Below are 72,089 nucleotides of genomic sequence, written 5' to 3'. Positions count from 1 at the left end.
TCAAATGCCAAAAAAGGCACAGGTAGTTTACTAATAATAATGATATTTACCTTTTTAAATTACTTTTGACATCATTTAGCAGGAAGATGGTATATGGCCTATAACTATTCTAATTCTAGTAACACAGCAAAAAGTAATGCACTTTTGGGCAGTGCAGAAAGCATTATCTCAATGTTCCTAGCACTTCTGTTGCCGTGCTGTTTCTATTATAAACTAGACAAGTGATAGACTAAGCTTGGAATGCCTAGATTATAGAAGAATTAATTTTGTTTGTGTGTCTTTGTGTGTTGGCACCCTCTCAGATGGAGTCTTTACCAGTGCTGTTATACTTAAATTTTCTTTGAATGTTCAACTAAAAGTCAGAAGCACTTCTTTCTAAAGAGACAATATTTTTGATTTTTAAGATCTAAGGTAAAAAAAAAAAAAAAAAAAAAAGGATGGTTCACTCAAAATGAGATGACCCAGTAAAGACCTACTATTTAAACTGTTTCATCTAACCTGTCTCATTTTGACTATATTACTATATTAGCAAGTCATACCAGCAATAGGATAGGGAACAATAATCACAGGCAAAAAGTTGACAAGCAGCTGGGAGTGGTAATGTCTTTTATTAACACAGAGGAACCAAGAAGGTAACATCCATTTATGACTTAATGCTTCTGCGAAGGAGAAACTCAATCCTACAAACCCTTTCCAAACACTCTATGCAAGACAGGGTATCAGATCTTCAGCATAAAGAATTCATTCAATACAGTATTTCATAGAATCATGGAATAGTTTGGGTTGAAAGGGACCTTAAAGATCACCTAATTCCAACCCCTCTGCTCTGGACAGGGACACCTCCCAACCAACCAGGTTGCTCAAAGTCCCATCCAGCCTGGCCTTGAACACTTCCAGGGTTGGGGCACCCACAGCTTCTCTGAGCAACCTGTGCCAGTGCCTCACCACCCTCATAGTGAAGAATTTCTTCATTATACCTAATCTGAATCTACCCTATTTTAATTTAAATCCACTACCCCTTGTCCTATCACTATGTGCCCTTGTAAAAAGTCCCTCACCAGCTTTCCTGTGGGCCCCCTTTAGGTATTGGAAGGCCACTATAAAGTCTTGCTGGAGCCTTCTCTTCTCCAGGCTAAACAATCCCAACTCTATCAGCCTTTCTTCATGGAAGAGGTGCTCCAGCCCTCTGATCATCTTCACAACCCTCTTCTGGATTCACTTCCATGTCCTTCTTGGGCTGGAGGCCCCAGAGCTGAACACAGCACTTCAGGTGGGTTCTCACAAGTGTAGAGTAGAAGGGGAGAATCACCTCCCTCTACCTGCTGGCCACGATTCTTTTAACGCAGCCCAGGATGTGTTTGGCCTTATGGGCTGCAAGTACACATTAGTGTGCATACAGTTCTTATTGAGCTTCTCACCAACCAAAACCCCCAAGTCCAACACCACCCTCTGGGTGAAGAATTTCCTCCTAACATTTGATCTAAATCTCCCTCTTAGTTTAAAACCATTCTCCTTTGTCCTATCACTATCTGCCCATGTAAAAAGTTGCTTTACATCTTTTTTATAAGCCCCCTCAAGTACTGAAAGGTTGCAATGAGGTCTCCTTGGAGTCTTCTCCAGACTGAACATCCCCAGATCTCTCAGACTTACTTCAAAGGAGAGGTGCTCCAGCCCTCTGTTTAGCTTCTTTGCCCTCCTGTGGACCTACTCTAACAGGTCATGTCCTGCTTGTGCTGGGTGCCCCAGACCTGGATGCAGTGCTTCAAGTGGGACCTCGCAAGGGTAGGGCAGAGTGGGACAGTCATCTCCCTCTCCCTGCTGGCCACTCCTCTGCTGATGCAGCCCAGGATGCAGTTGGCTTTCTGGGATGCAAGCACACACTGCTGGCTCATGTTGACCTTTTTGCCCACCAAAACCCCCAAGTCCTTCTCTGCAGGGCTGCTCTTAATGAGTTCTTCCCCCAGTCTGTAATCCTGTCTGGGATTGCCCCAACCCAGGTGCAGAAACTTGGACTTAGACTTGTTGAACCTCGTTAGGTTCATTTGGGCCCACTTTTCAAGCTTGTCCAGGCCCCTTTGGATGGCATCCCTTCCTTCAGTTGGATCAACTGCACCACTCAGCTTAGTGTCATCTGCAAACTTGCCAAGGGTGCACTTGATCCCACTGCCTATGTCACTGATAAACAGCACCGGTCCCAGGACAGACCCCTGAGGGACGCCACTTGTCACCAACCTCCATCTGGACATAGAGCTGTTGACTGCAAATCTCTGGCTGAGGCCATCCAGACAATTCTATATCCACTGACTGGTCCACCCATCAAATCTATCTCTCTCCAATTTGGAGACCAGGATGTCATTTGGGTCTGTGTCAAAGGTCTTACAGAAGTCCAGGTAGATGACATTGGTCAGTCTTCTTTTGTCAACTGATGCAGTCACTCCATCATAGAAAGACTGCAGATTGGTCAGGCATGATTTGCCCTTGGGGAAGCCATGCTGGCTGTCTTAGATCACCTCCTTGTTCTTCATGTGCTTTAATGTTGCTCCCAAGAGGACCTGTTCCATGATCTTCCCAAGTACAGAGGAAGGCTCAGTGGTCTGTAGTTCCTCAGATCTTCCTTTCTACCCTTTTTAAAAATCGGAGTGATGTTTCACTTTTTTTCAGTCACCAGGGAGTTCACCTGACTACCAGGACTTTTTGAATATGATGGAAAGAGTTTTGCCACTACATCAGCCAGTTCCCTCAGGATCCTGTAATGCATGTAATGCTGAAGAATGAGAGATCAACAGCAACTGAGGAAGAGGTAGAAAGTGTTCCCAGGAGGATGCCTAGGGCAAGGAGGTCGACTCCACGCATCAGGACTGCCTCCACCAAGAACGAAAGAAGGGTGATTGTTGTGGGAGACTCTGTCCTTAGGGGAACAGAGGGTCCTATTTGTCGGCCTGACCCTACCCGTAGGGAAGTCTGCTGCCTCCCTGGGGCCAGGGTCAGGGACGTTGCCAAGAAAGTCAAGCGCCTGGTACGGCCCACTGACTACTACCCGCTACTGGTCTTTCAGGCTGGTAGCGATGAAGTAGCAAAGAGAAGTCCGAAGGCGATCAAAAGAGACTTTAGGGATTTGGGGCGACAACTTAGAGGTTCGGGCGCGCAGGTTGTGTTTGCCTCTGTCCTTCCGATAGGGGGGATCGAAGCAGAAAGGTGCGCTGTTCGCATAAACTCGTGGCTTCGAGACTGGTGTGACCGGCAGAACTTTGGGTTCTTTGACCACGGGAAGGTCTATGCTACGCCGGGCCTGATGGCACCGAATGGGATGGGCCTCTCTCGGAGAGGGGTAAGGATCTTTGGTCAGGAGTTGGCAGGGCTGATAGATAGGGCTTTAAACTAGAGTCGAAGGGGGAAGGGGCTAAAACCAGGCACGCCGGTGAAGACCTAAGGGATGGTACGCTAGAATCAGCGGGGCTGTGTGCCAGTGAGGTCCTTCGGTTCGATCCACAAGGTGCTGAGTGTAAGGAGACGCACCTGAAATGCTTCTACACGAACGCACGCAGTATGAGGAATAAAATGGATGAGCTAGAAGTCCTGGCCCAGTCCCGCAACTACGACATCATCGGCATAAGCGAAACCTGGTGGGATGAGTCCTGTGACTGGGGTGTTGCGATAGACGGTTACAGGCTCTTCAGGAGGGACAGGCAGGGTAGGCGAGGTGGTGGGGTGGCGATGTATGTGAAGCAGGGGCTGGACTGTGTGGAACTCCAGGTCGGCGATGGCAAAGTTGAGAGCCTCTGGGTAAGGATCAAGGGACAAACGAATAAAGGGGATGTCGTTGTGGGAGTCTATTACAGACTGCCTGGCCAGGACGATAGCGCCGATAACTTATTCTTTACAGAACTAAGAGAGGCCTCGAGATTAACTCCCCTTGTCCTTATGGGGGACTTCAACTTGCCAGACGTTAACTGGGAGTGCCACACGGCTGACACGAGCAAGTCCAGGAGGTTCATGAAGCACCTAGATGATAACTTCTTGGTGCAGGTGCTAACGGAGCCAACTAGGAAAGGTGCCCTCCTAGACCTGTTGCTAGAAAACAGAGAGGGTCTGGTGGGAGATGTGGTGATTGGTGGCCGCCTCGGTCATAGTGACCATGAAGTGGTTGAGTTCAAAATTTACGGTGACAGAAGGAAAAGTGCCACCAAAACCTCATCCCTAGATATGGGGAAGGCGGACTTCAGGCTGCTCGGGGAACTAGTCAGCAAGGTCCCCTGGGAAGCTGCTCTTGAAGGCCTTGATGTCCACCAGTGCTGGTCACTCTTTAAGCGATGCCTCCTAGAAGCACAAGATCAGGCAATTCCTAAATATCGCAAGTCAGGCAGGCGTGGCAGGAGGCCGGCGTGGCTGACCAGGAACATTCTTATGGAGATTAGGCGGAAACAGAGAGTGTTTCGCTACTGGAAGGAGGGCCAGGTGACATGGAAAGAATACAGGGATGCTGTTCGTGTCTGTAGGAAGAAAATTCGTGTGGCTAAAGCACACCTAGAGTTGAAGCTGGCTGTGTCTGTGAGAGAAAATAAAAAGGGGTTTTTTAGATATGTGAATGGAAAAAGGAGAACTAAAGAATACATAGGGCCGCTCCTTGACAGGGAAGGTCTTCTCACAGACGATGACATAGGCAAAGCAGAGACGCTTAACGCCTTCTTTGCCTCTGTCTTCAATGCCGATGATGGGCTTCGGGACCCAGGGTGCCCCGAGCTGGAGGACCGGGACGGTGGGGATGACAAACTCCCAACCGACCCTGAACGTGTGCGGGATCTGCTACTCCACCTGGATCCCTACAAGTCCATGGGTCCGGATGGGATTCATCCCCGGGTGCTGAAGGAGCTGGCGGACGTCATCACGGAACCTCTCTCAATTATTTTTCAACGATCCTGGGAGTCTGGAGAGGTCCCGGTAGACTGGAAGCTGGCAAATGTTGTGCCGATTTTCAAGAAGGGTCAGAAAGAAGACCCTAGCAATTACAGGCCTGTCAGTCTCACGTCAGTGCCTGGTAAAATCATGGAGAAGATGGTTCTCGAACGTATTGAGGCGCACCTGGGGGACAATGCAGTCATTGGTCCCAGCCAGCATGGGTTTGTGAAGGGCAGGTCCTGCCTAACTAACCTGATTTCCTTTTATGATAAGATCACCCGTATGATGGACCAAGGGAAACCAGCTGATGTGATTTTTTTGGACTTCAGCAAGGCTTTTGACACGGTTTCCCATAGGATCCTACTGGACAAAATGTCCACCATACAGCTAAATAAAAACATCATACGATGGGTGAGCAATTGGCTAACGGGCAGGGCCCAAAGGGTTATGGTGAATGGGGCTGCGTCAGGCTGGCGGGCGGTCACCAGTGGGGTCCCTCAAGGCTCCATTTTAGGGCCGGTACTTTTCAATATTTTTATAAATGATCTGGATGTAGGAATAGAAGGCATTTTGAGCAAGTTTGCTGATGACACCAAACTTGGAGGAGTTGTGGACTCGAATGAGGGTGGAAAGGCCTTGCAGAGGGATCTGGATAGGTTGGAGAGCTGGGCGATCGCCAACCGCATGAAGTTCAATAAGAGCAAGTGCCGGGTCCTGCACCTGGGACGGGGAAACCCTGGCTGCACGTACAGACTGGGCGATGAGACGCTGGAGAGCAGCCTAGAAGAGAGGGATCTGGGGGTCGTGGTAGACAGCAAGTTGAATATGAGCCAGCAGTGTGCCCTGGCAGCCAGGAGGGCCAACCGTGTCCTGGGGTGCATCAAGCACGGCATCGCTAGTAGGTCGAGGGAGGTGATTGTCCCGCTCTACTCTGCGCTGGTGCGGCCTCACCTCGAGTACTGTGTGCAGTTCTGGGCACCACAGTATAAAAAGGACATGAAACTGTTGGAGAGTGTGCAGAGGAGGGCTACGAAGATGGTGAAAGGCCTGGAGGGGAAGACGTACGAGGAACGGCTGAGGGCACTGGGCCTGTTCAGCCTGGAGAAGAGGAGGCTGAGGGGAGACCTCATCGCAGTCTACAACTTCCTCGTAAGGGGGTGTCGAGAGGCAGGAGACCTTTTCTCCATTAACACCAGCAACAGGACCCGCGGGAACGGAGTTAAGCTGAGGCAGGGGAAGTTTAGGCTGGACATCAGGAAGGGGTTCTTCACAGAGAGAGTGGTTGCACACTGGAACAGGCTCCCCAGGGAAGTGGTCACTGCACCGAGCCTGACTGAATTTAAGAAGAGATTGGACTGTGCACTTAGTCACATGGTCTGAACTTGGGTAGACCTGTGCGGTGTCAAGAGTTGGACTTGATGATCCTTAAGGGTCCCTTCCAACTCAGGATATTCTATGATTCTATGATTCTATGATTCTATGTTATTGGCCCCATGGACTTGTTCCTGTTCAGGTTCTGCAGGTGGTCTCAAACCTGCTGTTCTTGTACAGTGGGAGGGACTTTGCTACTGCAGACCCTGCTTAGAGGTTCAGGGACTCAAGAGACGTGGGAAGCCAGACTGGCAGTGAGGACTGAGGCAAAGAGCTTGTTTAAGAAGAATTAATGATTTTTATAAGCATTTTGTTCTTATGATGGCATTATACACTCTGCATTTCTATAAGCGGAGCTTTGTTCCAGCTGAACACCTTAGATAATCTCTAATCAAACAAGGTTTTGATGATACTAGAATGTACTGAAGATGCACAGGTTGCTGTAATCTAATCCTATAGCAAATGCATTGAAATCATTCACACGTATGCACCGAAACCAAAAGTTTTCTTATGTGTCCTTTCAATGACACTTGCACACAATAAGATAGAAACTCCATATATAGCTTCAGCTTCATGTTTGCTCTAGATACTGTGTTAACTTATCAAGTTATCAAGTCAGCATGCATAGATGCGGTCAACAGCTAGAGCCTTTGCTCTTCCTCCTCCCTCCAGTTGATTAAACTCTGTATGAGGCTGGGAAACATGCAGCATTTTCAACCCCAAAAAGAACAAAACAGAATCATGACTGTGGTGTGTGATAATCATTACTTCACAGGACACAGCTTGGGTTGCTACTGCTTTATTTTGCAGTAAAAGTATGTGAATTGTGCAAGATAAACCCCTTAGCTGGGTAGGTACATGGAAAGAAATGTTCAATAGATTGTTAAATATATACATATATTACTCACATATCACTCCTTGTCATCTATATATAGCTCTGAACGATGTTATCCAAGTTATCCATCTTGAATTCTCATGATTCTTGCAGTATTGGTTACCTCATTTGCATAAAATGAATAGAATAAATTGTTACAAATCCAAAAATATACGGTTGCCAGGATACATCTTGCTAGATGCAAATGAAAATGGGTTTGTGCCAACCAGCTTAAAATAGTTTGCTACTTAGACATTTTCTTATTAACATTAATAGTGATAAATGCAATGTTACATATCTGGTGAGCTATTGCAATTATTGCTATTAATTTTTCATTAGGAATATTATTTCAAGAAAATCTGAACTTTTTTTTTTTTGTTGTTTTGTACAATATAATTCCACTACTCTGCAGTTTCATTGTAGAAGAAGAATACAGAATGAGTAAATATTCTATGTTAGCTACTTGATAAACTTTTGAATTTAAAAGGTAAGTTTCTTGTTACTAATTTTTATGATTTTTAGTGTTATAGTGTTACCGATAAGCATGTATCAGTGTATAGGGACACTATTATTATGGTTTGCCTGTGTATATTTGGATAAGTTGTTTACAGCTGAGAACTGTGCCCAAAAAATATCCTAGGGTTTTACCACATTCCTATTCAATTACATAACCAAAGTCTCATTATTTAATGTACATGTATATTATTCTGACTTGGTCAAAAATGACAAAAGTAAAATTACTTTTTACTTTAAGCAATATATTTCATAAATCTCAACTGTTTTTAAATTGCATACATGAATATTGATACCTTTAAAAGCCTATACCAGAAGCTTAATCATATCACTTTCTTGAGAAAAGTTGTTTAATTTGTGTAAGACCAACAATGAAGATTGTCTGCATTGAATGCCTAATGAATATACATGTACTTAAGATATATAACAAATACATTTTATTGTATACCTCTTTAAGGTGTGTACATGCATTATAAAGAGGATTATATTTTCAACATATTGAGTTTCAAATAGGTAAACAAAGTCAGATTTCCAGCTGTATTCCGTGGGGACTCCTATATTTTTGTGATCAGTGTAGCTGCTGTAATCTCCAGTGGCTGGCCCTTTGCCAGCAAAGGGCTGTCTGCCCATGCTTCTGCTAATTTCTTTCATCAGCTGATGCGAGAAATAAACAGGGGATTTCCAATGAAGGCTTAATGCATGTTGAGAAAGCAAGCTCTTCAAGCAGAAGATATCCTCAACAACTGAGAAGCAGAAGTTTTCTCTGCCCACTTACTAATAGAAGATTCTTTGCGAGGAGAGAAAAATAAGCTGACAAACCACAGCAGCACATTTCTCTGGTAGGAAACAATTTCAGACACAATTCAGACTCATAAAATGACAGATTAACTCCTCCCCACCACCACCTCTTCATTTATTTATTTGGTTTGTTATGTCTCATCTACGGTTTTTACTCCTAATTTTGAGCAGTATAACTCATAACTCAGAAAATTATGTCCCTAAATTCCAGAACTGTAGAGAGGATTGTCTTCATAAGTGATGAACAGCTACAATTCCAAACAGTATCAGTGGTACCATGAATTATGCAAGTGATGACAGGATCATACTGAATATTCATACAATTTACTTCATAGAATATATTAGCATTATCCTTTTTTTTTTTTTTTTCTGCATTAACCACAAAAATAAAGTACTTCCAGATGGAGGAGGTGATTAAGGGGCTGATTCAATGGCCGCTGAAATTGAAGAGACTCTCCTTTGAATTTGGTAATCTCTGAAGTGGGTGCAAAACCCTTCTTTCTAAGAATGCTGTTTGTATTAACCTCCTTCATGGCAGTCTGTACAGAGTTAAAATGAATATTAAGAAAGATATCCTTTTATTCCACAAAGCAACCCCTTCATTAAATACTTGAGAAAACTGCTAGATAAATCTATTACTTCTTCTTGGCAAGTCAAATATCAAAAGCAGAGAACTCACTTTTCCATCTGTTCCAAGGCCACTGTTTGCATCTAGATGATTGTTAGCGCAATTCTGCCTAAAACCTTGAGTTTCAAACTTTTAAGGCACTGTGCTCTCTACAGAAGGCTACACTGTCCTAGGTAGATAGTCATTCAAATATTTGCTAACTTTGTGGATGACTTATCCAAAAGCCTTGACATAAGTCTATGACATAAGTCTTACGAGGAGCAGCTGAGGGAACTGGGGTTGTTTAGTCTGGAGAAGAGGAGGCTCAGGGGAGACCTTATTGTTCTCTACAGTTATCTGAATGGAAGGTGTGGGGAGCTGGGGGTCAGCCTCTTCTCCCAGATAACTAGCAATAGAACTAGAGGGAATGGCCTCAAGTTGTGCCAGGGGAAGTTTAGGTTGGAAATTAGGAGACATTTTTTCTTAGAAAGAGTAGTCAGGCATCAGAATGGGTTGCCCAGGGAAGTGGTGGTGTCACCACCCCTGGGGGTGTTCAAGGAAAGGTTGGATGTGGTGCTTAGGGACATGGTTTAGTGGGTGACATTGGTGGGAGGTGGGCAGTTAGACTAGATGATCTTAGACGTGTTTTCCAACCTTAATGATTCTATGATTCTATGATTTTATGACTCGATCATTCCCATTTAAAAGAAAGAAAGAAAAGAAAGAAAGAAAGAAAGAAAGAAAGAAAGAAAGAAAGAAAGAAAGAAAGAAAGAAAGAAAGAAAGAAAGAAAGAAAGAAAGAAAGAAAGAAAGAAAGAAAGAAAGACCTCTATGTTATCTTTCAAAATACAGACAGCATCTAAAAAATGTGTTATTGGTGCTATGCTACAATGTTCAGTTAAGCCATGACTACTGGTTGCATATACATTGTCATAACTGTGCAATAAAATGTGTTAAATTCCCCTGAGATTTAAGATAGCAAATTGATTTGGATAGGATTCAATGTAAGATTCAAACTTCCAAATTTTTGTTGTCTGTATGCAGTTGTCTTCAGCTAGGGATTGAAATTTCCATTGCAGTGAAGACAGATTGACTTCTGCAGCAGTGGGTATCTTGAGTTGTCTGAGCTACCTGTATGGGTCATAGGACCTAGAAGAGACCTGCATGCTTCCATAAGAGTGGCAGAAAACAAAGCAAGATAACCAAGGGCATCTTGAAATGCCCTGCATATTCCTGCTTACCCCTTCAGGTCTTGGCTCAGTGGAGCCTGGGTAGCTTTGAGCTGTGATAACACAGCTTTGTAGCAGCTGGTCCATATCATCACTACCCGGTAGGCACCTGACTGCTTCTTGTGATGCTTGAGACACCCATATGAAAGTACCAGAACCAGACACTACTACTGACTGTAGTGGGAGTTTAGACACCTGACCGATGTCTAAGATCATGTAAGTGTCTGCATACCTAATTTTAGAGGTACAATTTACCTGCCTAAATGCAAGCACATCCTTAAATCAAAAAAAAAGTTTAGGGTGTTTGAGGTACTGGCATGCAGCTGGTAGATATGAGATGGAACTTTGTAAGAATTCTGCACCTTTTCTGAGCAAAAGCTGGGCACTATATAAGACACCTCGTAGAGTCCAAATGATAAGAAAGAGCTTTATTTAGGAATCTGAATCCTACCAAATGTGTCCCAAATTGAATTTGTCTCACATCTGCATTGGCATAGCAGTTTCACACAGATAGTTACTGTGGTATTGTCAATACACAAGTAGCTGACTAAACAATTAATTCCTGGTCTGTAACGTCATTGTCCAAAGTTGAGAATCTGAAATCTATCACTCAACTGCCGTTCCCCCTAAAGGCTGTTCAACTTCAGTCTTACGGCAGTATGTGACGCTAAAGCTGGGTAGATGTTCTACAGCTCATTTCATCAATATATAACAGTCCCTTTGTTTTGACAGAATTTAAAAGTTGGACATATCTAATTCCTAAATACTATCAGCATCCAGAATCAAAATATTCTTCTGGCTAAGTTCCAGCTGCATTCAGTGCAGGCATTCTGAGAGCATATGTAACACACACTAACAGAACGGGAGTATTTACCAGTGGTGGTAGACAGCTATTTCTTTTTGTAACAGCAACCAGTTAAAGACGTGTCCATTATACAGTGGTCAGAACACATGCCCCAGAAAAATAAGCAAGGAAAAGGGTTGCTAGCTGTGAATCTGAGGTTCAGTTCTCTCTCCTGGTTCAAGTTTTCCACGTGACTGTTCTTCCTGCTTGAAAGTGGAGCAATGCTTTTTACTTTTTTTAAAAGGTACTTTTGAGACTTGCGGATAAAAAAATGCAAGCCAGCAGTTTAGTGTTCCACTAAGCCGGGTGCTGTAAGGATAGCTGTATTAAATACGTGCCGCTGTAACAAAGACTAAGCCTTTTAATAGACCAGTTCTGTCCCTTGAATTATTTTCTGACAAGAAAATTTGGAATTTTCAGACCAAAAGAGAACAGTTCAAGGATATCTGACCACAGCCTGGGTAAAGACAACAAGTTTGGGCATGTAAGTGTTGCTGCTCTGCTGACTTGGTGTGAAAGGCCAGAGGATCAAGTCAGCAGCAGATCCTACATGCTCGCAGCTCTACCAAGCCACTCTGCTCCACAACACTGCAAAACTTGCCTTGTTCAAGAGCATCACACCTGCTCAGTGCACAGAGGCCCTTTTTCTCTGACACATTTTCCCAAAGCTGTGAACCCTGGGTGCACTGACAATGGTGTTACAATGGCTTTGTGGTCAGCCTTGCAGCGTCTCACATCTACAGAGCTCAATAAGCAAAACCCCGATGTGAAGAATAAATAAGCTAGTATTTCTATACTGTACTTCCAATAGTTACTTGTAGGCGATTTTTTTTTCTTTCTTCCTGTAAATGACTCATAGACTGGCTTTTGGGGAAGGGGGAAACCAAGCATCGCATAGCCACTTTTACAACTTTAACCTTACTTAACCCTCCAAACAGTAAGAGGAAGTACAAAGTATTTTCACGAGCTGTGAATGGACTCAGATCTGGTTTTGACATCTTGAGGAAGTACTGCCTTCTGCGAAGTCAGAAATGCACACACACACACACACACAAAATGTCTTTGCAGCCCTGCTGAACTCAAGCATTCACACACACAACAAGAGTCAAAAGCCCACAAAGGAGAAGGGGACGGGCTGGGAACTGTGAGAAACGGGGCAGAATTGGGTACAAACAGGGCAGATTTGGGTCGAAATGGAGCGGTTTGGGGTCGATACGGGGCTGATTTGGGTCGAAACAGGGCTGATTTGGGTCAAAGCCGCTGTCGCTGAGAGGAAGAGGGTGGGTGGGGGCCGCTCCTCAGTGGCTTCAGGGGTGACACCACCGGGTGTCCCTGCCCTTCTGGGCTGGGCTGGGGGGTACGTGTGGAGCACGAATCTCCCTGGGTGAGGTCTGTGCAGAGGCAGGGTGCCCCCCTCACCCTCCTTCTCCCTCTTCTCCAGATCTCAAACCGCGCCGCCTCCTCTGCCCCCGCGCCCTGCCGCCCCTTCCCCACCCTCCACTGGGGGGGAAGGCTTCATCCTCTTTTCCTCCTCCCTCTTGTGACCCTACACAGCCCGGTGGGGAGACATTGAGGGGCTCACAGCCCTCCTTCAGCAGCGGGAGGCGGGTCCGGGGGGGGGGGAACCGCGCCCGGCCGGGGCCGGCGGCTGGCGGCAGCCGCACGCAGCCACCGCGGGGCGGGCCTGCGAGTGTGGCGCGGGGCTGGGCTGGGCTGGGCCGGGCCGGGCTGGGCCGCGCCGCCGGCTGTCTCTGAGGCTCGGGGGATGGACGAGGGTCCCCGCAGCGGCCAGCGGCGACGGGCAGCTCAGGTAAGGCGGCTCGGGGGCTGCGGCTGGCCGCCGGTGGGGGAAGGCGGCGCCCCGTTCTCTGGGGGGGAAAAGATTGGGGGAGTAAGGGGGAGGGAAGGGAGAAGCCGCCCCCGCAGCGCCCTGCTGGGAGACGGGAGGCTCTGCAGCCCCTGCGTTGTTTTGTGGTGGTTTTATTTTTATCTTTCTCATCTCAGATCGGGGGTTGCCTTCCTCCTCGCCGCCGCCCTTGTGCCCCACTCCCTCAGCCCAGCTCCCTGCGGCCGCCCCCCGTTCCCTGCCCTCCTGCTGCCAGCCTCGGGGGGCAGAGGGGTGGGGGGGCTGCCGGCGGGGAGGCGGCCAACTGTTGCCTCAAAAAGCACCGGCTCCAGCGGCCTCCAGTGGGGTTACGGGGCACCAGGGCCACGCTTTGCTTTCCCTTCCCCCGCGGTAAAACGTTTTTCTGGTAGATCTTAGCCTCAGCTCGGGGAGAGGCTTTTTTTTCCTCGGCCCCAAAAGGACCATGCCTGAGCTCTCATCGCTGCCTCAGCCCCTAAAGGAGCTCCTATTTCTTCCTCAGGGACCCCCATCACGCCGGGGTGCTGTGGGCACCTGGCTCCCTGTGGGCCCAGGTGCCAGGATGAGCTGTAATGGGGCTGAGGGTATCAATCAATCAATCAATCAATCAAATAAAAAGGCTGTAGCCCTTCTCTGGATTAAGTATGCCCTTGCTCGAGGTTGGGGACAAGGGGGGTTCAAATTCACAACTTCGGTTATTAGGGAAAACTTTCAGCTGCTGGAGATGGTTGGATGCAGAGTGCTGTGAGCACTGTTTCTAGAAGGATGTGCCATTGTGAAGGCTAGGCATGAGAGAGAGCAGATGGAAAACATGTTCTGCAATGTTAAATTCATCTCATCGTTTGAATCTCTGAACAGACACCACACAAGCATTTCTGCCTTTTTTTTTTTTTTTTTCCCCCTAACTTAATTTCAAGACAGTTAAGCTTCGGACTTATTTATCTGGGTTTTGTTCTGCTAAGGCCCTGGTAATGTATGATGCCAGTGTATAAAATCAAATGTTCCATAATTCACCAGAAGCACTTTTAACTTCCCATTCTTTCAGCATTGTTGCTAATAACTTGCTGAGGGTTGTGATGTGTGTTGGTTTCCAGCCTGTTCTGGTAGTCCTTGATTTCCATACAGACAATCTTTGCACTCTGTTTTTGTTTACCAGCTCCTAAAGGCAGTTTGTGTGTGCATGTGGAAAAGGAAAATTGAGGGGGATAGGGATGTTTTTGCTTTGCTTTCCTTCTCCTATTCTTGCCATCTGCAAGGTCAGAAAAAAAATAAAAATGACTTTGACTGTGAACGCTTAGGTGGGGAGATCTGGAATGAAATGCAGTTGTGACAGGAGGTTGCCTTGTGGGCAAAGAATTTTACATGCTCAGCATTGGTCTACAAAAATACCCCAACTCATATTACACAGAGAACTAAGTTGATACTTCCCTTTTCTCAGTTATGCTAAGTTTTATATCTTTTTTAAGATATAAAGAAAAATTATACATTGGCAAGGCTGTTTTATTTTATTTATTATTTTTTTTAGGGAATAAATTTTGTCATTTCTCATGTTGGATTCTTCTTTCTGCATTCTTGTAAACCACCCCTCCACACACGAGGCCTGAAATAAAAGCAAACAAATCATAAAGTTAAACAACTCACAAAATGTTTTAATGAAATTACAGACTGAGACTAGCATAAAGGGTTTAATTTAAATTTATAAAAAGCATAGAGTAGCAACTAAGAATAAGATTCTTCAGCTGCATTTTGAACCACTGTAGTATAGTGTATCTGATCATTAAGGTTTCACTTGAAACTATAAACTATGGCAAGTATAAGAGAGGCTTTCTGAATTATTCGCATGGTTTCTTAATGACTGTCCATTATTTTACTGTATACTGCTCTGTACTTTTTCACTACTCTCATCTACTGTTTTGCAGTCACATATGCCTGTGAACTAGTTCTTTATTAAAAACAGAAAATAAGCAAGTCACAAGTCATTAAAAAGGCAACGTATGCCAGTAATTAGAATAAAAAATACTTGGTTAATTCACAGAGGAAAAATGGTGAAGATCTTGGGTACTACTATATAGTTACTGTCAGCAGATGTCATTTTGCCATAATAGTGAGCCTGTTAGTGAATTTTACAGTGCTGGGAAGATAATTCATTGTTAGTGTGCTTAGCTTGTCTTCATGACATCATTTTTGACACTGTTTTGTCAGCCTAAAATATCTTGTCCTCAGCACTATGATAGTCTCACAGACGTCAGGGATTTGCATGTGCAGTGTGTTGCAGATTTACATGGGTTACATGTTATACAAAATGAGTGATGAAAATGTATATAAAAATACTAGACATTATTTAGATGAATAACAATTCTACCTTAACAGAAACTATATAACAGAAACTGTAGGTGTACAGATACTATAAATAAGACGTCCTGAATTGATTATATGTATTTCCAAATACCCTTTTAATTGGAGTTTTTAGAGAAACTGTAAAATAGTTTTGTGGAATCACATTCTTTAGTACTAGGTGCAGTAGCACATTAACTTGATCATTCAGTTCACATTTTATACAAAACAGAAAAATAATATTCTAAATCCAAAACCTGTATACAATCCAGACATCATTAGGTCTCCTATTAAATCCTTGGAAACAAACTTACTATGTCAATGCGAGTTATAGTATCAGTGGGCAGAGGAATATGCATAGTAATAGTATGTATCAATTTGAAGGAGCCAAAACCTCATAGTATTTCCTGTGTACTGAATTCAGTATGTATTTGGAACTGTTTCAGTATTATCAATCATTCTTTTAGCAGTGCCTTCTACTTACATTATCTATGAATGCAAAGCAGTAACATTAAATCTGAGAAAACAGTTTGAGAAGCATGAATTACAATATTTAAAATACGGGACAGCTTGAGAGCTGCAAAAAATGGAGTCATAAATTTGAATTTTGCTGTTTAAATTAAAATTGTAATAGAAGCTGCTATGCATTCATGTATGAATAATGATGAGAGCAATGTGAATGATGGGAGTTGTATAGGTCCTAATTCTTGTGAAGTACACATTTTACCATTCCTCTGCTTTCACAGAATTCCAATCAACACTTGCAATTAAAATGAAATACATGTGTCTTATTTTCCATCTCTATATACTGTTTGATACAAGTTCTTGATTTGGTAGCAGTAGTGGCTTGTACCTGAAAAATAGCAGATACAGGACAAATATCTTGTAGGATGCATATGAACTAGGGCAGCAGTGACACACAGGTGCTTAAAAGATTTGTATTTATTATTATGGATTTAAAATGTTTAGAAATAGTCTTATGAGTCTTCACATCTTCCATACCTTACAGACTTAGTTCAAGAATAATTAACTTTGCTCACCACCAGCTGAAATATTCTTACCTACTTTACCAACTTGTCTATAGACTGCGTAACTAGTGAGCTATGGGAACTTTCTGTGAATTTTGCCCTATTTTTTTTCCCTGTCAATGATAATACTTACAAAGGAAGGCCTGTTTGAAGTGGAATGTACAAGCTGATTTTTAAAATCATGGATTAGATAAATGGCAGTGCAAAAGATGAAGCTAATGCCTAAGTCTGAGAGTTATTTTTTAAATAAATCTGTGTAAGGAATTTGTCAAGGTTGTAAAATGTGAAAAATTAATTTTGAAGGTTCCACTAGCAATGCAACTTGTGATGTTATTTATGTCTATCACTACTGCCACTCTTTCTTTGTCAGAGTTTTGAGTTAATAAATGTGATTCATAAACTTGTCGCCCTCAGATCTGTTGAACAGCATTGACATGTCATGGGAGGTGTCATATATGGAACATAGAATGGAATATATTGGGATGTTGCGTTTGGTCACGTGTTTATCTGTGGTGCGCTCTGAAAGATTGAGTCATATCTGGGCATTGGAGTTTTCACAATTTAATAATGCTCTGGAGGTAGTTCGGTGTTTTTAAAGGGGTCTGTGGACTTATGCTGACATTTTAGATAACAGCTGTTCTGCACTGTCCTATAGCTCTCTGATACGCATGGGCTTTACTTAAAATTTAAGTAGCTATTAGAAGCCTTTTATTTATATATGTATGTATATTTTATGGTATTTTGGAGGAAAAATCTTTCTCCCTGTTGAATTGCAGCCTGAATTCATAAATTATTTGAGTGGCCTATTTTACAATTAGATGCCTCAAAGCCAACTATGGTGTTCTTAAAACTCATTTCTGAAAGCACGCTGCTGTCTGTGTTTTTACTGTAGGGAAAATTAGGTACACTGAGCTACACGTCTGCATCCATCCAGCACTGTTACCCCCGTGACTGTTCTGGAGACTGGCATCTCTCTTGTGCCTAACTGCCTTTGGCATCCTTAAACAGGAATGATCTTCCTGGATTTGAAAACCTTGTTTTGCTTATAAATAAATAAGAAGTGTAAACTATTTATTCAAACTCAAGGAAGAAACGTTTGCAGTGATGTTTCTCTCTCCCTCTTCTCTTTATATTCAATGGTGCATTAGTTGCATCAATTACCCATGAAGTGGAAAGCTTGTTTCTATGTCCCCTTTTCAGCTTGAAGTAACTTAAGCTCACATCTCTCTCTTCCCAGGAAAGTACAACAGTCAGCATCTCATAAACTGTCCCATAGTGGTAGGAAACATTTATTTCACCTGCAATTGTGTTACTTGGGAAAAAAAAAATAATTAGGCCAAAGGGAGAGCAACTCCTGCCCTGTGTGATCAAGACATTCGTCTGAGGTGAGGGAAATCTGATCGCTATCGGTGTTTCATTCTTTCATCCAGTAAATATTCTTCAGTTTCATACCTTCACTGGGAATGGTCTGGGAGAAACTAGTCCGTTGGCTAGGGCAGTGCCCTGTCAAATGGAGGTGTGGTTGTGAGCCAGCATTTTAGCTTGAAGAGAGCATACCACCCAGCACTTCCTCCGTGGTTGCTTTACTGATGCTCTTGAATTGCTAAATGGTGCTCGGGGGTGTGCTCTCGTCTTCTCATCCAGAACTTCAAAATTGTGTGACTCCTTCCCTCATCTCTTTGTGAAAGGGATGTCTTTGTATTTTGCTCCCGGGGAGGCTTGAAGGTTTTAAAACCCTTCTTAATAACATAGGCATCTCTTGAGCTTCCAGGATAATGCTGTTTAAGGTATCTACTCCTCAGCATTGTTTCCTATTAGGTTAGAGGGCTTCCTGCTTACTATCCCAGTTACTTTAAGTTCCTAGCTCAAATTATTATAGCCATCTTCAGAATTTTCATGGGAATGCATTGTTGTGCTTCTATTCTCATATCAAGTGGTAAATCTAAAAGTGTAAATTTCTTGGGGGATGAAGTCCAGAATTTGGCAAGAGTGGCCTGCAGTTACCTTCCAAAGAACAACTTTATTTGTGGTTTAGGACACAATTGGAGCATGGCTTGGTTGAATTGCCCGACACAGGCATCATGTCCTATTCCAGATGCCCTGCGACTTCCACTGTGTCTGTGCTTTGCTGGCAGATGCAAGATGTGCAAAGACCCATGTCCTGCCTGGAGTAATGTCTGCAGGAAATGCAGGGGGGCCTAAGTTGGTGCTGAGAACTTAGAACAGCTGGTTCTAGTATACAACTGAACTGAACCCAGTAGTTTACCAATATTTCTGTTGTTTAGGCTGAATGTATTTAGGGTGAGAAGTGTGGGGAAGAGGTGTTTTTCTTACTTCTCAAAGGCGTTTCAAAGAAAACCAACTTTCTGTTTTACTTTCTGTATTGCTAATGTATTTGGTACATAGCCTGATCATCCTCATTTTTTTAATTTTGCAGCAACCCCATATTAATTCTGGGAGGTTAGCTTGAGTTAATGGCTTTCTGGGAGGGGAGCAGAAAGTACATCTTTGGGTTTCTCTCATGCATATTAATGGCGGTATGGACCTGTGGGGCAGAAATTCATTACTGTACGGAAATGCTGAGTGATGGTGCCACTGATGGAGCTGGATTGGTTTTGGAGAATAAGGAAAACTCTCTCTGGTAACTGATCCGTATGATCTTATCTCAAGTAAATTGGCTCCAGAATTGTGTTTAAATAGCCATCAGAAGAGATGTGCAGTGGTATTTATCATTTGGTTTGTTATTTGGTACAGACGATTTGCTGTTCCTAATTTTTGGGGGAGGTTCTTCTAATGCTGTGGAAATTGGAGGAGGGGAAACATTTATGATAATATTTCTCTGAGTTGTTCAACCCTCTTTATATTTTAGAAGGCTAGATTGTTAAATTTGTTATGCTTCATTTCCAAGAACAGTCTTGATTTTTTTATCAGTTGCAATTTTTCCCACCCACATACACATAGTCTGACTTCTTTTACTGAATGGTTTGATAATTTTATGATGTTTTGCTTGAAGGATCATCTGTAGACTGCTGGTGACTCCTTTAGATAGGGATTTCGTGATGGATGTGGGCATCTTTGGAAGTTTCTGGAAATAAGACTTCAGTCATCTCCCTAATAACTGATTGGGTTTTTCATGGCAGCAGAGGAAATGGGAGCTGATACTTTGCAACTGTTTTTCCTGTGTTTTTATTATTAAAGCATAAATACCCTGTAGGACTGGAACACTTTCCTCACCCTCTCAGAAGACTGTATTACAGCAGAGCGCTGTAATATCAATTACTGTGGGAACGGTTTGCGAGTCCAAATGAGATCATGATTGGGAAGCTGGAAAATGAGTCTCTCTTAAAATGTGTTTCATGCTCTGAATACATGAAAGATTTTGTTGGGAATGCAATACTTAGGTCTACAGGGTTTATATTTTTAATTAGAGAAGGTGTTAAAAAAATCCACTTACTGTTTTGTCTGAACACCTCTTGTACTCAAGAGGAAAATAGAAAATAATTCCTGATCTTGAAGTATTATGGGGATATGCTGCATGCAAAACAGATTTGTAGTTCTACAACTAGATAATCTTACTACTTTTATTGGTTTTTGTATCCAGAAGACATTGAGAGAGCATACATATTAGAGGCCTTAGAAGTATAGATAATCTTCTTGTCCATTTTTATTACATGAGGCAAAATTATTGTGGTCTGACTACTTATGCCTGTGTTTAACTGAGGTTTTGATTCATTATGGCACAGACAGTATCATGTTGTCCTTTACTGAACCAAAAGTAAATCCGCCTAAAAAATCCCCTTTTGTTCTGCTGCTGAGGAACACTGTGGGCTGCCAAATCCTGGCAGTCTGACTCACCACAATCGTAATAAAGTGTTTGTACTTTTGCAATTGCAGTTATTCAGTGCTTTCTAATTTATTTATAAGGCAAAGGGACACCTACAGGTTAAAGTACTACTTTTTAAAGAAATATCCCTTGTTTATACTGAAATAACATTTGTCAAAAGAGAGTTAAAGACCCACTGGTAAAACTTGAAAGCTTCCCAGGAGCAAATCATAATCTTTACCGATAACAAATATAGATATATATATATATTTAATTAATTTAATTTTCCATGTAATAGCAATGTTAGACTTCAAAAAATGGTGGGATTATTTTAAACTACTTCCAGAGCTCTGCTGTTTTGGCCATCTAATCTGACCCGATAATGATCTGATAAGTGGGAAGACTGTTTCCTTCCTTTAAAAAAAAAAAATGCTTTGAGGACAGAGACTCTGACCCGGCCAGTGCTTATCTGTGTTTTAACTTTGATGCGTGGGTTGCAACCCAGCAAGCGTAACTCATGTAATTGAATTCAGTTGTTTGCAGGATGAGTCCCAAAGCAGTCGAATATTAAGTTGCAGCACTCAAATAAAACGTTGAATGACTGCGCATCAGCAGCTGAGGAAAATCAAGGTGGCTCTTGGTCAATGATAGGTACCTGTACGGCCGACAGATAAGTACCCAGTTCCACGCAAGGTGTCTGCAGGTACCCTGCAGGTCATTGTGTGTATGTACATACATTATGTGTGGTCTGGCTGATGTGCCTGACTTGACTGCCTGTCGTTGGAGAGGAAATGGGAATTCTTCCAGTGTCATGGTCCCATCACCTGTGCATGCTAAGGAAAAGGCTTTCTTGTCTCTTGATTCTTTAGCTTTTTATAGGTAGGAGTCCCCTCATACGATTTAGGGGTTTAACTGTTGAGGCAGAAACAATGGTTTCTTTCTTGCTATTGATAAAAGAACAACAAGGCTTTTATTCCTTTTTGCCTGATACATGGGGAATTTTCTATATCATTTACCTTTCCCGAGTTTTGAGCTAATGACATTCTGACAGTTTTCTTGAAAAGGCCAGGCTGTGGTAAGTCAGATTGTTTGTAACTTTCTCTGACTGTCTTGTAGACCACAGCTTGGTGCTGAACAAAAAATAAACTCCCACGGCACTGGGAGTGGGTGCTGGGCACTGAGGCAGCATGCAACTGGCAGAGAAATATACGCAGCAGAAAGTACTATAGTTCACAGGAATGCATTTTAATTGCTGCTCTGAGTCATACTATCACTACAGCTGCTTCCAAAAGAAGAGATTCGTATCTAGCGATAGGCCATTCACATAAAGAAAGAAGATGTTAGATAAGCAAATACAAATATGTTACATGCCCTTTCTCCTTTGGTTTTCAGTAAGTTCTCTAGTTCAGCAGGCATGAAATATTTTGTGACATAATTATATACGTGGTAAGTGCCTGCCAACTCATTCATGGTATTCCTCTTCCAGGGTGTGTGTTCTGATTCCACCAAGGTAGGCACAAGCACGTAGTCTTCCAGCTTTGAGCTTCTTGATTCACGTGGCAATGCAGTCCTGCTCGTGGTGCTGACTTCCTTTCTCCTTTTTTTTTTGCCCATAAAAGGAGAAAAGTGCTGCCATATGACTTGTTTTAGAGCGGATCTCAAAGGGAAACAGGGGGGAGGTTACTCAGGTAGCTATTTCTTGCACTAACTCTTCCACATGGTGCTAGACATTCTGCTCTCTGCGTTTAATTTGATATAACTGTCAGAGTATGTGGTAGTACTTCCTTCAACTGACATTGAAGTAAAACATTTCATTCTTAGAATAACTTTTTTTTTTTCTTTTCTGCTACATGGACGAGAGATTCTGAAGGGAGGCTGGATATAAACGAATTTGGAATAAAGAAAAAAAAATACCAGTTCTCTAGGATTAGGCTGTCCTCCAAACCTGCAGAAACTTTCCTGCTGGTGATTAAAAGAATGACTGAATGACTGTGTGTGGTATTCTCCCATCTTGTGCCAGTGACTGTAGATATGCAGGGTAAGTTTAGTGCTTAATGTTGCACTGTTAAAAAGTTTCTTCTCCAGTTTTCAAGAAAACAGAATATTCAGGTGATCCTTTGAAGGCTTGCCCAGAAATCAAACCTGGAAGTCTCAGTGCTTTCCGTGACTGGGGGCCTTGTGCCCACTTGCTCTGCAGTCTTACAGTGTCTTTCAGTGTACAGCAAAGCACGAGTCTCCTGGCTTTCTTTTGATGCACTCTGACAAAAAGCATAGTTCTCACATTGGTGAGAGTCACATTTTTTCCACAGAGTGAAGACAATTAACAGCTCTAAATAAGTGCCACCCGGCTTCTACCATGGCTTAACGGGTAGAGTTCAACTGGTTTATGTTTCAGCATCTAAGTGTGCAGCCAGCACCAGGACAGTCTTAATCTGTCAGATCCAACCATGCTCGCTGCTGATGTCCTGAACATACTTTCAAAACCATCTCCACGTCAATCCACAGTAATGATGAATTTAGTCAGTCTTCTACATTCCCTACTTACTGATGCTATGAAACAATGTGACTTGGAGGCATACAAATTAGCTGTCTCTCTTCCAGCTCAATCTAACATAACAGGTTTTAGAATGATAGCAGAATGGATCTACCTTTGGAAACCAGACTTTTTTTTTTTTTTTTTCTTAAGCAACTGTGAAAAGTAAAGATCTTTCATGCAAGAATTTACTTTCATATGAAATGAAGTATTTTGTCAGGGAGTCCAAAGGAAACCGGAGAAAACTGAGATGACAGTATTGACCAGTTATTTCCTAGCTTCATCTTTTTCTAGTGACACCGTATGTATTCTGGGCAGCGTGTCAGAGAAAACAGAAAAAGGACCATAGTAATTCAGGATCTACAGTCGTATTTTCGCTTTCCAACAAGCTGGTTTGTTACTTTTTTTTTTTTTTTTCCACATCAGAACTAGGATTTAGGCCAAAATCTGTGCAAAACATATGCCTGTCTCATGCCAGCAATGTTATTGTTGCTGAGAGTTAAGAAGTTTGTTACTTCACTTATGTGGGAGGGCATTTGTATTTTATTTTTTGGTTGTTTTTTGTTGGCAGATCTGTTAGTTTTCTCGTTAACTGGAGTTAACATCTTTATGCATGTGCTCATGTCACTTTTTTGAAAGACAGAAATTGCACGTATAATTCAAGGGGCTACAATTAAAGTACTCCCAGGCAAATGTGGGTACAAGAGTTCACTGGCTGGGACTGGTACACTGGGCAAGGGACAAGGCAGCATTGTTTGATATTTTAATTTTTCAGAGCTCAGTGGACCAGATTGGCAGCCGATATTCCAACAGTTATCAATGGCAGGTTGAGGTTTTGCAGAATAATATGCAGTTTTGTCAATACCATTACATTTTAAGGCTATTTCAAGGTAAGCCTTGGAGAAGCATGTATTGAGATAACTTATAGGTATGCATTTGTGAAAGGAGTATATGTTTTTATACTCAGTTTTAATTTTTCTAATTTTTCATTACCCTGTGACACTACATAATCATTTACATCTATACAAAGTTTAAGAGACAGTAATTCTTCCTAAGTATAAAATTTGGATCCAGTGTAGCTATATTTTCCTTTGGAAAAAAATTATATGCCTTTGTTTTGTGCACAAAGACTTGTTACTTGTATCCATTTTTGTGAAAATTAAGTGTAAATTCTTTTGATTTGTGTTAGCAGGAAAAGTAAGTAAGTCAGGATTTCTGATTTAGAAGAAATTTGTGAAGACACGGACGAGTTTGTGAATTACAAGAAGAAGAAAAAAAAAAAAAAAACGCTAACCTTTTAAAGTATTTTAATTTTGGCCTTGCCCACCACCCTGATGCAGGTAAAGTTTGGGGAAGAGTCTTATCTGCTGTACATTGGCTACTTGTCACTAGTGCTGTGCCCACTTCATACCAGCTGACAGTCTGGTCCAGTGTAATACTGACAGCAATCCAGGCTTGCTAAAATGAAGAAGTCAGATCCCAGATGTTCATCTTCTGTCTATCTGAATACACTAGAAGAATTCTAAATCCTAAGAGAGTACAAATTTGCACCAACAGCCTCGATTAGGATGTGTTATTAAGGCTAGAAGCTCTTGTGCCTGGAAAAGGTGACCTGTTAATTCTGAAATGCATTGGCTACTTATGGAATTCACTTCTTAAAATGATATTCTCCAGAAGCAACTGGGAACTATAATCATGATACATGTTTATAGTAGGAACTAAATAAGGAATGGATATGGCATGCAACTGTCTGTACTGTTACAAATTTAGTACTGTTCGTGACACAGTTTTGTCTTGTGCCAACTAACACTCTCCCACATTATGCCCAAGCATAGATCTGGGGTTAGTATAGACTGTGGACGATTTCCAAAAGGCTGTCTGGATCTGGCCATGCTGTTTTGGAGGGACAGGATTTTAGTTGTCCAGCCACAAGCTATACCATGCTAGCTGCTGCCAAGCCCAGAGTGTGGCCATTTGCCCTGCTCTATTTTATTTTTTATTATATATGCAGCTGCAGATCCTGCTTTTCAGGAAGCTGGGATTCAGGAGCATATTTGAGAATGCAAAGGCAGGACTCTCTTTGTGTGCTTAGAAGGGTTGAGAAAAAAAAATCAATCAAATCTGAAGGTAAGAATCTGTGTCTAGAAAGCTGGAAAAATAATCCTGAGCAACTTAAAATCATAGAATAATTAAGTTTCACATTGTGTGTATGAGAAAAACCCCAGGGAATACACAAGCAATTAGCCATTTTGAAAGTTCTATTAAAAATATATATATTTATGAAGAATAATGGTCTGGCATTTTAAATCGAAATGAGTAAAATAAAAGTAAACAGATGTCATCTACAGTGTCCTCTGACCAGAGGACATGTATACTGTAAGTGTAAAACTTATCCCTTTCCTAAGTTTTGCCTTCTGTTATCCAAAGTAACAGTAGCAACCTGCTAACAACAGGTATGATCTTTAGGTTTCCCCTGAGGAGTCTGTCTCAAGCAAATATTTCAACCCTCTTTAATTGTCTTATTGCCTCCTGTCAGGGAGATCTAAGTCTAACTTTATATTTTGCCAAAACTGGTGGGTTGATTTTTTTATTGTTTTTAAAGCAGCATTAAAGCTATTAGCAACCTAATGTCAGTTGGGTCAGGGTCTCTTTAGACAACTTAGGGGTTGAATCCGGTCTGTGGAGCACTTCCATCTGTCTCCCAGCCTCTTCAGTAGGGGATGAGGGAGGAATAGCTGTATGGGCAGCACAGGCTGTCTGCTGAATCAGGCGTGTGTCCCTCTGTCTGGGAATGGCCTCACAATCAGAAACAGGTCCTGGGCCACAGGGAGAGTGCTGGGATGAGTGGTGGATTGGGCTGGGGATACTGGGTGCAATGGGTGACCGGGTTTGTGTGTAAAGGGAGCCAAAACCAAGAGCAGGTGCCACTGAAGTTGAAATTCAGCAAGAACTGCCCTGAACACAAGAGTCCAGATTTAACATCTCTCTCTCTCTCTCTCTCTCTCTCTCTCTCTCTCTCTCTCTCTCATCTTCCTGCATAATATTTAAATAGTACCTGCTTGGTACTAAAAAATTCAACAAGCCTTTGTTTTTCACTGTATACATCAATCAGTGTGTTCTGCTGCTTCTCTTTTTTCCCTGTATCTTAAATTGAAATAAAGATTCATAACTTCATTTTGTAACATGTGTCTTCTTGAGTAAATGAGTTCTAAAATGTGGAATAATGTTGTAGTTGCATTGTTATAATTTAGAGATTGGCCTCTATTACACATCACATCTTGCTTAACTCTAGTTTCGCATTTAGTTTGTTCTGTGATGCAGCGTCACTTGACTCTTTATTTGCAGGTAGAATTAACTTGCCCTCTCTGCTATAAATGCTTTCTTGAATACTGATCGTACAGCCTTAATTATTTCTTACACAGCAGGAAATGTTCAAAGTAGCAGCTGTGTTATGCCTTAGGTTTGAGTTGGTGGTGGGCTGTGACGGCCCAAATCCCTGGGTGTATAATAAGCTTTACTGCCAGCAGGCCCCCCAGCCGACTGCTCTGAGGGTGCGGAACTGACTCCCATGCTTCATTTTATAAATGCCTTTTAAAGAGGGATAAGTGGACTTACTAGGTGTTACCGAAGCAGTAACAGAATTGTCTCTTCTACACTAATCTCTGATGTTTTTCCTCCTTGTTGACATCCTTCCTTTAAAGCTGCTTTAAGGGTTGGATTTTTTGCTGAGGTTTCCAGAGTAAGCAGCAGCGTGTGTATTTGCTTCTGCCCGTTTTCATTATGCTGGTGTTTTCCTTGCTGAAAGGTGCCTTTCCTTTCTCCCTGACACAAGAATTCTCAGTTGCTCATAAATGTGTTTGTTCACCCCCTGTCTGGGTCACAGTGTCGTAGGGAGTATACTGGTATTTAGTTATTTTATAAACATTTTAAAGTGTTGACCCTCTTGATTCCTCTGGCTCTCCTGTGGAAGACTGATATCAATCTTTGCTTATCTAAACTTTTAAAGGAATATTATATTAAAGGCCAAGATCTGAAAACTGGAAGCTCTTTCGGTCAGCGTAGTTTATCTTCTCTCTCCCATGGCACTTGCTTTCCTGCTCAATGGCATCTCACTCAGGCCACATGTTTTACCTCAGTAAACTTGCCTCCCAGGCCATCCAGGCATTTATTGCTAGCTGAACAAGAAGAGCCTCCTGGCATCTGGTCCTTGTCTCTTTTAAATGCCTGTTTCATCCCCCTTGATCGTATCAGCTTTACTAAACTGGGCTGGCATTATTTTACATGCCATTTGGATTTATATATAAATATGTATATATATATGTGTGTGTATATATAAAAATATATATACACATTGTTTAAATTTGAAAGACATTTGGATATCCAGAATTAGTTTTTTAAAAGATTAAAAGACTTCCACAAGGCAATGTACAGTTTTTTAAAAAACAAATCCACTGTCAGCTGGTAGCTAGGTTGTGTTAGGTTTATACAGAAACAGGTATTCTGTGGAAGTAGCAATATTTGTGTAGTTTCATGATTCTGCTATGCTGGAGCTACTTCTTTATAGTTGCTGGGTTTTGTTGCCAAAACCTAGTTTTTTCTATATAAAAATGTGCAGGACTCCCTAAGTAACTGTGCTAGTCGACTTCCCAGCCAGTCTGCTTTCTGTGAATATACTTTACACCTGTTAAAGGAGAGTTTACTCTTGCCCACACTGTTCGTTTTTGTCCAAAAAAAGACAAGTTACATAATAAAACAAGTCAGTCAAGCATCAACAAACGGAAACAAACAATATAATTCAAGAAAATACTTATTTACCTTTCTGTAGGTCTACATTAGATTTCAAAGTTTTCATTTAGCATCACTAATACTATTATAGAAGGCTCATGTGATATGAACATGGAGATTTTTTAAAATAATCTAAATACATTATTTTACAAGATACAAATTCTAAAGTTTCTGTCAAATATATTTTAACTTTTGTGCTTGCATCATGGCATTCAAACAACTTCATTTTTTTATAGCAGTTCTTTATTCCATAGAGTTACAGACTGGATTTTTTCTGTCCCATTTGCAATCTGTTTAAAGGTTTCCAGCAATTCTTAGCCATAATTAAACATGTAAGACTGATTCTATAGTTTGAAGCTTTGTAGCCTATTTTAATTTAAAACTCTCAAAAAGAGGTGGAAATTTCATAACTTTTCTAGTGCCCTTACTGAGGTATTTTTAGTTCAGTTTTCTTTCTTTTGATATTAGATTATGAATTCAATTAAACTGCATTGCCTCTGGCTTCAATGACTGAAAATTTCTGATCTTTTCAAATTGATTAACTTTTCCTGATTATGGATCAAATAAATACAGTTCTGCAGATGCCCACTTTGGTATGAGATTTTTAATGGATTAATTAATTCATTTAAAGTTAAAAGCATCTAAAATACTAAAATGCTTTCCTCCCCTTTCTCAAACTGATTTAGGGTCTTTTTTATCAGTTGTGAGCACCCTCCAAAAACAGTTAGTATGTGTCAGAATAGTCTGTGCTGGATTTGCTAAACTCCTTTTTTTTTCTTTTTTCCTTGTTGAAAAGCATCAAGTTTCACAGGCCTTTTTCTTTACCTGCACTAATATTTTGTTGTTTTTGTGTTTTTTTTTTCTTAACATTTCCATTCATTCTGTTCTACCATCTTCACTTTCTCTCATTCATTGTAATAAATCTGCTTTGTTTCAGTTTAAAATGAATCTTAGTGCACTGTTGCTTGACCACTCTTTCTAGTTATTAACCAGCTATTAATCCTTAATTACATGAAATTAGGAAAATACCTTAGTAGCACTAAGACACTTAGTAGCTTGGGAGTTAACATGGTGCTGTAAGTGGAATACCCTCTTCGAAGCTTTCCCACTGATACTCATTTAATTAGTGCTGAGGTTACTGAATCTTTCAGATTTGTCATTTGTGATGGGTCAAGAGGGAAGTGGTGATAATTTGATGCATCTTTAATTAGTAAATGTTGTAGAAAAGTGTGGTAGCTAGTCCTTTGTTTTCCAGGACTGGAGGGTCAAAAATTGTCTGTTGCTATTTCACTACTCTGTAAGAAATCAATAGTTTTCTGGGTTCTGTGGGGGTGTTTCCAGTCCTTTTTCCATCCCTCTCTTGCCTGTTCTCTGATGCCTCTTTCTTGGCTTCTTTCCCATGAGTAGTGAAGTTAAAACATTTGAAAGGTTTTATCAATTCCTTTTCTTCAATTCTTTGTAACTCTCCATAGAGACAGTTAAAGCTGCTGAGAGCCTAGTCAAATTTAACTCTACAGGAGCTTCCTAAGCTGGGTCTGAACTTTCCCTTGCTATTCTAACCATGGGAACAGTAGTTCACTATCCTGGTGCACTGTACTATGAGATAATTGACCTTTTACTTTGGGCATAATGCACAAGAGAAGATACCTTGCAGCAGTAATCATTGCTTTTTAAAAATGGGAAATTACTATAATGTTTTGAAGGCGTTTTGGTAACTTTTCTGATTTTTACTTAGTAATCAAAGCTTGGATTAATAACAATTCTTTCAAAAAAAATTTTAAAATTCACAGATTGCAGTCTCTCTCTAATTATCAGGAAGGCTCTGAATCATCTTCAGCAAGGTAAGAATCAACTCATGTACTTTTCATCTTGCACAGAACAGCTGTCTAGCAGATTCAGATGTCATAAATAATAAATGAATACTCAGCCTCCCTTGAATGATGTCCTGTGATACAGTTTTACCATTGCACCTAACTGATGCTTTCAAAATGCTATGTGGGCACAATATTCTCGCCCTAGGGTTTTTGTTTTCTTTTCTTATAGAACAAAAGCTGTAAATTCTCCTTCCCATGTACTTTTTTTCACTTATGCTACTGTTTGTTTTGAGTCATCTCACTGTTACTGTGACATGTGTTTTTTTTTTGTTTAGACTTTGGGGCAAAATTGGCCTATATGGAAAATAGGATTTGTTCTCATCCCTTCTGAAGTCCTAATACCACAATTATTTAGGTCTTCCACTGCTCCTTTTTTTTTTTTTTTTTTTTTTTTTTAAATCTTGACCACATTCCCAGAAAACTGTCTCAAAATTAAATTCTAAACACCCTCCATTGCTACAGAACTAGAGAATTTGTAGCCAGCAGCAAAATAAAGTGATGCTGAAAATAGACTTTTTTCCCTAGAGAAAGGGAGTTCCCTGACTCGACCAGCTACTAATTGGTATAAAGGTTTGTTTACTCAGAGGAGTTATTCCTAATTAGTTCCCTATGTGGGTGCTCTACTTGAGAAATTAGTGTTTCATTCTGATTTAATTCAATCTGCTTTTATAAGAATTGTTACAATTTGTAGTGAGGGACTTATTTTTAGAAAAAAAAATCTGTGCCATATCACTCCCTGATTTTCAAAAGAGAATTTCTCTTCAGGAAGTGATTAAACATGCTTGCTTTTTTGAAATTAAATGAATAAAAATTCATAGTCAGATTAGGCCCAGTTCCTAGTCATATCTTTATAAGTACAGCACCAGAAACCATGGGATTTTCAGAGCCCAAACTTAAATGAACTGATTTATGGACCTGATGACTTAACCTCTGTTTCTCCATAGTCATGAGAACAGTGAAACAGAATATTTGTGAAGAGTGTTTGTGGAGCCAAATTAGCAATTCTGAGGATATGGTTGAAAAAGAAGTTCACTTCCAATATTTTATTTAGCAGATTTATTTCTCTTAAGTTGATTTAACTTTGTTCTTGGAGCAAACATGCATCATTGTAAGTTCTTTGACTTAGAGAGTTGTAGAAGTGATACAACAGCCATATCTTAAGAACAAGTCTACCTGTGGATTCTTATAAAGGACCTGGTTGGTCTACTTGCATTTCTCTTAGCTTCCCCCACACACTTTGAGAATGAAATTATCACTGTTAAGCATTTCAGTTTCATTCTTTATTTTAGAAGTTTCAGAAGACAGGAAACTTAATTTGTGAACTTAGAATCAGTTTCACCAGACTTCTTTCAATGTAAACACTGTTTTAAATAAATATAGCTGTTGTAATAAGTAGCTATTATAATGTTTTGGAAATGTGTTTACCCTTTCATTATTTAAATGTTATTTCTTTTCATTCTTAATGCAATACATATCGGTACCAGTGAACGGCTGTGCAATCTTGGCAATGCTTAATATGAAAATCAAAATTAAATTTAATTTGTAATGTAGAATTATATGGGATGAAAAATCAGTTTAAATATCTGACCATTTCAATCCAGTGGGATTTTTTTGAATTCAGTTACTTTAAAATTTCTTGGATGCTCCAAACTTCACTTTTAAAAGACTCATTTTCAGTTTTCATTTGATACAATCTGGTGTATTTGCTTCCAAGCAAAAAAAGTTTTAACTGAAATCTGAAAGTGGAAAAGCACAATGATCCCATGTGTAATCTTAAATGTTTTTCGTGACAGACGGACGTTGAATGTTTAGCATCAACACTTTGGATTTTTGAATGTGAATTGGAACCACTCTATTTCTAGGTAAGACATAAGTAAGTGTTTGTGTTAAGTATCTCCTTAATTTTGCACTGATTATGAGAAAGCTAAAGAATGCAATATGCTAGACTTTACTGTGTATATAGAGTGTTTATCTTTGTTGATTGAGTCCACTTTTATTTGAGATTGAATAAGAGGTCTGTTATCCTAAACTTTTATTTTCCTGAGAGAAACTGCATTAGCAACTCTACATGGTCTAACTATGTATAGGATTTAATTTTGTGATTGAGTAAGTAGTTTGGTTAACTTGTTGCTGTAAAATATGGTGGTTCAGTTCTGTCTGCCCTTTCTGTTGCATCAACACCTGTATCCATATTTGTGCTGATTTAGGGAATTTGCTGCTGAAACTCTATAGGATTTTAAAGACATATTGGAAGGTTTTCTGACAGGTTAGGCCTCTGGATCAGCATGCTGTGGAATCCAACAAGTACTGGTGTTTACACAAGGAAATCAGTGCCAGTACTTGTGGCAACAAATTGTTGTATCAGCTTTACTGTGTCTTTAAACCTCTTGCTTACTCTGCTCCAAGAACAAATTTGATGCATGAGAAATAAGATGAAGGATTTGTGAACAGCTGGAGACTTTGGAGACTTCAGTATCTGGGGAGGAAGTAGAAGGTGATAGCGTAGAACTAGAAGGCTTTAATAGGTACATGTAATTACAACAGTTGTCCCTGGAGATTGCCTTCTTCCTCATAGTGAAATACTGGAGGTCATGCCAATTTGGCTGCTAGTATTTACCACATAGATTATAAGGATGAGAATGGAAAACTCAGTGTAACACTTAGCTGACACTAACTTGGCCATATGCTATGATTTCTGAGCCCGAAGGCTACAAGTTGCAGGAAATGGTTCTATTGGTTCTGACCCTAACACGCTGCTGGTTGCCAGCCCTTTCTAGGCTGTTGGGAAATGCGAAGCAGACATGACATTTGAGCTGTGCTGTTGCAGCATGTAACACTTAAAATCTTAAAATCTTAAAGAGACTAATATCTTAATTTGTTAAGGGAATTAAGGCCCTGTGAGATGCTAGCTTTTATCCAGTGGTTTCTAGGAGAGAAGGAAATCATGAAATATGGAGAGGAATCTTGAAGCTGGCCCTGCTTTAGTGAATTCTGTCATTAGCTGCTGTGAGAGTCATCCAGCAAGGGATGCTGCAGGCAGGTGACCACAAAGACTTCAATTTGTTGTAAGTAAAAAACCAAGCCCAACATGGCAGCAGTCTGACTGGCAATTTATCAAAGCAGGTTTGCAGTTCCCAAGTGACCCCAGGAATCTCAATGGCAGTCTATCAAAGTAAAAGTATTTGCTAATCATATGGATGTTTGTTCAAAAGAAACAAAGCCACTTGCAGAGGACTTTGGAAAGTTTAGATTCATTAATTTAAGACCACAAAGGTTTCTGCTGAAAGTGGAACCAGTGTAGTTGAAAACCAGCAGTATTCCTGTATTGTTTCACTAGATGGTTGAACAAACCCAGGTCCAAGAGATGAGGTGGATATAAGGGGTAGAAGGAAAGTTAGTTAAGATTGAAGGCTATAATCCTAACCTTGATTAACTTCTGCAGTGTAAGTAATTATTCTTTTCTACCTTGTAAGCTAATGAAGTGACGCTTGAAAGGATTACAGACTAAATCAGTGAAGTGTCTGTGTGTATTTTGTTTTTACGCTTTTTTTTCCTTTGAAGGGCCTTCCATCATTCTATTCTATTAAAGTCAAGTGGAATTTAAAATAAGAATTATGTATATGATATATATATATATGCATATATATATACATATGTATATGATATACCTATTACATCTTATAAAGATTGAATGGGCCCTAAGTTTGAATTTAAATTGTTTTTTTTTTTAGTTGAAGAAGAGTTTACTGAACTGGAGATGAGAGGGTCTCAAAAATGAATGCTCTTCATGGTCTTATCCGTCCTAGTAGAGGGGGACTGAGATGAGCTGAAGCACAGGGCAAGGAGATCTTAAGAGACAGGAAAACTGAAAAGAAAGAATAAAGGGAAAAATGGTAGGAAAGCTAATGAAGACTCCAACATGTTAGAAGAAACAGGAAATGATAAGAAACAAGGAATGTAAAATAAAGAAATGGAGATTTACTGAATGAAGGATTTTTTTCTTTAAATCTAGTCCATAGAAGGTTAATCTTTACTACAATGTAGTTCATTGTTTTTATTAATTCCCTTGCTAGGAGCTACAACTGATAGAAAAAAAAAATTGGTAATCTCTTTATTAGCTGAAGAAGTCCTATTTTTTTTGCTATTAGAAACCTATTGCAGATATAATGATTTTTTTTTTTTTTCAAAACATGCCATTAATGACCTTAAAGATTGACTGTGGCAAAAGACAATGACAAAACATGGGCTGTAGAAACATCTAAACACTTTTCCCTAAAATAAGTTTCTTAAAATAAAACCATATAACAACAGCAAGCCAAAAAGAATTTTTAAATATTAATGCAGCAGAAGTAGTTCTTTGTATCTTTGTGGTAATAGCTGTGAGCTGTCTGAGCTGTGCTGGAAGTCTTGCATGATAAGATTTTCCACGTCTCTTAGCACAAAGAGGAAGATCGAGTCTCTTACGCTGTTTTTAAAATGATCCATATCCCTTAGAAAAGTTTCCAAATGTATGACTTGAAATACTGTTCTAATTCTTCAGAATCAGATTAAACATTTGTGTAACTGAAATACACACAAATGTTTTTGTGTGTATATTGTGTGAATATTCATGTGTATGGTGATCTAATAACATTTTCCAAATGACCTTAGAGGTCAGTAGAACATGGAGTGGGAAGAGAGTAAACTAGTTTTCAGTTTCCTGTTTTCAAAGAATACATAACATTAATTAAATAGTTTAATAACATAACAAAATATACCAAAATAACAAAAATAACATAACAAAAATTAAATAGTAACATAATAAGCATATGTTGAAAGATGAACTGTGATGATATCGTTCAGGTCTTTTAATGGTAAGTATATTCTTGAAATAGTAACCAGTTGACAAAACTTCGGCGTTATCATTTTCTACCAAAACTAGTGTGAGTTGTTAAGATGAAGACAGCAATACAATTCAGACAACCAAGTTAGATGCCTATAGTACAGTTTGGAATCTTCATTTACTGTCTGATGAGTCTGGATTGATGCTTAGGTGCCAAAAATAATATCTAAAACTGAATTTCTGATGTAAATTTTTGCTTCACATGCAAATGCATTCTTAGCACCTCAAGTATGGTAACTTTCACTGACTAAAAGGAGGGTCAGAGTAGTCACAGAACTTTAGAATACATTTTAGACGTTTTCTAGAAAATAATTCAAAGTTCAGAAAGAAAGTGATAATGTTTCATGTCTGTTACTGTGAAGTCTTTGAGAGATTGTTCTTTATTATGCTAGTGAAATATCTCAGTGTGTAGTGCATAGAACCATGTAATGAATAGTTTTCAACTCAGATTACTTTAATTAATTGTTGAATATTTATAAAGCACACGTGTGCTTCAGGGAGAAACATGAAGAAAGGTACTGTAGAAAACATCGTTCATTGTCTTGGGGGTTTTGCCAGATGTGTTTTACAAAGAGGTGGGTGCACTCTCTATGTGGAACTCAGCTTTAGGTCTGATTATTGTCTGTAATAATAGAGTATGACTCAGTTGGAGTCCAAAATTTAAATGTTTCTCCTGAATTTTGCATTCTCAAAGAAGGACAGTCTCCCAGCAGGTGTTAATGATGAGGTGTTTGCTAATTTACAGTGATGAAACTTTATGAAATTCCTGAAATTAGGGGTTGAATTTTTAAAATGTAACAGAACCTGCACTCTTTATTGACTTTTATAGAAACAAAAGTTCTAATATTTCACCACTAGCAAAAAGAAAAGCTTTTTAATACCCTTTTTCTTTAAATAAAAAATGCTTCAAAGATATTTTCTTATATAGAAAATGCAAACATCTTTTTTCGCAATGTTCACCTTCATTAACACAACTTGCTGACTTCCTTCCTCAGCTACAGTTCTTCCTACACTCAGAGGTCAGAAAAGAGCAAGATCAACAAGCCACACATCTGGCTGTCTCTCTTTCCAACTGGAACAAAGAAACAATTTTTTAAATGGCTTTTTGAGTTAATTGTAAACAATTTGGTTTTGGAGTCGCTGACTTGCAGCAAATGTTTGTCGTAGGCGGATGTAGGGAAAAAGGACTATGTCCTAATGCAATTCCTCGGTGACTAGTGAGGAAAAAAAGTCCCCCCCCTTTTAAAATAAAATAAAATAAAAATAAGTAAAAGGAAAAAGAATGTCTTGATTCTTCTAGCATTATCTGTGCACATGAGTACATGTATAGGACATTTCACAAGCTTAAAATACATGCTTTGAAGTGGTAAAGAGAGACAGAAGTAGTTGCTTATTTCATTTTCCTAGTCTCTTATACAGTGACACTAGTTTTTTTTCTTCTTATTTTCTGCAGTTCTACATATAAGCCAACAGTGATAAAAGATGAGGGACTAAAAATAGGAATAGAATAAACCTGTTTTAAAATGAGAGTTTCGATCTAATACATTTTTCTTCTATTTATATTGTTTCTAAATGCTTTTGCTCCAGTAAACTTTTCTCAGAAAGCTACATTTTCTTTTTTTTACTGTTAAGTAACATTTTGAAAATTAACCCTTAAATAATTACTGAAATGTAATAAATACTGTTCTTACTTTCAAATGGTTGGTATTTTTTAAATATCTTTTAGAATCAATTAGCAACAGTCAATTAGTTTACCTGATGTATTAGATTTATTTTTTTCATCTAAAGTAAAGTATTTCATCTAAAGTAAAATAAACACCTGGTGTGACTTCTGTTGCCTTTACGTTTTACAGTAGGAAGCACTAGAACTGTTGATGCACAACAGTTTGAAATGCCAGCTACTTTTTAAATATCTTATGATACCTTTATCTATCTAATTTGAACTCATATCACTGTAATGTTTTTGGTTTGTTTAATATCTCTGTCATGATAGTTTTATTTCTGACCTGACTATTCTGCTAGATATTTGTAAATGTTCTTGTTTCTTTTCTGCTAGATATTTGCATGAGGAATAAGCTGGTAATGCTGGTTTTCTAATATATTTGTCTGTTTGGAGCTCTGTCAAAAGATCGGATAAACTTAAATAAAATGAAACACCCAGAGAAAATGTTTTCCATGAATTTGTTTCTAGGAGCAAAAACGAACTGTACTATGATTATTTTTCGTCAAATTTACATGTTTGAGTTGATAATGCCACTTAGTGGGTAATAGCCTTAACTACAGTCTTTTGCAAAAACAAATCAAGTAGCATAAAGTTATCCTTTTCTATATTGTAGTTTTCTTCCTGTCTAGAATACGGTGATAGTAGCACATTTTCAAAGAACCTTCTGTTACCACTATTTTATGAAGTTCGTGATAGTCAGTGCAGGTTCTGGATTAAATGTATTAAAAAGTCAGAGTCATTTATTACAGAATGTTAAACTTCATAGAAGAAAGTAAGGATCTTCTCATTTGTATATTTCACTTGATTTGAAAGATCAAACATTCTTGGTCTTACTGCATTGATTCTTTAGGCTAGTGAAATATAATTGTTAGTAAGTTAAAGATAATGGTGTTTCAGGCAATGAGTTCTTTTTGGCATTTATGGTTGAAAGATTGGGTGGCTGGGCAAGCCATGACCAAGCCAATTCTTCAAGAACTGGGTTGAAGAGGACCTAATTGAAAGTAGTCAATACCTTTTCTGGGATGGCACTGAGGAGAGTATAGCACTGGTATACTCTCAGAGTATAGATCCTGTTTTAGCTGGAATCTTTTGTAGACTTCAAACAATTCTGCTTTGGAATAACAGAAAGGTGAGATAGATGCAAAAAGTCTATTCAGTCACTATACACTTACTACTTGAAGTATATTTTTTCCACAGGGATTTTTCTTTGCTTAGTAAAGATGACAGTGCTAATAACTTGGTGTATCTGATAGAAAATTTAAATACATAGAAATTTATACTTTGTATCTGACAGAAATAATCTATTTGATGGAAGAGATTGTTTCCCCTGCGGAAACACACTGGTTTAGGAGTGATTTATGACTCCTTTAGTCATTGACTGTGTTCTTTTAACTATTTATTCCCTAAGTAAATTTCCATTGCTTCCCATCAACCCCCAATTGAGCATTTTTTACTAAATCTCTCACTTTTTTTCTGAAGTTTTCAGCTATATACTTTTATTAATAGGTGAGTTGAATAAACTACAAGTAAAATACTGATTGACTCTGAGGAGAAAGAAGAAAACATAATTAAATTTTCTGTCATCTTCTAATGCTTTATTACAGACTGGTCGTTTTACTGTTGAAGATTAAAAGAAAATGCTGATTTTGATTTGCCTAAATAAAACTTTTTTTTTCAGGAAATTTATATCTTCCAATCATGATATTTGTTTATAATGAAATTGGGAATAATTGAGGGTTTTTTACCTGTCTCACCCCATCCTCAGATGATGTGAGTTCTTCAAAGTATGGAGCTGAAATTAACCTGAGTTTTATGACACTCTTAGAGCTGAAATCACAGAGACATTCTGCTGTGTGCTTTACTGCCATACAGCAGTTTGTATCTCTGGACACATAGACCAGATAGCTTTGAGTCAACAAATAGAAGGCTTTGGTTCAGTAGATTATTTTAATCTTGATTTACATTATTTTGTTACAATTTAATCTTGATTTGCATTCTTCCCCTTTAACGAGCAACTAATTCTCAGTTCTCAGTTAAATATGCTGATTTGCAACTTTGTGTGTAGTATCTGTATGTATACATGTTGTGTTACATCTGTGTGCATGTATGACTTATATACTGAATTTAACATTTTTAATGAGTTATGTATCTGTACCTAAACTATTTTTAAATGAACTATTTAAATAAGTTATAGTTGGAATTTTTGTTAGAGGTAATGATTGATGTCTTTACAAGGTTGTATTACTTTTGATTTATCTCATCTCGAAGTGTGAATAGAAAATTCTTACATCCTTTTTAGCTAAAAAATAAACCTTGCTAAATTTCTCAGTAAACATAATTACAGTGTCTTTTCTATAGTTTCTAGTTGTAAAACTAGAATTGCCCCTCAAACAGCAGTATTCAACAAAGACAGTAAAAAACTGTTGGAGCTAACTACCTACCTACATTTTCAATTGGCATTTTTAAGCTAGTGTATCTCATCCTGTGTATTTGCTTTTCAGTCAGACTACCAAAGGAAAAGCAGATTTCTTCTTTTTTAAGTTGTAATCTGCTTCTTAACTTCCAAAGAAAGAGTAGTAATTGAAACTTCTTGAGTAACTGTAAACAAAAATAGTGTTTCTGTTCACATAGAGAAAACACAACTGCTGCCAAAGACCAGTGTAGCACGCGTTATATGCTGGGTTGGGATGCCCTGCTCAGAAAGCTCATCAGCCTCCCAATTTCATTCTCTGCTAAGCCTGGCTAATAATACACCACTGAATGTTTCAGGAGAAATGATGGTTTCCATAATTTTAGATGTAAATTTACAGTCACTTTAAAACAAAATTTTGTGTTTCAGTTGGAGGAAGGGGAAAACAATGTAATGGTTTTGATACTTGTTCTGAAATCTAGTTATTAAAATAATATCTAGCTTACTTTGGCTTTATTTAGAAAAGGAAGTAAAGGTAGAGGAGAAATTCACGCGCTGATACTGTAGCTTTAGTCCCTGCAAATATTCAGTTTCATACATGCATCTCATGCAGAAGTTAGCACTGATGGTTCACTGCAAATAAAAACTCATGGTTAGATCTGAAGTGCTAGTGCTAGCTACTTAGGCATAAAAGGGATAAGCACTTCAGTAAAATATTAATTAACTTGATTTATTTAGAGCATAAATTTTCATGTGCTTTGTGTAAAAGCTCTAGTTTGTGCTTTCCACAGTATCGTACTGTGCAATGTTGGGTAAATTAAAAACACTCAAAAACGTGTCTCGGTTTGAGATTCCCATGCAGACAGCAGAGGGCACCACATCACCAGCAAAAGGCTTCCTGAGCTTGTGTTGTAGCTACTCGAGTGAAGCCATGTTGAATGAGCAAATGTCTATAGGCTGGTCTGTGAGTTTTAAATGTCTCCTTTACAGGAAATCCACTGAGTAGCATTGTAGGGTTGTCAAAACAACTGTACAATGTTCACTTTTGTGCATATGTTTAATTTGCTCACATCATCGAACAATACTCTGTTTTCTTTGTATAATGGGCCACTATAGACTCGTGCATCTTTTAACATGAAGGGACTAAGCTGTCATAAATGGGCTTGTGATTAACCATCATGAAAATTAGTCGATTAAGTAAAAATAGATTTTATAGGAAAGTAGAAGGAGAATATAAAGTCACTACTGTGCATCAATTTTACTGTCTTAATAAAAAGTTATTGTGCAAATTTCATTGCTAAATTAATAACAGCTTCCAGTAGTGATTTGAATTAATTACTAAGAAGCCTGTCAGGGTCAGAATGTTATTTCAATTTTCATTTGCACCATCTAATACAATTTTTAATTAAAAGGATTATTTTTTAATTCAGTACCATCCGCAGTGCTCTTCCCTCATAAGGCAAATAGCAGATTTGTTAATGTAGCCAAAAAAAGTTTTAGTGGCTTTTAGTAGCTCATATTGGGGCACAAAACTTATTTGATATTCTTTGTACATAAAACATATTAGTTGGAAATAGATTTATGAGGGGATGTGCTTCTTGAAGTATTAGGCATGATGTAAAATTACGAATCTCTTCATGTTTCCAACATTATGACGGCTTATGTGCTTGCCTATTAATGGAATACAATTTTCAAGGCAGGATATTTTGCAGCAATGCTATGATCCCAAGCTTTCTCTGCAAGTTCTAATGAATTGAGTGTCTAATGGGAAAGAGTGAGAGTTAATAAAATAATATCAGAAGGAATTAAAAAATGACACAAAGATAATGAAGCTAAAAGGAAGTGTTACTGGAATTCATCCATTTCTTTAGCTCCTGTCTAATTACAGATTACACTAATACATTGAAGAAAATATATTCTTCAATATATGGGCCCCCCTTCCCTTTCTTTGACTATAAGCGCAATCTTTGAAAAAATCTGGAGTTTTAACACCTTTCTAGTTTTATGTTTAATTTATTGTTCAGTATAATGAAGAAGTAATTTTTCCTTAGTCTTTCTTCATTCCAGACCATCTGCATTTGTAACTTTGTTTGTTTTTGTGTTTTGTTAATTGTTAGTAGTTTTTTATTATTATTATTATTATTTTCACTCCTTTACTGCAGTATATTACATTAGAATTTACTGAATTTCTTTTGGATGTTATCTCGAGTTTATCAAAAATGATTCTGAATTGTAATCCTGTTTTCCAGAATATTTTTATTCCATTCTATCTTATTGCATATTTTAAAATGATATTTTCTGCTTCTTTGTCACTGATTAAAAGTATTAGAGAAAAACAGATCTTTACAACAGATACCAAATACAGTGTAAAGATACTATAAAAGTGAAAGTCTAAAATAGCCTTTCTTCTCGTAAATTCCTCAGTGTTTGAGAAACAACATTTATTGCTAGTCGACTTCTGGAACTGGTACAGGTAAATGGTTAATTAAACCTCCTAATGCCCAGTTCTGTTACCCAGATGCCTCCATAGCTCAATAAACCTTCTTGGGCTTAGGGGATCTCTCAGAATGCTGTCTTGATGATACCTGTGCTTTCCTCCTTTACCCTCACCCATATTCACCCATATTCCATATTTTGGATTTTTTTCTCTTACTCTTTTCTGAATTCAAAAAAAAAAAAAAAAAAAAAAAAAGACTATATATATATATATAACCATCCACCCTATTTACAGTGTTTTTTAAATATTTTTCTTCTTTCTGGTAGAATTGTTGCTATTTCCGTCAACAATATCAATGTAATGCAAATGAGTCAGTAAATTTTCTTATTTTCTGGAAGTAGATATTAAGTATGATCAGTATTATACAAATGGAAGTATTTTAAACTAATAGCAACTAATCCCTCAAAGGTCTACATTTCTTCTTTAATTCCCCAAATCTTGAGCAATTGTTATATTCAGTATGTCAGCTATCTTAATTCTGACAGTATCAATATACTTCTTTGATTGAAATTAATAATGTGCGTAGTGTTGTAAGATATCATTTGATTTCTGACTCCTATTGCAGAAAGGAATATGTATAAAGACTGATTCAGGTTCATAGTTTGTAGATCAGCCCCCTTCAAACTAGAAATATATATTTAGCAAGCAAAATGCGCTATGCCCTACGTAATGGCACATTCAGAGCAGATCACTAACAAATATGCAGCAAGAAATCCAGTCACCGTAGGATTTATGTCTGGCTTGACTGAGGTTTTATGTGCTGTTTTGGTATTTAAGTATTAAAAAGAGAAGTAAAATAGATAAAGAACAAAGTTAGCATGCAAAGACTTATTCCTATTATCAACTTTCTCAAGAAATAACTTGAAAATAAAAATCACTTTGTGGAAAATCTTTGCTGTTGCTGTACAAAGAACTAGAATATGTTGGGTTTCAGCTTGTTGTTTCAGACACATACTTTGGATTTTCTATGAGCAAAGTATGAAATGTTATGTACGGTATAGTCAGAAGGTTGAATAATTGGCATTAATTAAAAGGCATTAAGAGGAGCAACATGTTTTGTTTTTTGTTTTTGTTTTTCTTTCTGATTTTTCGTCTGAATTCTGTTTCTCATTCTGTATGTAAGACTGTATGGGATCAGCAGTAGAGTTCTTGCTTGTAATATCAACAAATGTTGAAAGCAGATGCCCTTTGAAATTGAAGTTCTAAAGCGCTAAGTCAAACTGTACCTGGAAAAAATGGTTTTGTTTTGAAGGAAGAAACAAACTAGCTAAACCTGTTCTGTTTCTGTGAAGGATACCTTTAACAGGTATCAGTTGGGTAGATATTAGAATCCTGTTTAGCTTACCTGATTGAGGCTCTATTTCTTGGGAGAGGGGAGGAATTGAACCCCTGTTGGGTGTGTAAGCATCTGTGGATGTGATGCCAGTAGTCAATGAATTGGATTCAAACTGTATACTTAGGTGGAAGCATCAAGTATACAGCTTGATGTTGTATAGTTCCTTTATTTCAAACATAATTTTATTCTAATTATTTCATTGTCTTCCATTCTTGTTTATTGTGACCTGTGAGTCAGAATCCCAATAGTTTTCTTGCCTGGTCTTCATTCTTTCATGATGTCTCTTTTTAATATTATGCACTTTGAAAATACATAGGTATTCTCTTCAAAGTGTGTTCAGGTGTGAGGGTTGGCATGTTGAAAAATCCCCCTTTAAATAAGTTTTAAGTTCATCTGAGGTAATCCTTTTTTTTTTTTTTTTTAACCTTTTGATTTTAGTGAAACCATGAGCCAAGCTCTTTGCTCCTTGGGGCTATAGGTTCTCATATTGTTGGCCAACTCTTTTAACGTTTTATGATTACTTAAAAATGTATTTGTCATTACAAATCATTTATTAACTCCTGCTGATACACCCCACCTTTCTTGTAGCTTTCAGTTGTGCCCACAATCTACCTGTCTGTTGACAGCAAAAGCTCTTGGCTTGAAGCATTGTTTTTCTAGGAACTGTAATAAAATAATTGTTCAAAGCAGAAATTATTCTTTTATCTTTGATTACTTTCACCTTGAGCAACATTCTTCTCTTATTCCACTTTTCACTTTTTTACATCTGTTTTGGGGGGTTGAGTTTTGTTGTGTTATGTTTGTTCGTTTGTTTGTTTGTTTCTGTTTATCCTTCACCTGGGCAAGGAATGTGGGGTATTGGTTTTTCTTTGCTTGTTTGTAAGTACTCCAGTCTCTCTGTGTGCCATCACTCTGTGGATGATTCCAAGAACTGCAGCAATTCCAGTTTGCTTGGAGTTAGCCTTACATAAATTCTTACAGAATAAATAATAATAAAGAGAGTAAGTGTTAATATGCTTATTGCAAAGAAGAAGAAAAAGCAAAAATATTAATAATAGAGTAGGAAAATGTAGCTGAAAATGATCTTTTACATCTTCCTTCTTCTCCCAATCAAAAAAACAGTGATTCAGAAAACAAAGTTGGTTATTGTCATGAAGAAATTGTGATGATGTTTAATCAGCATTTTTTTATTTTTATTTTGATTTTATCTCTCAATATTTTTCTGACCATTTTCCAAGTCTTGCACTTCTGCTATGTTCCCTTATAAGCACCTCAACAGATTTCACAGGTGAATATCACAGTAATTTGGAATTGTGCTTTTGATTTGAGACATCATCTTGGGTTCAGATGCTGCAGGTTTTGTTTTGTTTTGTTTTGAAATCAGAGTAAAGTATTCAGGCAGTAAGGTCAGTTCCACTACTTTAATAATAGGGTTACTACAGTACAGTTCCCTCAGACTGTGGACTTGGATGTCTGTCTCTCTCAACATAGATGCACCATTAGAAGTCATCATTCCTAATTACTCATTGCTGCTTCTGAACTTGGGAGTCTCTGTTTCTCCTGAAACTCCCAGTGGAGCTGCTCATGAGAACACTCCCAGCCCCATTTAGTTAGGGTGATATAAATGAATTTAAGCAGTAGGTATTTGCTGATCTAGCTCCTTTTGACAGAAGCCTTTTAGACTGTGTTTATGTAAGCAGGCAAATTTAGAAAACAAAATTTGGCAAAGGAACGCTGATGATCAGCAAAGGGTTGAGCTGGTGAACATGTCTTTTTTCACTAATACAGTGTTTAAATGTTTGTCTCTGTATGTCTACCTTCAACATAGTGTAGTGATAATGATGTTTTTGAGCTTATACTGATGTAAATTAGTCCTGTAAAGGAAGAATAAATACATTTTATAAAGTTATTACTTCTTAACAATATATAAAATATTGTAGTTATCAATTAGAAATATTAAAAAACTCCACACATCAAAATTATATAATGACATAAAACAGCAGATACAAATATTTTTAAGAAAGTTTAAATAACATGTTTAGCATTTGACATGCAAAATTCAGTTGATAATACCCAGTTAGTGCACTTTGGGGAGTATTTTGCTTATCATTATTCAAAAATATATTGATTGCTTTAGTGTAGGAGAAGGATTTTCTTTACCCATCATAAATAGTAACCTGGAGAATGTCCAAACTAAATTAATGCAATTTTAGGAACAAAGTGATGATGCAATAGAAAATCAGTCTGTGTTATTTTTATTTCAAAGCTTAAGACTTTTTAAATACCAGTGAATAATTGTATATGAAACACAAGATACTAAGTGTACCTTCTTGTTTGCTGCTTTTTTATGGTTTGTTTGTGCAACTAATGAAATGTTGAGTATCGAATACGGATTAAACTGTCAACAATACCTTAGTATTTTCTGTATGTTTATGTATATTCTTCGGATAAGCTTTGATGGTTCGGAAAAAGTGGGAAACATGAAAACGCAAGCATCATCGTCATGTCATTTTTAAAACATACTGTAAAAATTGAATTTTTAATGGATTTGGACACTAAGGAGAAGCTGCTGTCATTTAGGATCACTGCAACAGCAATGTTTTTATGCATGCATTGAGTTGTATTTCAACATTGAACTGATTTTACAGTAAGTAAAGGAAAATGGTTTCCAGTTTAATGAAATTGAATTATCTTTGAAATCTCATTAAGAAATCATCTTGGAAGTGACTTTTGGTTCCTGAGGTTTGAAAAACTATTAGTTTCCAGGGAAAGACAGTTTGGAAGATTCAAGTCATGGGAAGCAGCAAGCTATAAAGAATAAAATAACTCAGCTTGGGGCAGGACAATATGCTTCTCAATACTTCTATTATGGTAAAGGTTGGTCTTCTAATACGGAGTTAAAAACTTAATATTGAATGAAGACTTATAATTAAAATGAAAATTTACTTGGAAGTAGATCTTGCTTTTAGTTTTGCTTTTAGGAAAACACTAAGAAATTATTTCAAAACATAAAAAATGACACATATTTATCAAACGCACAAACCGTGCCTTCTAGATGTTGAATAATATCACGTACTTTTTTGGTTTTGTGTGTATTGGAAATAGATGACATCAAACCAGTGCCTTTAAGACCTCTACAAAATGCAGTTTGACCCTGGTATAAAGTTTGCAAGAGAGTTCTTGTTTAGTACTTATAACATAAATAGCTGAACCTATTTTCTAAATGAGGATTGAAGGAGAGGGGGATAGAATGAAAAACAAGCTAAGAAATGTAGTAAACATTCAAGAAAAAAATATTTAGAAATCTCCACAGCTTTGGTGTGCTGTAGTTCTGTAAGAAGGATAAGAAACCAAATATTGGGCACATGACTTCAAGCTATTCCATGCAAATAAGGGCTCATAGCTTCAGTTTTTGGCAAAGGGAACAGCTTTCTTGCTGTTCGAAGCATGCTATCAACTAAAACAGTCTTTGGATGCAGTGCTAACTTTGGCAGTAGAAGAAATGGTTGGATTCTCTCTGAAGATTGAAGGCAATGAGGTAAGATACGGCTTAAAATGAATTGAATGTGAAGAATGAAAACTGAATTTAGATTGTGGTAGTATTTCTTAATAATATAAATTGTTTCTGAGTTCTGAAAAGGAAAATAACTGTATGTATATTATCTTGTCCCTCTTAAATGATGTTTATTAAATGCAATATTTCAGTGTGATGAGATGTTATATTATACATCATTAAACCTTGTCTTGAGTAAAGTTGTTTGCCCTGTTTGCATGTTTTTCCCCTTTTTAGGCTAATCAGAAGCTTAGGTTCAGTTCATAAAGTGTAGAATTTGTGAAAGTAAAACTGTATTTCCTTTTTCTGCATGTAAATGGACATGACTTTATGAATAATGGAGAATGTTTCTTCATGTTTCAATATTGTGTATGCAAGATGATGCTAATTGTAAAGGGCTTGACAGTCTGCTCACTAGATCTGTTCTGGAGAGAAAATTTTGAAGAAATACTTTATGCAAAGCATGTGTAACAAAAACCTGGTTTACATGAAACTGTACTCGGAACGGATTATTGACTAAATTTATATCGTTTTATGGGATGACTATGACTGCTTTGAAATCAAGCCTTACATTACCTTTCTAGGTTTTCCTGCTATAAAAATGTATCCTTTATATGCATGAAGCAGTTAGAACTCATGATACTTTTTCTTCTGTAATGCTTGAGGGAAAATTTAGAAAAAATCTTTGTCTCCTCAAATGAAGTTTTACCCATGTACATGCTTAGAATCATTTTTGTGTGTGTTCTGATTTCTTAAGTGGGAAAAGTCTTAAACTGAAAAATAGATGAGCATCAGATGTAAGCCTCAAGAGCCATGGTTTAGAGTACTGAGAATGTTTATCTTTGAGGCAAAAAACAGTTTTCAATCTGACTTTTAAATCTAAAATTACATTTTTCTACATCCCTCCAGGCAGACCCTCTTTATTCTAGCTTTTCATGGTTTAATTCCTCTCTTCTGAGAAAAAACGATTAAGCTTACCCAAGTAAGCTATACTTTCACATAGTTTTAGAATAATGGAACTTTCTAAGGACCGTACCAGTGGGGGGAAAAAAAAATATCTTCAAATCTCCTTCCTTCTTGTCTTCCATAGAGACTTGCCTTTTTGAGAACTGGTCACTTTTCCTTTTGTGAATTTTTCTTAATAATTTCACATGTAAATGTTTTTGAGTTGATACAAGATAGGAATAACAGATAAATAGTAGAGTCTGAACTTCAGTATTTTTTTCAAAAATACATAATTTCTTACAAGTTAAGAAGTAGACTTTTTAGGTTTCTAATATAGTAATTTATTTTCTTTAATAATTGAGTCATTTTAGTGCAATAACGTGTGAATTTATGCTTAAGAATCCAAACCAGGGATTAAGACCTTATTTCTTACTGTTGAATGCTATTTAGCAATCTGAGTCCAGCAGTTTAGAGGATTTACAAATATAGACAGTTCTGAGTTTGTTTCTTCTGCTAAGTAAATAAACTCATAAATATCTGTCTGTACTTAGGAATGTTATACTGTTGTTTAAATTCCAATTTGATGAACAGAATTATTTGTGTATTTATCCAAGGTCTTACTCTCTCTGTCCCCACACTTAAATATCACTGAACTGACCATCAAAATGTTTCTCATGGTCCAGAACTTGCCATAATGTTTAATACATGATGCAGACTGTGTCAAGCCCTTAGTTGTAGTATTCTAAGTTTACATATATAACTGTTTACGATTTTGTTGCATTTACTAGGTTTGCTGGGATGGGTAATCTTCTTAAGGTCCTTACCAGGGAAATTGAAAACTATCCACATTTTTTCCTGGATTTTGAAAGTAAGTTCAAACAATTACTAGACAATGAGAGAATCTTTTCCCTGACTTTACAGCAAACTGAGGAAAAACTTTTAAAATCTGATTGCTTGCAGTGTATATTTTCCAGCACAACCAGTCTGTCCAAGTCCTTGTCTCTAAAACCATTTGTTCACTCAGGACTCCTTTTCTCTTCCTTTTCTATTTTTCAGGAACCAAATGGGAAATCTTTTAAAAGTTCTCACTTGCACAGAGCTTGATCAGGGGCCAAATTTTTTCCTTGACTTTGAAAGTGAGCAAAGCTTCTTGCCTGGCTTGCCTTCTTTGCTTATTACTTCCTAATAAACTGCATGCGCTTACGCATCATAAAGCAATTCAAAAGGGATTTGCAAGCAAATCAAATTACACTTCAGTTGAATATTGTTTTTTGATATTTATAAAACCATATAAAGTGATTTAAATTCATTCTGAGCAGAGAAGAGGGCAGAATGATAGACATGCAAGTAAAATCTTACCTCAACTTAGTTTCAGAAGATTTATAAGCCATTTTTTGCATATGAATGAACTTGACCTCAGCTTCCTTTAACATTCAGTTATGTTGTTGTTGTTGTTGCTTCATTGAATGCAAATATATATTGGAAATAAAAATCTTGTTAAAATGTCAACAGTGTAGGTGGCACAGTTTTTGCCTGGTTCAGTGATTGATTTAACAGGATTATTACCATTTTTAAGAAGTAATGAAGTGGTCAGAGTGTATGTGCTTGATTGCATCTCTCTTAATTGCATGTTTAGCAATTTGCAAACAGTGTTTCGCTTTCTAATTTCCTTGTTGCATCTGTCTCTGAATCAAAGCTATTGCAGTTCTGCTGGCTACAGTTTTCCTGCATGTACTTCTAGACATTGTCTTGAAAACTGGTCATCAAGTCCTTAAATATGAGTTTAATCTTACTCCATTACTTATGTGAAATGCTTTTTATTTGAAATGCTAACAGTGTATAATGTTTTGTCTCTTAATATCTTTAAAGAACAAACAAAAATGTTTTGAGAAAAGTCACTTTTTTAATGACTTCATTTTTAAGAACAGTTTGAGAGAATTCCAGATGAGTAGGCATCAATTTTATTACCTTGAAATAGCTTTATTGAATTTTATTCTGAAAGTATTTTTTCTGAAAAAAATTACATGAGCTAAGACTGTGTGTGCACACTCAGAAGCACTGGTTCAAAAAGTCATTTAAGCGCATGTAAATCTTATGAAATTGTTCAAACTTGCTTTCTTGGATCAGAACTGGAGTGTATGCATATAACTTTGTACGTATCTTAATCTTCTCATCTCGATCTTACTATGTTAAGAAGGATCAGTTTTAAATTATGGAAAAAGTTAATTGGTTAGTTGGGGTTTAGAAAAAAAAGGTACTGCAAGCCATCTATGCCATTTTCACCTCTGTCTATATAATTTGACAAATTTATTGTAAAACTGAGATGTCAAATCTTTATCCAAAAGATCATGTAGTTTTTACTATCAAACTTCAGAGCACTGTGCCAAGCTATTACAAAGGTTTTCAGCTGCTTTGAGCTTTCGGGTTTAATCAGTCCCATCATGTCCTGTATTGTAAGAAAGTCCTATGAACCAGGAATGTAGACGTAGCAGGAAACAGGTGGCCTGGCAGTGGGAGGCCTCGTAGGAGGGAGAGGGGAAAATACCTATTTTATTGCCTTTCTAAAAGTGCACTGCCAACAAGAACTGAAGTGGGCCAAAGCACCTTCTCCCGAGGGAAGTACAAGTGATTGGTGTAAGCACACACACACACTTGTCAGGCACAGCTACCTAGAGATTGAAATAAAGTCCTGGAGATTTTTATGGAATGAAATCTGTGTTCTGTGGAAGGGATGTGACAACAGAGGTGTGTAGTGGCATGCTTTTGTCTCCTTAGCAATTGAATGGTGTTAAAGCGCTCTCAGTTAATGGCCAGATGCCAATCTGCATATTGCTGGCTATGTGACTTTCTGTGGATTTAGTTTTCAGTTCAGTGGGTAAAGGTTGTCACTAGAGTTGGTTATTCAGAGGTCTCTAAAAGTCCTTCGGCTTTGTATCTCTAAGGTATAGTTGCTAAAGATACATCCACTGTAGTTCCAATCAGGAGTTGACATCAGTTTTTGATACCTTGTTGAACGAGATAGTTGGGACTATGCTAAAGTACAGAGACGTTCCTCATGCATTCTCAAACATAAACTAAATGATTCTATGTTAACTCGTGAGCATACACTGAAGTCTCCAGGTATCTGGTAGACAGTTCTGGTATTACGTGTGTTTTATGAGATGCAGAAGTAATTGTAATTGAGAAACCCATTGTAAAGTGACTGTATTCTGATTATAATCAAAAAGTTGAAGATTTGTTTTGTTTGTAAATTCATATATTTAAAAGTGCATTCACCATAGCCAAAAACCTATCAATATATGTATTGAACTTATGGAGAGAAGTCAAATAATTAGAGTACTCTTAGTTTTTTTTTCTTGGATTTCTATTCTTACATACCTGATGTCAACAGTAAGAAGTATTATTAGAACCTAATGCAGTTACAAAAGTTTCCTTGTTTAAAAAAAAAAAAAAAAAAAGCCTTTTCCAAAGCTTTGGAAAGGTGTTTCATATAATATAGAATATAATGTAGAATCAAATTTTGATAGTTTGAGAAGTCTCAGATATTTTGATGTTATCTTTTATGTTATAACAAAAAGGTAATTTTAGTCACATTTTTAAGACTAGAACTGCATTACTTACAGTTCTCCTGTGAAAAACCCTTAGTGTGATGAGCTCCTGACACTGCAGGATGCCAGGGGCAGCGTGGTGTAGTGCATCCTTATAGAACAGGACAGGTGCAAGAAATTCTATTCTTTTCTTTCTCTACAAAAGACTTAATGTGTCTGCAGGCTGAGTTAGCAATTTTGTTTCTAGTTTCTCCAAAAGTTGTTTTTTCCAGTCACTGTAGCTGTTGAACATTGTAGGTATGTGTTAGAAGGTAAAGTTTTGATCCGCTAAATTTAAACTAAGACAGAGTTAAAGTTACTGTAGAGACAAATGTTTTCTTACACAATTTGTTCCTTTTTTCTCCCCCTAAATTGTATTAGTCTGCAGAGTGAAATAGCTTGTGCTTTTCATTGAAATGTAAAAAGTAATTTTCAAATAAATGTAAAAATATGTAGAAATGTTCATACACACACACGTATACATATGTGTGTATATATATTTTTATATATATACATACAAACAAATCCTCAGGTTAATACAGACGGGTTAGGTACCTATTTTAAGGAGAGCAAATATTATTTTTCTGTGTCAATAAAGCCTTCAACCAAAATGCAGTTTCAAGGGTACTTGTATTATGCTAATGAATAGTATAAGACTATCACAGACGTCCTTCATTCAATTTTAAATATACTGCATAAAAAAGATTAGCTGCCAGGCTCTTTAAATATTTACTAATCTTCCAGCTATTTTGCATCTAGAAGTGTCATGGACCTTAGATAAGAGACTTAAAGGATGAATTAGCTGGATTGTAGAAATGCAGTATCCCTTTCTGTCCACAAGGATTTATCCAACTGTGCCACACCTATTCTGACAGATTCATCAGAGAAAAACTCACATCTGTGTTCATCTCTGCTTTAGACTGCGAAATGACTAAACCAAAGTTAAATAGGTAAAACTGTAGTTTCAATTGTTAGTGGAGTTATTGTTGTTCAGTAACTTTCTTGAAAACATTGCTGTGCAAGTATAAGTATCCCAGAGAGGTTTCTGTTGAGTTCAACTGCATTTATAACTGAACATTATAAAAACACAGGAAATACTCTGGAGAATGTCCCTTTTTAGATGAGAGGTACGTTGAGTTGATGCGTTTACTGTATTCCATTTTTTTGCATCAGGATATTGCTTTTTAGTTTTTGTGCACTTTTTCATTAGCAGTAAGCTGAAATCTCAAAGTAAATCTGTCAGCACCATGTCTGAAATGTTTACAGAATTTTTGGATATTCCTTCCATAGTACATTTTGCTGTTCTTCATTTGGAATTTATTGTACCTGAAAAGAGGGTGTGTGACATACTTCTTCCTGCTATGCATCTAATGTGCCATACAAATATTGTTAGGAAGAAAAAAAAAAAAAAAAAAGCTTTTTCCTACTATGCAGGAGTAGAACAAATATGATCTGTCTCTATACCTCCAGAGTCAGAGGTTTTATGTGCTGATGTTGGTCAAAAGTAGTATGAGCGCTTATACAAAGGAAGCACAAGAAGAGTGTGAAGGTTTTAAATTCACTTGATAATCAATTTAAGCTGATCTAGCTCTGTGCTGCTCCAAAGGGGTGATGCCCAATGATTTGTCATGTAGTCTTATATCCTTGTGCTAGAATTAACATGTACAAATATGGTTGCACCAGTCATATAACTAAGTCAGATAACTATGTGGGAAAATGACCCTGCTAGGAACTAGCTGTTCAAAACAAAACAAACAAACAAAAAATTCTGCCAGCTTTCAACTTCCTATTAAGTATTCTTCCAGTGAGATCAGAGTAATCTGGATGACTGCATGGTTGGAAGAGCCCTAACAGTGTCACATGAATGAGAACAGAAATGCTGGAGAGAACGACAAGCAATTAAACAGATCTAGATATCTTAGTTCAGTTAAGAAACTGCACAATAAGGTCAGCATAGTAGTCAGTAGACTTATTTTACTAGTTTCCCTTACTACCTTTAATTTTTGGCAACATGTTGTAAGGTTGAGTTGTTCTGTGCAACAGAAATAAATTTATTTTCTTAGAAATTATGATTTTTCCAGAACAGAATTATGTTTTAATTAAACCCCAGATTTATGTATTTTAATTCCAGAAAGCAAATTACTGTTCTACACTCTGTGTATTTGTATTCAAAATTATAGGTATTTGAATTGATTATATACCACTTTGTCTTAATTCCTCCTTTGCTCTTAACTCAAAAAAAAATAAAAATCTTGTTAGGAAGAGTGAGTACACGACAAATCTTTAGAGTTATGGTCTTCACAGCTAATGAAAGCATTCGTTGTTAGCACGTAGGGTGAATTCTCTTAAAATTGTTTTTGTCCCTTCAAGAACTGTTCTGTTCTTTAGACCTTCACCTTTTTTTAAATTAGTAACAGATAAATGAATTCTGAGTATTTGAAGCTCTTTCCGTAGCAACTTATGAGTGCTCTTTTTTGCAGAAATCTTGTCAAATTACTACTTCTCACTCTTCAGGCAAAGTAAATAATATTTCATGAATTCTTGGAAATAATTTGATGATTGGGGTAACAGCAATTTGTTCTGAACCTAAAAGACTGGAGTTTTATAACATGCTTTGGAAAGCTTGTAGGTTTTTGGCAGGAAATGTCTCTAGTGTCACCTTCAGTCCCATCCTCTACTCACATATAAATATCTTTTATAAGACCAAACTCTTTGAACTCAGAACCTTAAAAGAACCTGAACCCTTTTTCCTAAATGTTAGCTGAGTGGACTTGTTATCTGATCCCTCCCCCGAGAATCAAGGACACTTACTTTCCAGTGTTCCTCCTCCACCATGGAACGATCCATGAAGTACTGAGTTATAATTTTTCATACATGATTAAAATTGTCTATTAATAGAACATGTCTGGCAATGGAGCAACTGTCCATTTTTTGCACAATAGAGTATTAATTAATTCCCTTACTCTGCAGGCAGGAAGGCTGGAGATGTAATCTGTATCCAGCCTGAGGGAGATTACATTTGTCTCCTGCACTTCAGAGAGTGCCCTAAGCAAGAAGTTGTGGTTTAGTCTCAGAGGTCACACCACCTCTTCTCAGGCTGTCCACTCCGCATCTGTCACAGAACTGAAGGGAGCAGCAAACAAGGAAGCCTCAGACTCAGTTGTTTGGCACAGCGTCATGCCACTAACAATTTAGAGAGCTTCATTTTGTTCTGTCTGATTTAGAAAGGATGAAATTCAAAAAGCCAGTGTACACTGGAATTTTGCCTTAAATGATTGGTAGGATGCTGTTTCTATATGGTACCATTCTTTTTAATGTGTGGAATATAGCAGGTTTCACCTGCTATACCTGCTAGAGGGTTATACCCTCTGAAATACGTTATTCACTGTAGTTGAAAGCAAGGCTTTTTGTCTTTTTCAAGTACATAGGCTAGTTTTTTGTGTAATCATGTGCCAGATTGGAAAAGGAAAAATCATTGGCATGCTGACAGACCTGTAAGAGGACTTCAGAAGGATGCAGTAATATACATGTATATATGCTGCACTCTGACTTGCTTTTGGTGGCTGCTGGAATTATTGGCCCCATTCAACTATGGGTAGGACAAGGAAAGGTGAAAGTAGAGCCTGTAAAACACCTTGCTTTACTCACTATTAGTTTTTTAGGTTGTCAGAGCCAGCTGACCATGGTATTTTGTGACAAATGCAATTGCACACTTAATGAAACGCAAGCACTATCCAACCTCACTGGGAATCCCCTTAGCCTGAAATTACTTTGAGGGTGGAATAAATGTCCGTGCTTCTCATCTGCATTTCAGATACAGAAATGGTGTACGGATTGGAAGTACTCCTTTTAGTACTGACTTGTTATCTCTTCATAAAAATCAATTGCAGAGATATTGTTACACTTGACTTTGTCTTGGTAAATGCTTCATAACCATTTTTCTGTATTTAATCTTGTCCCGTGAGAACTAGTGTCTTAGATATGTAGTCGTGTCTATGCTTTTTCTAATGCATAAATGGTGAAGGATGAGGTAGGTACCTTTTCATTGTTAGGATTTTTTTTGAAACAAATGACATATTTTAAGGAAAAAAAAAATGGTTCCACGTTGCAACACTACCAAGTACCTGAAATACATAATGCATCCACAAATGGACTGAATTTGGTTCAGATTCCATCATTTCCACCTTTCATTTTTTTTTTAAATCTGAAGTCCCATCAAAAATATTGACTAGAGCTTGTATAATGATGAAAGGGTTAATTTGTTCATGGAGTGGATGAATTACCATATTCTGGTTAATTGTGATGGAGCCAATGGAATAACTTTTCTCTCCAAAACTATTTTTTTTGCTTTCTGTATGAAAATTTTCTGGTAGAATCTGTATATACAAATATACAGATTTCATTGAATCATAGAATGAATGGACCTTAAAGATTATCTAGCTCCAACCTCCCACCGGATCAGGTTGCTCAAAGCCCCATCCAACCTGGCCTTGAACACTTCCAGGGATGGGGAATCCACAGCTTCTCTGGGCAACCTGTTTCAGTGCCTCACCACCCTCTGAGTGAAGGATTTCCTCCTAATGTCTAATATAAATGTACCCTCTTTCCGTTTAAAGACATTGCTCCTTGTCCTATCCCTACACCCCCAGACAAAGAGTCCCTCCCCAGATTTCCTGTAGCCCCCTTTAGGTACTGGAAGGCCACTGTAGGGTCTCCCCAGAGCCTTCTCTTCTTCAGGCTAAACAACCCCAGCTCTCAGCCTGTCCTCATAGGAGGGGTATTCCAGCCCTGTGACCATCCTCATGGCCCTCCTCTGGACTTGTTCTAGTAGGTCTGTGTCCTTGTGCTGGGGGCCCCAGAGCTGAATGCAGGGCTCCAGGTGGGTCTCACAAGAGCAGATTGAGGGAGGTTTTACCTCCCTCAACCTGCTGGCCATGTTGCTTTTGATGCAGCCCTGGATACAGTTGGCTTTCCAGCTCATGTTAAGATTCTCATCAACCACCACCCCCAGGTTCTTCTCCTCAGAGTTGCTCTCAATCCATTCTCTGCCCAGCCTGTATTTGTGCTTGGGATTTCTGTGGCTCGGGTGCAGGACCTTGCACTTGGCCTTGTTGAACTTCATGAGGTTCACACAGGCCCAGCTCTCAGGCCTGTCAGGGTCCCTCTGAATGGCATCCCTTCCCTCCAGAGTATTTACCACACTGTACTTGAATACAGTATATTGAAATAATTGAAGAGGATTTACTCAGTTATCAGAGAGAGATGCAAGGGTTTCCTGTTTTGTCTCGCTAAAGAAAGCGCACTCTGAAAGATAGTTGCGAATTGTAAAGACTCAGACTTGAGGGTACTCTAAAGACTATTAGACTTGAAATGCAGTAAGTTCAGTGATCATGGTACCTTACTGAGAGGGCTTACATTCTGTGTGGATTAGTTGTGGCTACAATTTTATTTATAAATTTGCTCAAAGTGCTTAAGAATGTGCTGGATCTCTAGTAATAAGATGCAAGAGGTGATGCTACCAAGCAGTAGTTCCAGGCTGTTACTGTTTGATTCATGTATGGCATTTTTACACACAGTACAGGGGAATGAGCTTTGGCATTGTTGGAATAGAAAAACAATTTTAAAAGCCAAACTCTCAACCATGAAGAATTCTTTATTCCTTTTAATTATTGTTGTTGTTATTGTTTGAAGCAAGCTGTATCTTTTTCAGTGATTGATCACAGGTATTTTAGCTGACAAAAATACCTGGTAAAATCTTTAAGTAAAATCCCTTTTGAAACACAACTATAATTTTATCAGAGCATCCGTTTGCGTAACGTACAGTTCATAAATAAGATGCATGTTTAAAAAAAAAAAAAGCCTGATTCATCCTCCCTGCCTTTGTGTTTAAGCTAAACACTTTCAGCATAAATACAAACTGCTTCTGCAAGTGCAAGCTAAGCCTATTGCTCTGTGGCTTTTGCAGCCTGCTCCCTCTCCCTTCCCTTTTCCATCCATCTACCTTTCTGCTAGTCCTACTTCCCCAGGTGCTGGGATACAAAATAGCTCAGTTGGTTTCAAATGTTCACCCTTACCCCAGCTTCCAAAAGATGAATTAGGAAAATTTGATAAAGATTAACTACAAAGGATGTTATTAAAGACCGTTCCTAAGTTCCAAAATGCTGAGCAGTCTACAGCATTTAAATTTTTATTAGGGGTTAAAACTTTTTAAAGTGAATTAACTGTGAAAGTAACATAGAAGTACTTTGCTAACTAACCCATGCTTCTGGTGACCTGTATATGCAAATTTTACACTTGTGATTTGTACTAATCGCTTACTTATTCTCTTTTTTATGCTGGTAATACTACTCTAATTAACTTTTACTTAACAATTAAAATACAAATACTGATTTATAGGTGACTCCTTCCTTCCTCCTACTTCATTGTTATTTGGTATGTAACATTTTAGCAAGAGTACCACCCTCCTTGTTAAACTCATAAATGTTTACTGTTTTGTTCCCCTCTTTTTCACAAGGTCAGAGAACCATTACAGTGTATACATGAGATTTCTTGCAGCTCGGGGAAAGAATCAGTCAGTATCATTGTAAGCTTACTATCACTAAGAGTTCAGTTCAACAGCACTGTCTCATCTGTGATTTTTGTCTTTGGGGTACTTTTCCCTTTGGTTCTACCTTCCCTCCAAGATGTTTACAGGAGGTGATATCCATAGGGTCTCGGGGAGTGAGCTGAGACAAGGAAGGTACCAGTTTAATATTTAACTGAATTATCCTAACCTGAAAATTCATAGAGAAAGTCTTCAGAAGTGTCTGCCCTTTCCATACTCTCCAAATTGAACTGGTTCATTTGCTTCTAATGGGGGATGAGTAAATGAATCCCGTACTGATTTACAGCTGAAAAACTGTGTCTCATTTCTTAGGGAGAGTGAGAAGACTAAATAGAAAAAGTATTTTTAATGCCTTTTAACGTAGAGATGTGTATAGTTGCTCTTCCTAATCATTGAATTTCAAACTGAATGCATCTCTGCTTTGAATTCAAACAAGTAGCCCTTAACAGTTGACATAAGATTTACCTTGACAGTATTTTTTTTTTTTCCTCCATTAAGATCAAAATACTGACTTTAGGGGAGAAAAAAAAAAGTCTCATTGTAGAAATCTGCGGGGACACTGTGATTATTTCTACAACTGCTGACAGCAATTGTAAATGTAGGTCATCCTGTCAAATCAGTGTCGTTAACTTTATGTTTCAAAGCAAAAGAAGGGAGAAGATCTCTACCTTGTCTTGCAAATTGATGTTTGAGGTCTGACATCATCACTTGACATCATACTGCTTTAAAAATCCCATCACGTGGGATTTGAATTGGAAAATTTATCTTAAAATTGTAGAATGGTTTGGATTGCCAGGGACCCTTATAAGGATCATCTGTTTCGACCTCTGCTGCCATGGGCTAGGACATCTTTCATTAGATTAGGCAGTCCAAAGCCCTATCCAATCTGGACTTGAATACTTCCAAGGAGGGGGCAGCCTGTTCCAGTGCCTCACCACCAGAGTGAATAACTTGTTATCTGATCTAAATCTACCCTCTTTCAATTTAAAATCGTCTCCCCTTGTCCTATCACTACGTGCCTTGCTTGCACTTGTTGAATTTCGTGTTGTTAGTGTGGGCATTTTAATCTCCTTCAAAATGTCATTTCTCTTAATATAAAGGCCTACAGGCCATTCCCACCCTAAAATCAAACTTATCATTGTCAGAACTGGTTTTATTTTAGTAGCAGGAATGGTCTTTGACATACAAAGGAAAAATGTTTAATAGTACTGTACCTGTGTTTTTACAAAAGGAGAAAAGTTAGCCCAGTTAGGGAAGCCTGGAGGAAGTTTAATATTCTACTGCACCGTTCAGGCTTGATTTTATCCCCAAGCTGCAAGAAACATGAACAATCCTTTGCTTGAGGATTCAAGTTGTGGAGCTCACGAGTGAGAGGCATTTTTACTAAAAGACTGAGGCATTATTCTGTTTTCTAATACTACTGCTTTATGATACTGCTTCACTTCAAAATGGTGCTTTTTGAGAAGAGACGTTCTGAGCCAGAGCTTACCAAAACTGTACTGGTTTTCCTTCCTTGGTGTAAAGAAAGGAAAAACTTTGATGTTAGCAGAGTGGCAGTGCAGTATAGTTGTGTGTTTAAAAAAATGCATTTAACACATTGTCAAGTTGAATATAATTAAGTAGAACTGAGTAATCTTGCCATTTGTACTGCAGCTACCTTTTGACTTTATGCCTTTTGCTTTTATGTTTCTTAGATGCACAGCCCACAGATGGAGAAAGGGAGGTATGGAATCAGATCAGTGCAGTTTTGCAGGACTCGGAAAGTATGCTTGCAGATCTTCAGGCTTACAAAGGAGCTGGACAAGAAATTAGAGATGTATGTTCATTAATGTTAATAACAGTTCTCTGGAAGCAAAATCAAGCAAAACTCAATGTGTTCTTTGCTTCTCTTCTATATCTAAGCATGTTCTGTGGAACTATACAAAAATCTTCGTTAAAATTGTTTTTTGAAAACATGTTACTGATTATGGGTAACATAGTAAGCCGTAATGTCACATCATCAGGTGATGAAAGGACTGTTGGAATTTCTTTTGGGTTTACTATTAGAAATTAGTAACTATTTTTCACTTTGATATACAGTTTCAAATGCCTCATGTCATGTATCTTATGGCAGAAGTAACAGTTAAGAATGTGGAAGAAATAATGCTCAGATATCAGAAATAATAGAAAAAAAAAGCTGAAAATAATGGTTCTGTATAAGAGAAATAATGAAACACAGTAAATTATAATTTTATATCAACTTTGCAGGTGCCTTTTCCTGTGAATCTGGTCCTGAAGTAAAATTCAAAACTGTTACTTAAAATTTGCCTCAACTCTTTTCCTGCATCAGTCTCATGCTTACTTCTATTATGAGCTATAGAACTTAAGACCCTGAATATGTTGAAAATTTCAAAAGCATCAAAACTTAAAAAGAAAACAAAAAAGTTTCTTCTTATACAAATGTCTTCCCTTATGTTTTCACAATACTTTTTTAATCATCAAGTTAAAAGGAAGAAGGAAGCTGGAAAAGAATGTTGTGGGGTTTTTTTGACTGCTTTTGTTTTTGTTTAATAGTTTTCTATTCCTGTACAGTGTAATTTCTTGTAATTCTGTGTTTTTATAATACTTACTTTCTAAAACTGTACTAAAAACTTCCAAACCACCTTTTGGTCATTATTCATGGATCATTCTTTTGTGTGATGTTTTATTTCAGGCAATACAAAACCCCAATGATATCCAGTTACAAGAAAAAGCGTGGAATTCAGTATGTCCTCTGGTTGTAAGGCTGAAGCGTTTTTATGAGTTTTCACTCAGATTAGGTGAGCCTTGTGTTATTTTATCTGTTTTACCAGCTTACTTTAAGGAAAGACAATGTTTCTTTTCCCACAAACTTTTAAAAGGTTGTTATTCTTTCTTTTTGATACCAACAGAAATTTGCCTTCAATTACATTTCTCAGGGCATACCTTTTAATCTTTATTTGATTTCAAAATTATCGCAGTTTATTAGCTTGTCACTTAAGTCTATGTTATCTAAATAGAGGACAAGCAGAGAGTGTGATTGTAACAATATGAAGTTTGATGCCTCCCACTGTTCAGCACATCATTGATCTTTATTGTAGTAATGCAATTTGCTTTTTGTAATTTGGATTCTTGAAGAGAGCGGTTTTAAAATGAATTAAGACCATATATATATATAAAATATATATTTAAATATAGTAAAATATATAGTAATTTATGTTTGTTTTTGTTTATTTGTTTTAAGGAGGGAGATAAGAGAAAGGAGGATATCGATAAACTCTTTTGCAGGGTGAAAATCCAAGCCTGAGCATATTTTAAACTGATTTTGCCATCCCTGTTCTCCTCAAAAAATTATGTACTTAATCTTTGAATTAGGATTCCAGATGACAGCCAGTGCGCAAAAAACTTATTCATAATGTATTTATAAAGTGGGAGAGCTACCAATACAAGGGAATTCTTCTACAACATCCTAAATTGAGTACCCTTTTTGAGTAATGCTAGTAATTATAGCCACAGGAGCTAAACTTCATTGCTATCAGTGCCTAAGAGTACACTTTTAATAACTGAGATGCCAGAATAATCTCTCTACTGTTGATGGCTAATTGAGTGAGATGAAAGAGGCATGATATTTGAATACAGGAAAAATGCTTTCTCCATACAATTTTTGATAGGGATCCCAGATAAAGGGTGTTAATAAGGAAAAGGAGAAGTAAGGGAAAGGAGCTCACTGATGCAAAGTGGAGAGGAAATGACAGCTTAAAGAGGCAGGTGTCTTTGACAAATGTTTCTCACCTTAGAATAGAAAGGAAGAATATTCCTGTTTGGGCTCTGCATATTCAAAGGGTTCCTTCCTTTTTAACAAAGTACGTTTAGATACCTATGTAAAAATTGTCATAATATGGACTGAATAAAAGCTGTGCTTCTATTATTTTATTTAGAAAAAGCCCTGCAAAGCTTATTGGAATCCTTGACTTGCCCACCTTATACTCCAACTCAACACCTGGAACGGGAACAGGCTCTGGCTAAAGAGTTTGCAGAAATCTTACATTTTACTCTTCGTTTTGATGAACTTAAGGTAAATAAAATCTTTTAGTACTTGCTATTTTTTTCCATATATTTTGAATTGAAACTGATTATTTCCTATTTGTCTTTCCCTAAGATGAGAAACCCAGCAATTCAGAATGACTTCAGTTATTATAGGCGAACAATAAGCCGTAACAGAATAAACAACATGCATGTAAGTAAATAAAAGCTGATCTGCTGTTCATGCAGGTGTGTTTATTATTTTGCACACATTTACACCATTTGTGGTAATATTTTTTCTTCTGATTAGCTAGCTGTCATGTTCTGTCCCTCACAGTGAGAGTTAATCAGCAGTGATTAGGCTGGAACTGTTCATGCAACAATCTGCTTGCTGATATGAGCATCCTGCTACTGCCAAAATTTTTAAGAGTTTTACTAACTATTTTTCCTCGTGTTTTTATCAGCTAGACATTGAGAATGAAGTAAACAATGAAATGGCCAATAGGATGTCCCTGTTTTATGCTGAAGCCACACCAATGCTGAAAACACTCAGTAATGCAACTACACACTTTGTATCAGAAGTAGGTAATGGGGGAGAAATGGGAGAAATGCATAGACATTCTTAATTTTAATTTTACAAGACAATTTACTGAACAATGTCTATTTTTAACCCTTCTAGAACAAAACATTGCCAATTGAAAATACAACGGACTGTCTAAGTACTATGGCTAGTGTATGTAAAGTCATGTTGGAAACACCGTAAGTTTTACCTTAAATCTTGTTTTTCAATATTTTTATCGTGTTATCATATTGGTATAAAAAGCATTATCTGTTTCAGAAAGCTTTGCCTCCTATTTTAACCATCTTAGGATATTTTTCATCAATCAGCGTTTAATTTTGTTAGGTTGGGATTACATGGTATTACAACAAAGGTTAACATACAAGTGTAATTTAAGTGCATAGGTTTCAATATCTGTGTCTTGTCTAACCGGAGTCATATGCCAACTGCCATCTCTTGATTGCCCATTCTGCTAAATTATTAGCAGGACAGGTTTTGGCTCTTCCAAGTGGCATTTTTGCGGGTGATACACAGGGACTATTTTGAAGATAATTTGAGTAGGTCTTTCCTGGATGCATCCATCTTATTCTGGATATGAGAAAGTTCAATTGTATGGAAACTGTATAGTTGCTTTCTTATTTATTTGCATTATTATAGCCAATGGAGTTACTATTGTTTAGATGTGCTTTTGGCCAAGTATTTTTTAGGTTACAGGTGAGTTTTTCTCTGAGTGAAAAACACATACAAGATAGATTCACAGTAGTCTTCTTGTCTTTGAATTGTTTGCTCATAATGGTATATAAAGGGTAGAATGCCCGAGGTTATTGTGATTGTTTATGAAGATTCTGGAGAAGTGTATGTAGGAGGTGGGGCTCATCTCACAATACTTGGACATCTTAAAATGCATCATTGTATTAACACACAACCTTATGTGTTAGCTCATTTTTTTGCCAAAATTAGAATAACAGTAAGTAAAGAGTTAGAAAAAGAAAATTGACTTTATTATCCAGTTCTTAGTTCTAATTGTGGGATAATCAAATATTTTCACATGTAAATGTCTGAAGCCTTTAAATCAGGTCATGTTATGATGCTGTGTTAATAGTAGTTGTAAACTGAAGAATAAAATCTGAAGTCATTGCAAACTGAGAAATAGTACAGTAAAGCTTTTGGTGTTTTTAATATTTAAGTATTTTTTTATATTGAAAGCCAATGAATGACAGTAGATGTCTGTGTATTATCTATTCAAAATAATACTTGTTGGAAAAATAGCAGTGATTAGTATTTTTCAGACTTTCTGGTTTTCTCTACTGTAGTTAATTCTTTATTTCTTTGTGATGATTTCAGGTATTGGAGCTGTTAGGGACTGACTTAACTGTGCTATCCATACTCCTATTTTTCTGTTCAAAAGTCACAGAAAATCTCTTTGGAATGAGTTCAGTCAAGTCCCATATAGTGTGCCTCTACATTTTAGATGTTTACTGAACCTGGGTTGTTGAAGTTGCCTATGTACTTAGAAGAGAGCAATGGCTATGATTCACCTAGGTGAAGCCCTAAGCTTCCTAGCTGCTAAAATTAGATCCCACCTAAACATTAGTTGTTTCAAAGAAAGCAAAAAGAGTAGGTTTCATTTGAGGTCCAAATATGTTGCATTGCTAAGACTAAACGGAAGCAGAATTTTTGTCCATCATATTTTCATTAACTATGGAAGTTCTTCAGCAAAATGTCTAAGTTGATGGCTTCACAGAAGTGAGTATCTGAACTGTGAAGAGTCAATAGGACAGATTTCCGTATCTCTTTGCTTTCTGAACTTCTTTCTAAATTGACATGGACTTATGCAATTTAAAGATCTTTAAAATTTTGCTAAAATTCTTCTTCTTGTACTACATTTAAGTACAATGTTAAGGTTTCACACATTCATAGTCTAGTTTGGAAAGCTATCAAGCTAAAAAAATTCAAGACTTGCTGTTTCTTTTGTTCTGTTTTTCAGAGAGTACAGGAGTAGATTCACCAGTGAAGAGACTCTTATGTTCTGCATGCGTGTAATGGTGGGAGTTATTATTCTGTATGATCATGTTCATCCTGTGGGAGCTTTCTCAAAGACATCAAAGATTGATGTAAGAATTACTTTTTCTAATATTCCATAGGTTTGAAAACTAGTTTGCAGACGACTTTGTATAAATCATTTTAATTACTTTTGAATGGCAAAACTTAAAATTTATGCTACCTGCGTACTTTCATATCAGATTGTTTGAAATTAAAATAAGGTATTTTCCCTCAGACACAGATACCTATTTGTCTTTGTTAGCTCTGCTTTTCTACCAACTGTAGAGTCACACTAAAATAATTTTGTATTATAGCTAGCCTTGAATGAGTTCTGTGGTCATAATTTTTTATTAATCATGTAATCTCTTTATAATAAAATGCTTATCCTTGGCTGTAGCTCTGTTGTAAATAGGCAGATATTCTACATTGTCTCTGCTTTGTCTGTGATCTAAAGTAACAGAACTGAAATGCTACTGTTGTAATGTTGATAATGAGCCTTCAGTTCTAGTTTTGGCATGAACAGTCACAGCAAAATCAAAGTGTTTTTTTTTTTTTTTTATCTGAGATATCGCAAGCACATACAAAAAAGTGCTCTATTGGTGCTACATGTTTTTACAAGCCTAAATCTCATGAACTACATCTTTCAGAAGAAATAATCTGTAATTCATGAAAAAAGCTAAATCTTTCCCTTTACAAGACAGTCTACTTCAAAGGAAGAAAAAAAAATATATGTATATACATACATACATGTTTTTGTACTCCATGACACTGAGTCTTTGTTAGCATTTTTTATTTGTGGATACCAGTATTTTACTGGATCTCTTTGACTCTGATTAACAGAGGGAAAGGGATTTCACAAAGAGGTGAATTGATTTGCTCAAAGTCATGCAGCAGATAAGGTCTGGGAATTAAATTCAGACTTCCTGACTTCTAATTTGGTCTCTTGCCTTCAAAGAATACACAAGTGGAAATTTTCACAGGACCAAATATACAGTGTGCATACTTTGTTTATCACATTTATCCTAAAACCCTGTAATCTTACAGGATAGTCAGCGTAAATGGGAGGCAGGAAATGTACAACTCAGTTTTAAAAAATTAGTATATGATCTCAACTATTAATTTGCTTAATTAGTTTAGAGATTCTTCTTAAAAAAAAAAAAAATCCTGTTGTATTTCAGGTGATGCATACTAAAAAAAACAATGCTACTCTCCAAGCTAGTCATTTCTTCGGAGCCATTTGAAGAGTTTAGGGACAATGGAACAAATTACCTTTCTGTTACTCTCTCAAGGCTGGATACCACAGAGTTGTATTTCAAGCTGTTACTGATAGGCACCTAGCTTAGACACCCTAAGAGCTTCTATTTTTTTGATTGTTTTAAGGATTCTGAGGCTGATAAAAATGGAAATGAATGCTTTGAATTTTTATCCTTTTTGAGTTTGTTCTGATCTGATGGGACATCTGAATGTGTACTTCATACTGTATTGCAGAGTTTCTCTGGTTCAGGAGAAGTAACTGTCACTTAACAATACATGTGCTGCTACTGTGAGAATTTCATCTGATTTGGTGTTTGCATTGCTAGTTTTATGTTACAGGTAGAAATAAGCCAACTGAACAGTGATCAGAAATTGTTAGCCCGGTCTTCGTACAGGAGGCTGAGTCACATTTTCCAAGTAATTTTTATTGGCAAATACATGGATCCTGACTTCAGTTAATCATCCACTTCCGTAATAAGGCGGAGTTGCTCTATAGCTACAAAGAAAATAATGGCTTGTAGATTTAGCACTGTAATGTGACTTGGAAAAAGATCACATCTTGGCTGTGCCATGTCTTTATCTGTTACTTTAAATAAGATTGATTTTACCTAGACTGACTTCTGAATAGCTAATGGATATCTACATAGCAATGGGAAGAAATACGTATTTCCAGAGCACCATTCACTACATCTGAAATTATATTTTGAATAGGTTGGAGGAATTTACTGTTTCTCTCTATGAACTACATAAGGAGTCTGTATTTTGGGTCAGATAAGTTCTGTGTCTTCTTTCTCTGCTTTATTATCTTTTGTAAATTTGGACAGTATTTTTAGCCTGATTATTACAGTCTCCAAGGCAGATGTTCTTTCACTATCATGTTTAAAGTCAACACCAGAGACTTCTCATCTCAGATGAAGTTAGAAACCGCTAGTTATGAAACAAACCATAAGCTATTGCCATTTACAACTATAAATGAAATACTGAAAATTACTTCTTTGTGTGAAAGTATAAAAATAAAAGTCAAAGTTAAAACATCTCTTTTGATAGTTCCTAACAGCAGTGATATGGAACTCTCTCTCAATCTCTTTGATTTTTTTTTAGCTTATATCAGCTATTCTTGAACTCTTTTTCCAGTTGGAATTGGAGAAATTGTGTGAGTTAAAATGAACGTTTTTGATTTATAATTTAGTATCAACAGCTACTTACTAAAGTAGGTGTTTTCTCTAATTTAAAATAAGTTGCACTTTTTATTGTGTCCTATAAAGCAGCTTTAACACTCAGTAGGAAAAAAAAAAACTGCCTATCTTTCGTGAAATTTTTCCTTGCTTTCAGCTAGTGCAATTCATATATTATTGTTCAATAGTGGCATGCTTCTGTTCCCAGATGAAGGGATGCATAAAAGTTTTAAAGGAACAGCCACCTGACACTGTGGAAGGACTTCTGAATGCTCTCAGGTATGTATCGATTAATTGTTTGATTCAGCCTTAACAAATTAACAAATTCCTCTTTTTCTTTTTTTTTTTTTTCTCCCAATTTCTTCATATTTAAGACTTTTCACCCTAGAAGTTTGTTTTGTTAAGAAAACTGTCTTTTCAGGTATGCATTCATCACCTGGGATTTTCTTAAGTAATATTAATTTCTTTCAATTTCATTTCACTTTGATAGTCAATGACAATTAATACTGGAAGTTGTAATGTCCTACATCAGTGATACTTAAGTAGAAGTTCATTCAATTGCCTAAAAATTAGCTATCTAAAAAGTAAACAATATAGCTAAGCATGTTTTCTATGCTCAGTTAATATTCGGTGGGGAAAAAAATGAGCATTTGTCTACTTCTCTGTCTCTGTTGCTTACAAGCATGATCAGAAATCTCAAATTAGATAAATGACTTTTATATAAGTAAAGTTAGGTGACGTGAATATTAATTGCTCGCTCTACCACAATCTTCTTGAGACATCTCCAACAAATTGTCTAGAACTGTATTAAAAACTGGAATGGTATGGTGCTTCAACAAGCACTTTCTAAAGCCAACTTCAGAGCTGAAGTGACTGCTAGAAATGAAGAGCTAGGTGCCTCAAAGCTGTTTGCAATAACCACAGCAGCCTGTGCAGAGACAGTAATAGAGAACAGTAGAGGAAGGGACAGGAAAGAGACTGCAAATTTCAGGAAAGTTGCAATTTAGAGCACTGATCTACATCTACCGTCAGTTGGAGTAGATAGTTTGAGCTTTATTTTAAGGCACAGCTAGAGAAAGATTTCTTATGTAAAATATCTCAGTAGTTAGAACACTTAGAATGAAAGAATTAGAATAGAATATAGAATAGAATTGTGTAGAACAAAATTTCTATTTCTCGGGTCATCGTTACTTCCCTTTTCTCTTTCCTTGCGATCTAGTGAATTATTTTATTTTAATGTTGCTAAATGGTACAACTTAAGGAAAACATCTAACCTAAATCCCTATATTGTACCTGAGCATTTGAGGCGCTCTCGGAAAGCAAAACACGATGATCTGACCTCTCTGAAACTGAGAAAGGCATCATAGTAACAAATCTTTCACAGCTGTGTTGAATTTTTTAGCTGTAGAGGAATAGGATAGAGAGAGAACTACAGCCATAACCACCTCCATTTTTACTTATGTCTTTTGAATTGAAATTGATACAGACTTAAATCCTACAGGTGTTGGTTGTCCTTTGAGCTTGAGTGGTAATTGATTTCCCCAAAAACATACATAGTGGCAAATGCGTTTGGGCTTAAATGGAAGAAACACACTAAAGCTCTTTCAGTCCTCCTAGGATATTCATAATAGTTTAACTCGGCACAAAATAAACTGCTGGTTTAAAAAGCAAGCAAGCAAGCAAGCAAGAAGATTCTCTGTGTGATGGTACATCATAAGATGCACGTTTAGAAGACATTTTAAAAAGCTTCTTAAACTTTTAGGTTCTGCCAAAATTCAATCTAGACTCCTAAATCCTAATTAGGATTCCTCTAGATTCCTATTTTTTTATCCTATTTCATATTGCTTTCTATTTGTTATATTTCTTTTGAGGCTTTTAACCGGAAAAAAAAAAAGAAGATAAGTCTGCCAAAAAAAAAAAAAAAGATGTCATAGTCAGTATCAAGATCTGTTCTTGAAATATCATGATTTGACTTCAGTTTCCTGCCAGATCACAGGCACTGTATTTGATTGCAGACCCATCTTTTAAATTAAAACACTTGCTACACTGAAGTAACTATGATTGTTGGCTTGAGGCCAGGATTTATTCACATTTCTCCACCTATTAATAAGGAATAATTTATTGCAAAGGGTAATTAGAAGATAAAGAGCTCCAGACTAATAGTAATTAAATTCCAGTGATCAGTGAGTAAAGGAATATACAAGGGTCTTTGTGTAATTGACCTGTATTGACTTCCAAAAAAGCCAATGAAGTTTTCAGACTCTTATTAACCATGTTTGTTTTATTGTATTTACTGTTTTATTTACTGTTCTAACTTGTAATTTCTAGGTTCACTACAAAACACCTGAATGATGAATCTACTTCAAAACAAATCCGAGCTATGCTGCAGTAGTATCCTGAGACAAGTAGATGTTTGTATTGACCACAGAAGATGTGTATGTTTACATAATTTAATACAGTTGGTGTTAATACTCGTGTGTATTTACATAACCATTTTCTTCGCACTGCTAAAATATATGAATCTGTAATCATAACCTGACTGACTTTATATAGTGCAGCCTAAGTTTTTATGCTAGCCTTTATCTTTTGACTTTTAAAATACCTTTTCTACTTAGATACTTCAGCTACAACAGTTTATCTGTGTATTTTAATCCTTAAATGCCTTCTCTTCCAGAGAAGTAGGTAGTAATGAAGACAAAATGAAATCAGATAAACTGGAATATCAGAGATGCCATAGAACAAGGAACTTTAAAGGAGAAATTTAATCAAAGAGAAAGTAAAATTGTATGAATAGAAGAATACCTGAATGTTCATTAACCTCATTAAATATATTGTCTTTCCTGTAATGAGTGGACATCCGATTTTAAGGATTATTTGCTGGCTGACATCCAAAAATGCATTGCAAAAGAGGTCATCTTACCTCTAATAAATATAGCCTATACCTTTCCACCATTGAGGAAATTAATACCTGTTTTCAGATTCAATATAAACATGAAGTGTGTTTCAAGACCATTGCTAGATTTTGAAAATTATACAGAATTTTATTAGATTTAGAAAGGTAAGGGAAAATGCTAATGCCTTGACTTGAGAAAAAAGTTTGTCAGTGTAAATATATCATGGTAAACATTATTTGTTAGAGACAGCTCTTCCTGGTAAATAATTTTTTTGCTGATACAAAACTGTATAAAGCTGAATGCTTTTCTGTAGCAGTAAAATTCCCTAGTGTCAAATTGCCCACATCAGACTAGGGATGAAATAAAGGAGTTTCAAGACCTGAGCTGTTCTTAGGCACTCCATCAATTTCCTGGGTAGTAATATTCATCAGCTGATTCAGAATCCACACAGAGGTATTTTTCAGCTGACTGCTCTTCATTGTTTTTCTAGGTGTGATTGATGCTTCAAGGACTTGAGTTCCTTGCTGAGTTGTTTGTTCTTTCTTTCTAGTAATTTTTCCAGTAAATGAAATAGAAATATTTTGCCAAAAGCAGCAAAATGTTCATGCTCCGTTAAAGTGTCTTTTCTGAGTGATCTACAGTTGCTGTACATATTCTTGCAGAGGTCACGTTGTGAAAATGTGTTCAATTGTGTACTTTGCTTGCATGTATGTATGAAAACTCCAGTGCTTGTGCACAGATTCAGATTTGTATTTGTTTATTCTTGTGTACATCAATCAGGGTTTGTGTGCTGTCACTGGAATTTTCATGCATTTCGCTTCTGAAACATTACCCATAAGACTTTGAAGATGCATTTGGTCTGCTAAAACTCAGCTGCGCTGTTACAAATTTAGTCATTGAACTTGGTCCTTAAACAGTATTACTATCATAAGTTCTTTGGAATAGGAATTGCCTTAGAGTTTATTTCTGAGCAGAACTGCCACTATGAGGTTTCTCAAATCCTATGAGAACCCACAGAAGCTAGTGTTATACACGTAATATTACAAGATACCACTGCAACTGTAGAGTTCATTTCAGAGATCTGCAGTTGTGGCAGATCACTATGTTGTCGTCAGGAACAGAATTAGAAATTGCTAGTAGTTTTTCTTTTTCTGGAAGCGGTGATCACACTGCTATTTTATAGTAGTAAATCCACTGTTTACAAACTCCATTTTTAATTGGGGGACATTTACAAATGTACATTAGGGAAAATCCTGTTTTGTTCATAGCCACTTTCAGTTAGATAAATTTAGGTGGATTAAAGGTCATTCTGTTGAGTTTTGGTAACTAAAGTTAATAGATGCTTACCTGCAATTATTTGTCAAACCATGAAGTCTTTAAGTAGCCTGGAGGAAAGCTATTTGTCACTTGTATAATAAAAATGTAAACGTTAAAGCATTCTGCAAGTTGTCATGTGCTGTTTGCTGAAGCCACTGAATTTCTTTGCCTGCTGTGATGTTTTTGTACAGAAGTTTGTTTGAAATAATAAAAAGTTTGGTACAGTAAGCATTGGCACTGTCTGTATTTAGAGACAACATTTAAAAGTTGACAAGGATTTTATTTAAGTTTTGAATCGGAGTTATAATAGGCTCACCTTTATGTATCCAGTTTATAGTTTCTTTAAAAAGCATTTAAAATGTGTCACTTGCATGCCAGAACAATACAACCTCAAGTCAGTTAAACAATTCCTGGATTTTTTGACAAATAGTATCATTTGTCATCATGTCCAGGGGAAATTGTTGATACAGCTTTACAAAAAAGAGGAGATGAATCCCTTCCATGAAATTTATAACTGCACATTAGTGAAGTGTGTGCCACCCAAGGCTGTGGTGGCTGTCACAGGCTGCCTTTATAATCAATAATAACCAGAGGATGATTCATTTAATCTTAAGATAAGAGCAAATGATTTGCTTTCAGAAGAGAAGTTCTATAGACTAAATTATTCTAATTATTATCTAACTATTATACGTAAATTCTAATTATATTATATTATTATATAGACTAAGTTCTATAGTCAAAATTATTGATCTCCATTTTATCAGTTCTTCTTGTTATTTTGGTTCATCATTATGTAAGAATACATATTTTGTAGTATGGTAAATATGTAAGCCTCAAAATGTGCATAAATATGTGTGACTAGTTTGGGACAGAGTAGCCTTTAAAAAAAAGTGGGGGGAGAGTTGTGATATAAGACTAGAATTTGCTGCTGCAAAAAATGAATGGGTTTAATCTCAACTCAGAAGTATTTATTAATTAATTTATGACTTCTAAGCTTTCTGCTACTACTAAGTGGCTGTCACAAAGCATAGTTGCTAAGATTATATTTGCTGGCATGTGATAGGCCACAGATAAGCTATCTAATGTTTTCCATGTATACTGACATTTACAAAGCAACAAAAAGTCATCTCTGTGTTGCTTTCTCTGTTGTATTTCAGCCAAACTTAAACTGGAAATGCAACCTAAGTAGCATACAAGATGACTTGTTCTTACATTTACTCTGAATTAAAAAAAGTAGGGCATATGAAATGATCTCTTTCCTCCTCTCCTGTATCTTTCTTGGGAAGTTTAATGGAATCTATGTATTCCTACAAATTATAGCACCAGTAGATGTATGCAAACATTTGGAAAATACTGCATCTTTCTTTCATCCTACAACTTTTTCTAGCTGTATAGAGTTCTGCATTCATGTTTAAATATCTCTACAACCCTTACAGAAAAACTATTTGGATGTAGGCAAGTCTCTCTCTCTCCTTTTTTTTTCTTTTTTTTTTTCCCCTTCAGTTTCCATGTTTGCAAAACAGGTCTTCAAAGACCAAGAATAAATACAAAAGTACAAAATTATTTAAATAACAATATGATTCAAGGGCTTCATGGAATCAGAGTAGCTGAATTTGAAGGTACCTCTGATTTAGTCCAACTCCCCTGCTCAAAGCAGGTTCACTTAGAGCAGGGTTTCCTCATTCAACCCAGGATGCTGTTTACTTTTTTGCTGTAAGGACACATTGCTGATTCATGGCCATCTTCCTGTCCACCAGGTGCCTCAGTTTTATTTTGTTTTCTGACAAGCTGCTTTGCAGCTACTTGGCCCCCAACCTGTGCTAGTGGAAGGGGTTATTGCTCCCCAGGTGCAGGACTTGGCAACTCTCATTGTTGAACATCATGATATTCTTGTTGGCAACACAAATATCTGGTATA

At 37.3% G+C, this 72,089-nt stretch overlaps 1 protein-coding gene across 16 annotated transcripts; it reads left to right on the top strand.

Moving 5' to 3' along the window:
• Positions 1–12,733: 12,733 nt before the first annotated feature.
• On the top strand, positions 12,734–70,400 carry CYRIA (CYFIP related Rac1 interactor A). Of its 16 annotated transcripts, none has more exons than XM_072036452.1 (15): positions 12,734–12,942; positions 23,904–24,054; positions 29,290–29,340; positions 31,167–31,235; positions 47,508–47,587; positions 47,776–47,855; positions 58,605–58,726; positions 59,603–59,708; positions 60,846–60,982; positions 61,067–61,144; positions 61,395–61,511; positions 61,610–61,689; positions 63,477–63,603; positions 66,119–66,240; positions 68,290–70,400. In XM_072036452.1, the coding sequence occupies exons 6-15, from the start codon at positions 47,783–47,785 to the stop codon at positions 68,351–68,353; spliced, it is 1,026 nt and encodes a 341-aa protein (XP_071892553.1). In that variant the 5' UTR covers positions 12,734–12,942; positions 23,904–24,054; positions 29,290–29,340; positions 31,167–31,235; positions 47,508–47,587; positions 47,776–47,782; the 3' UTR covers positions 68,354–70,400. The 16 variants fall into 16 exon arrangements, with proteins under 16 accessions (XP_071892553.1, XP_071892551.1, XP_071892552.1 ...); XM_072036448.1 differs by lacking the exon at positions 47,776–47,855 and adding an exon at positions 35,251–45,759 and having other exon boundaries at positions 12,738–12,942; positions 23,907–24,054; XM_072036447.1 differs by lacking the exon at positions 47,776–47,855 and adding an exon at positions 35,251–45,759 and having other exon boundaries at positions 12,738–12,942.
• The last annotated feature ends 1,689 nt before the right edge of the window (positions 70,401–72,089 follow it).

Source organism: Anas platyrhynchos, chromosome 3, assembly GCF_047663525.1.
Source record: "Anas platyrhynchos isolate ZD024472 breed Pekin duck chromosome 3, IASCAAS_PekinDuck_T2T, whole genome shotgun sequence".
NCBI lineage: Eukaryota > Metazoa > Chordata > Aves > Anseriformes > Anatidae > Anas > Anas platyrhynchos.
Note: the sequence above shows the minus strand (reverse complement) of the source record. Positions and strands in the feature narration are given on the sequence as shown.

Excerpts from the sequence above, each read along its gene's own strand:
- CYRIA (XM_072036446.1), top strand. Across the intron at positions 61,690-63,476 it reads AAAGTCATGTTGGAAACACC|AGAGTACAGGAGTAGATTCA; the intron begins GTAAGTTTTACC and ends TCTGTTTTTCAG. Across the intron at positions 66,241-68,289 it reads GGACTTCTGAATGCTCTCAG|GTTCACTACAAAACACCTGA; the intron begins GTATGTATCGAT and ends TGTAATTTCTAG.